The sequence below is a fragment of the Juglans regia genome, chromosome 5, assembly GCF_001411555.2.
Source record: "Juglans regia cultivar Chandler chromosome 5, Walnut 2.0, whole genome shotgun sequence".
Classification (NCBI taxonomy): Eukaryota; Viridiplantae; Streptophyta; class Magnoliopsida; order Fagales; family Juglandaceae; genus Juglans; species Juglans regia.
The window spans coordinates 8,943,131-9,015,219 of NC_049905.1; the positions used below are offsets into that span (position 1 = coordinate 8,943,131).

At 34.1% G+C, this 72,089-nt stretch overlaps 5 protein-coding genes and 1 non-coding gene across 8 annotated transcripts in view; 3 read left to right on the forward strand and 3 right to left on the reverse strand.

Moving 5' to 3' along the window:
* LOC108979145 (ankyrin repeat-containing protein At5g02620-like) overlaps positions 1 to 1,147 on the forward strand; it is a 4,009-nt gene extending 2,862 nt beyond the window's left edge. The window contains exon 5 of the mRNA XM_018949742.2: positions 155 to 1,147. Within this exon, the coding sequence (XP_018805287.1) occupies positions 155 to 1,036 (882 nt within the window). The 3' untranslated portion in view covers positions 1,037 to 1,147. The remainder of the gene's footprint in view (positions 1 to 154) is intronic.
* A 12,962-nt stretch (positions 1,148 to 14,109) lies between these two features.
* Positions 14,110 to 27,604, reverse strand: LOC108979123 (probable NOT transcription complex subunit VIP2). 3 transcript variants are annotated; one of them, XM_018949726.2, is made up of 15 exons: positions 27,432 to 27,604; positions 26,388 to 26,528; positions 25,316 to 25,424; positions 25,062 to 25,240; positions 24,296 to 24,344; positions 23,963 to 24,181; positions 23,379 to 23,582; positions 23,194 to 23,295; positions 16,592 to 16,680; positions 16,034 to 16,219; positions 15,352 to 15,777; positions 15,206 to 15,258; positions 15,076 to 15,117; positions 14,525 to 14,669; positions 14,110 to 14,382 (listed from the first exon to the last, which is right to left on the reverse strand). In XM_018949726.2, the coding sequence occupies exons 2-15, from the start codon at positions 26,403 to 26,405 to the stop codon at positions 14,323 to 14,325; spliced, it is 1,881 nt and encodes a 626-aa protein (XP_018805271.1). In that variant the 5' UTR covers positions 26,406 to 26,528; positions 27,432 to 27,604; the 3' UTR covers positions 14,110 to 14,322. The 3 variants fall into 3 exon arrangements, with proteins under 3 accessions (XP_018805271.1, XP_018805280.1, XP_018805264.1); XM_018949735.2 differs by having other exon boundaries at positions 23,379 to 23,424; positions 23,572 to 23,582; positions 23,963 to 24,344; positions 27,432 to 27,589; XM_018949719.2 differs by having other exon boundaries at positions 23,963 to 24,344.
* Positions 25,316 to 25,396, forward strand: LOC118348563. Its single transcript, XR_004801640.1, has one exon. It is a non-coding gene; the product is annotated as a small nucleolar RNA snoR35 (small nucleolar RNA).
* Positions 27,605 to 39,741: 12,137 nt separating the features above from the next.
* On the forward strand, positions 39,742 to 43,441 carry LOC108979114 (receptor-like protein kinase HERK 1). Its single transcript, XM_018949710.2, has one exon. It carries the CDS (start codon positions 40,406 to 40,408, stop codon positions 42,917 to 42,919), a length of 2,514 nt encoding a protein of 837 aa, XP_018805255.1. The 5' UTR covers positions 39,742 to 40,405; the 3' UTR covers positions 42,920 to 43,441.
* A 2,414-nt stretch (positions 43,442 to 45,855) lies between these two features.
* Positions 45,856 to 47,265, reverse strand: LOC108979103 (chitinase 2-like). Its single transcript, XM_018949700.2, has one exon. The coding sequence runs from the start codon at positions 47,212 to 47,214 to the stop codon at positions 46,060 to 46,062; it is 1,155 nt and encodes a 384-aa protein (XP_018805245.2). The 5' UTR covers positions 47,215 to 47,265; the 3' UTR covers positions 45,856 to 46,059.
* A 7,965-nt stretch (positions 47,266 to 55,230) lies between these two features.
* LOC109021929 (WUSCHEL-related homeobox 3-like) lies at positions 55,231 to 57,960 on the reverse strand. The gene is made up of 2 exons (XM_019004669.2): positions 57,265 to 57,960; positions 55,231 to 55,788 (listed from the first exon to the last, which is right to left on the reverse strand). Exons 1-2 carry the CDS (start codon positions 57,640 to 57,642, stop codon positions 55,546 to 55,548), a joined length of 621 nt encoding a protein of 206 aa, XP_018860214.1. The 5' UTR covers positions 57,643 to 57,960; the 3' UTR covers positions 55,231 to 55,545.
* Between the last annotated feature and the right edge of the window lie 14,129 nt (positions 57,961 to 72,089).

A 72,089-nucleotide genomic window follows, 5' to 3' on the forward strand; every position in this document is an offset into this window, starting at 1 on the left:
TTTCGATTCATATGCAGCCATGTTTTTTAGCCACTCATTGTGTTAGTTCCTGCAGAGAGTTTATAATTGATCGAATTTCCACCTTAAACTAAACAGTTTTCTTAATAGATTCAGCTGAAAGGAAGTTTACATGATTCATGGACTCTTTATGCAGATTATAAAGATGATTCTCGGACACAAAGAGATAGACACAGAAGCTGTCAACAAGGCTGGAGAAACTGCCCTAGACACGGCCCAGAAAACTGGCCACTCTGAAATCGTAGCCATTCTTCGGGAGTTTGGGGTTCAGAGCGCCAAAAATATCAAGCCTCAAGCACCAACAGGCACTGCCCGGGAGTTGAAACAAACTGTCAGTGACATTAAGCACGAAGTTCACCATCAGCTAGAGCATACTCGACAAACCAGAAGACGTGTTCAAGGCATTGCCAAACGTCTCAATAAAATGCATGCAGAAGGTCTTAACAATGCAATCAACTCCACAACCGTTGTGGCTGTCCTCATTGCCACAGTTGCATTTGCAGCCATATTCACAGTCCCTGGCCAATATGTTGATGACCCAGAAAACATTCCTCCTGGACTCTCCCTAGGGGAAGCCAATATTGCTCCAAAAGCTCCCTTCATCATCTTCTTCATCTTTGATTCCATTGCCCTCTTCATTTCCCTAGCCGTTGTGGTGGTGCAGACCTCCGTTGTAGTTATAGAAAGCACGGCAAAGAAGCAGATGATGGCAATCATCAACAAACTAATGTGGTTAGCCTGTGTGCTTGTTTCAGTGGCATTCTTGGCTCTTTCATTTGTTGTGGTAGGTGAGAGTGAAAAGTGGCTGGCAATTGGAGTTACAATTATAGGAACAACCATAATGGCTGCTACTTTAGGTACCATGTGTTTTTGGGTAATTAGGCACCGAATCGAGTCCTCAAATCTGAGGAGCATTCGGAAGTCATCGTTGGGAAGCAGATCAAGATCTTGGTCAATATCAGTAATGTCAGACTCTGAGATCCTGAACAATGAATACAAGAAAATGTATGCAATTTGAAATTCTCCATATGCGTGTATAGTAGTCGGCATAAGTGACCTTATGGTTCTTTATATTAACATCTAAAATGTACATCCCCTGAGGAATTGATCATAGTTTTTTCTTCAAAAATATTTGATTACTACCATACCGGATTAGTGATACAAAGATTCTGCTCAGTTAAATCATTAATGTAGTCTGAGCATGACTGTCAAATGTGGACTTGTGAACATTAGAGACAACTTTTACTGTTATGAACCAATCTCATTATACTCAAACCTAGGAGATACTAAACTTAAGTTGAACATGTTGGTGACAAAGAGGAGCAACAAGAAATCGATGCATCTTATAAAGTTTCTACCCGATTTGATGTCACCAGATCAAATTTAGACAGAAGTTATCTAAAGATATGAGTGACAACTAAGATTCAATAATGTACAGCCTTTCACTTTTCTTTTGGAAGTCAAAAAATTGTGGACAGATTCACGTCAGAAATAAAGATCCAATTATAGCTTCCAGCCTTTTCTTTTCCTTCCCTTTTTGTTTCTTAAAATAGAATCACTACTACGAAATTGATCCTTTTCATGATCTCCTACCAATGGAGAGAGAGGTGGCAATTGATTACATATTTGTAGGGACAATGCTAGGTGAGAAAGGTGACTGATCTAGCATTGTACCAATAGTGCAAATTGCACTTTTATTTTTTTTTCTTTTTTTAATCATTTTTTAAATTCCTTTATATATTTTGAAAAAAAAAATTCACAAACACGTTAAAAACACTTCCTTAACTATTAAGTAAAAAAAAAAATCGATAGCTTCTCCCAATGTGAGAAGCATTTTCATATTTGTAGTTCATAAAAGGATAACCTCCAAAACATCAAAAGCATTGGAGTTGAACCATTATTGGAAATCATATGAAACTTGACCAAGAATGAGATAAACCAAACCATATATGGAGGTAGGTTTTACCATTTAGTCTACTTCCCACAGTGTTATTAAATGTTATATAAATATAAATAGAATAATACTATCGGGTCATCTGAAATTTACCACTTAGATGGTGCTCTTGATATGACACCATCACGTAGTGCCACGTAGTTTATTAAAAAAAAAACAAAAAATACAAACACGAAAGAGATATATGAATCTAGAGTTTCAGTCTTCCTCTTTTAATTTTTCGAATGCCCTTCTGTTTTGAATTTTTTTTATAATAAATCACGTGAGACCACATGGTGATGACACGTCAAGAATGCCACATTTGAGCAATAAGTTTCAGATGGCCCAATAGCAAAACTCATATAAATATATCTATTCTATATTAAAAGCGGCAATGCAAAAAGTAACAATATTTTTTCATCTTCCTTTTTTTTCCTATTTTACCCTTCTGTTTGAGCAGTTTTTCCATTTTGTCCCATATGTGTAATTTATATAAATACAGAAACAAGAATAATTACAAAATTTCTTTAGATGTTAAAGAACATTACACCCAAATTTTAAAAAAAAAAACAACCCCTCGGGACTGAAGAGGAAGATTTCTAAGATTTCAAAATTTCTACAAAATCACTAAAACAATATATCCATATACACAAAAGGGAAGCAAATACATAAACAAATATCTAATACAAACCAAACCAAATCTGTAATGCATGTGTAGATCTACAAAAAAAAAAAAATCGTCAAACGGTTCCACAAACAGGATGGGTTTGATACATCTCTAGATCTAAGAAAAAAAAATCGTTCAAAAGATTCCACAAACAGAGGATTGAAATAGATTATATGCATATGCATGAGAGAAAATCATACTCAAATACAATCTGTAAGTTGTTGAAAATTTTCCAACTTCAGCAAAAAAAATCTTACCCATGTACACAAACCAAACCAAATTCAAAAACAATGTGTAATACATATGTACATCCCACCAAATACCAACATTGAAGCCCAGCCATGCCTGGAACACCAAAAACCATCGCCATCAAATCACTTGATCTGCAACATCTGCCTAGATCTACAACGACCCCAAAACCACCCAAATTTGTCATGAGACCCACCATGCAAGGAGGATACTCACTCAAAGCGATTCACTTTAATCACTTCTCCAACCCTAACCATTTCTCTCTTCCCCTCCTTGTCTGACGTGAAATTAAGAGAGTGAGTGTTATGGTCCCATATTGTTTAGGAGTCAAATAGTATGTGTGCATATAAGCCTAGGGGCACCACCACCTAGCAAGCTTGTTTTCTAGGATGTGAATCCTTGGGTCATATATTACACATAACAAATGGTATCAGAGTCACCCCACGTATGCAGTCCATATTGGCAAGGTTACAATCGTGCGGCACGGGGGTGATGCCGGCATGGCAGTGTTTGTCCGGGACTAAGAAAGACCTAGCGCACAGCTAGCCCATGTGCGCGCCAAGACTGCCTTGGACGTCGGCTGCGGAGCGTGGTGGTTGTTACGATCCCACATCAACTAAGTATAAGATTGGTTGGTGATTTATAAGCCCCTAGACACTCTTCCCTTGTAAACTGATTTTCAAGGGTGAGTTCTACCTAGTGGGTTCATAACAGTGGTATACAACCAGGTCAGTTCCATGGCAAAAAGGACTCGATTGTCACAGCTTTCTGAAGTTGTTACACAAATGAAAAAAGAAAATGTAGAACTCAAAGAAGCACAAAATCAGCAACAAATACTGCTAGAGGAACTCATCCAGTAAGTGGGCAATCTTGCAAATAATTATACCACCCCCTCCCACACCATTACTAGCTTACCATACAAACAACCCAGAAACAACCATTAAAACCCAGAAAGCAGCCAAAATCCTGAGGGAAACCGTACTCACTTCAACAACCCAGTTTTTGAGAATTAGGTTGGGATCCACAGTAGAACTGTAAGGCTGGATTTTCCCAAATTTAATGGATCTGATCCGAATGGTTGGGTCTTTAGGGCTCAACAATTTTTCAACTACCATGGCACACCCAATACCCAAAAAAATACATTTAGCCTCATTCCATATGGAAGGAAAAGCTCTCACGTGGTACCAATGGCTATTAGCTTCTCACCCAATAGCCACTTGGCCTAAATTTTTGCAAGCACTTCGAGTCAAGTTTGCTCTTACTCCTTTTGATGATCCTGTAGCAGATTTCACCAAGTTAAGATAGGTATCCACAGTGGAGGAATACCAAACAGAATTTGACGTATTATCCAATCGTATTTCTGAACTTCTGGAAGACTTTCGGATTAGTACTTTCCTTAGTGGGCTACGTGACGATATTAGAATCATGGTCACTATGTTTAGACCTACAAACCTTCCTACTGCTTTTGGTCTAGCCAAACTATACGAAGAAGAGGTATGGTGCAAGTTCAAAAATCAAAACAATACCAACACCTTCCAGCCCATCCCCGATAAGCCAAGTTCAACCAAAATCTAACTTTCCTAGACTCCAAGCACTTAACCCCCATTGGCAACTAGGTCCCCCACCTCCTAATTATCCCTCACGACCAAACAAATCAGACCAACCCAGTAAATCTCATCTTCCCATACAATGCATTACTTCAACACAAATGAAAGAAAGAAGGGACCATGACCTTTGCTACTACTATGATGATAAATGGGCCCCCGGTCACAGGTGTAGAACTCCCAAGCTATTCCTTTTGAAAGGATTAGAAGCTAAGGTTGAGGAAGAAGTCTTCAAAGATGTCTGAGAAGAACCTGCCATAAGAGAAGAACAAACAATAGATGAGGAATAGACATTATTAGGCATATCACTTCATGCAATTTCAGGTACTCCTACTCCTCGCACCAGGCGATTATGGGGGATATTAGAGAACCACTATGTGGTGGTTTTAATTGATTCCAGAAGCACACATAGCTCCATTGACCCTAGCATAGCCAAGAAAGCTAATCTAAGGATTACATGAAGCAACAACCTCTCAGTAATTGTGGTTAATGGGGATCGATTACCCTGTTTAGGATGTTATGATGTAATTTCATTCCACCTCCAAGGTAATTATTTTTATGCTAATCTATACTTGTTGCCTTTGGTGGGATGTGATTTGATCCTCGGGGTGGATTGGCTATCCTACTTGGGACCCATCTTGTGGGATTTCACACAGCTCACAATGAAGTTTACATGTTTTGGAAAAAGGATGCAGCTCTAAAGGCTTAGTCCCTCGGATTTAACTATGGAAGATGCAGAAAATTTCTATATAAGGGGGAATCCTAAAGGATTAATGCTACTGCTAATGAAGGTTTCACGGGAAGACAACTCCAACACTATTCCTGAAGAGTTATAGCCACTGCTGGAGAAGTTCCACTCAATTTTTCAAGAGCCAAATGGGCTCCCCCAACATCGAAGTCAAGACCACAAGATACCCCTTATGGATGGTACCAAACCAGTAAGTATTCGGCCCTATCACTATCCATATTATCAAAAAACAGAAATTGAAAAATTTGTTGATGAGTTGCTGAGAAATGGAGTCATACAACCTAGTCAAAGTCCATATTTCTCTTGCGTATTATTGGTGCGAAAGGTAAATAGTAGCTGGAGAATGTGTGGATTACCGGGCTTTAAATCAAGCTACTATCAAAGATAAGTATCATATTCTTATCATTGATGAACTTTTAGATGAATTGGGAGGGACATCAATTTTTTCTAAGTTGGATTTACGGTCGGGATACCATCAAATTTGGGTAGACCCCCAAGATAGCCCAAAACAACATTTCAAACCCATTAAGGTCATTACGAATTCCTAGTAATACCTTTCGGCCTAACTAACACCCCATCCACATTCCAATGGCTTATGAATGATATTTTCCGTCCCTACTTAAGAAAATCTATTATTGTATTTTTTGATGATATTTTAATATTTAGTAAATGCTGGAATGATCATCTTTTACACCTCGAAACAGTGCTGAAATTACTCCAACAGCACCATTTGTATGCGAAGGCGACTAAATGCAGGTTTGGGAATTCGGAAATAGAATATTTGGGGATATCATTTCCTCAAAATGGGTCCAAGCCAATCCAAGCAAGATTTCAAGTATGCAGTGGCCTCTACCTACTTCATTAAAGGCTCTAAGGGGATTTTTGGGTCTCACCGGTTACTACTGGAAGTTCATCAAAAACTATTGGAGTTTCGCAGCCCCCCTTACGACACTATTGAGGAAGGATGTCTTTCAATGGAACCCAAAGACTACAGAAGCATTTCATCACCTCAAACAAGCCATGGCCACTGCACCAGTTCTAGGGCTACCAAACTTCTCTAAAACATTCATCAATGAGTGTGACACTTCCGGAGAAGGCGGAGGGGCAATACTAATGCAAGAAGGAAGCCCTTTGACTTATCTAAGTCAAGGATTAAAAGGTAAAAGTTTACAACTATCTACCTACAAGAAAGAGCTCCTTGCTCTAGTCATGGAAGTTAAAAAATTGACATATCTACTCGGGCAGAAGTTTAAAATTGGCACGGACCAACAGGCCCATAAATATTTGGTGGAGCAATGGATTGGTACTCCATCCCAGCAAAAATGGGTTTCAAAATTGATAGGTTATGTGTTTACAGTGGAGTATAAATCTGGATGTGAAAATAAGGCAGCCAATGCCTTATCCAGAATTGAAAATCAGCAGCAATATATTCATGCAATCACTCTCACTCAATTGGAAACTCCATGGATCTATAAGGTGAAAAAGGCTTACCCAGCAGATGAACATCTTCAAAAACTACTCAAGCAGCTATAGGAAGGTATCCCCTCAGATCAGAAGTTCTAGTTGCAGGGTATCATTCTCTACAAAGGGAGGATACACCTACACACCAGTCAAGAGCTCCAGCAACAAGCCCTACAGGAAATGCACAATCATCCATTAGCAGGGCACTTAGGGTATCATAAAACTTTAGCAAGGGTGGAAAAAAATTTTACTGGCCTGGGTTAAAGGGAGCTGTCAGGACCCATGTACAAGAATGTGAAATCTGCCAACGAAATAAAAGTGAGCACAACCACCAATCAGGACTACTCCATCCCTGAAAAACCATTGACTGGCATTAGCATGGATTTCATCGAAAAATTGCTCCAATCCTCCAATAAAAATGCCATCATGGTTGTGGTTGATTGACTCACCAAATACGCTCATTTTATTGCCCTAAGTCATCCCTACATAGCCACAACCATTGCTGGACTATTCCTAGACAACATTTTCAAACTACACAGCATTCCAAAGTCGATTGTAAGTGACCGAAACCCTATATTTATTTCACATTTTTGGAGGGAATTCTTTCGATTACAACACCAGCTCAACACAAGCACTGCCTACCACCCACTAAGCAACGGACAGATAGAGATAGTCAACCAGAGTCTAGAAGGTTACCTTTGAAGATTCTGTGGAGACAAACCTAAAGCATGGACCAAATGGCTCTCACTTGCCAAGTATTGGTATAATACCAACCCCCATGCCTCTACCAAAACGACTCTTTTCGAAGCCGTTTATGGTTATCCACCACGTCACTTGCTTCAGTACACTCCAGACACTGCTAAAGCTCAAGCAATCGAAGAAGCATTGAAGGACAAGGAAGCTACTCTTTGGATCCTAAAAGATAACCTAAGAAAAGCCCAGCAACGGATGAAAAAAAATTCAGATCTAAAGAGAACCGAGCGAAATTTTCAAAATGGAGAATGGGTGTATTTGAGATTGAAGCCTTACCGTCAACTCTCGACTGTTGCTCAATAGAACCAAAAAATTTCCCCTCGTTATTATGGACCTTTATTGATTGAAGAAAAAGTGGGGAAAGTTTCTTACAGGTTGTGGATGCCCCCAGAATCGAAGGTCCATCCCGTCTTCCATATCTCTTCCTTAAAGAAGAAGCTCGGGTCCTCCATCGAACTGCAACCAAGGCTGCCGCCAATTAACATCAACGGTTCTTTATTTCCTGAACCAGAGAAAATCTTGGATCGAAGGTTACAGCAGCGTGGACGACAAGCTCTCACCGAGATTTTGGTAAAATGGGTAGGCATGGATGAATAAGAAGCAAAGCAGGAAGAAGTTAGGGGCTTTAGAGAGGAAATTTGGGGCCCTTTGGGACAAGGTCCTTGATAGAAGGGGGTCTGTCACGAGCCCCTCTTGTTTGATCCATCCTAGGTCATTGGACGCATCAGAGGGTTAAAGAGATATGCACATGCTGATGCATTCCAGATGCTTCCTGATATTTCTTTTTATCTGTTTAGACTACGTCTTTATTTTATCATGTTTTGACCGAGTCTTATGTTAATGGATCGTATGGAGTTAGTTTCGTAATTAGTGGGTCAGTTATGGTCGGTTGGTGAGTAGTGGATTAGAGCAGTTATTATGGGATTTGTATTATTTAAATTCTTGTTATCATCAATAGAAGGCATCTAGCCCATTTCTTTCCTATTAGTCTTGGAGTTGCTGGCCCCATGCTGCCTCGCCTAACGGGCTGGGCTTGCAGAGTGGCTGGCTATGGATCCAGTGGAACGGGCCATATTGCCCCAGTCTGGTGAAAGCCTCACATAGTACTCAACCAACGTGGACATTGGTCTTGAAGGGTGGGGATATGTTATGGTCCCACATTGGTTAGGAGTCAAATTGTATGTATGCATATAAACTTGGGGGCGCCTTCACCTAGCAAGCCGATTTTCTGGGATGTGAATCCTTGGGCCATATAAGGACACATAATAGTGAGAGGCGACATGTTGAGGGGGGAGGGGGGTTGAGAGAAAGAATCAGAAAGAAAGAGATGTGTGAGAGAGTGAGTTTGAAGGGGTAGAGAGAGAGAAGAGAGAGAGAGAGAGAATCAAGGGGAAGAACCTACGGGAAGGGAAGGGAGGAAGAAAAAGAAAAAAATTGGGTTCGGGCTGGGACATATTTGGAATTGAGCTAGGTTTATATATTTTTTTGGGCCCCATTTTAGATCTTATCAAAAATAGCCTTGAGGTTTTTTTTTTTCCAAAAATGATAGTAAATTGATGAACTTTAATGTTGCACAAAATTTTATTCTATCCATGAGATTCAGAAGAAAATGTTTACAAATTAAATTTTCATGTTGTGCAGTATTTTATTTCTTTTATTTTTGAGTCATGTAAATATTGAATTGTTATAAAAATTTCCAATATTCTAATTACATCTCTAAATAAAACACTAACTTGTATAAATCTATAATTTCTATTAATGTATTATTAGGTTTACTTTAACTTATATAAACTAGGGGTGGGCAGCGGGGCCCCGCACCCCACTGCCCTCCCCATCCCCACCCATGCTAGCGGGGGTTCAGTCCCACTCGAGCGGGGTGTGGGGGGCCCTGCCTGCACCCTAGTGACCAGCGGAGAAGGGAGACAGAGGGGGCTAAGCCCCGCTCCACTTTTCTCCCGCCCCGCATAAATATATATAATAAAATTAAAATTATATATATAAATTTAAAAAAAAAAACCATAAAAAGGGCGTCGTTTCAACTTTAGTTAAGTTCCCCCCACCCTCGCGTCTTCTCAAAGGCTCATCTCTCTCAGACTCACTCTCTCGCGCGCTCTCTGTCTCTCTCTCTTGATCTCTTCTCTCTCTCGCACGACCGTAGATTGCACGAGCACCACCAGTCCACCGTTGTTTGAACTTTACAGCTTCGCATTCGCTGCGCCAAACTCCAAAGGTAAGACTCCCAGTCTCGGACCTAGATTTTATTTTTTGAGTTTTGGATTGGAAATTGGAGGAAGGATGAGTTGAATCAAAGATGGAGGATGAGAATGATTGTGAATTTATGTGCTGTGGATTCTGATTTTTTTTTTTTTTTTTTTGTAGTTGGTAGTTTCTGGTGTTCGGATTTGGAACCCTAAATTAATTTAGGGTTCCAATCCAGGGTTTCAGATTGGAACCCTAAATTGATTTAGGGGTTCAATCCAAAACCCCTAAATTGAAATTTTATGGGTTTCAATTGAAACCCCTAAATCATAATGCTAAATCAATTTATTTAGGAGTTTTGGATTGAACCCCTAAATCAATATAGGGGTTTCAATCCAAGACCCATAAATTGTGTTGGCTTTACACTTTGCCTTGTTTTTCATGTCGTGTGTTGATTGATTTTATAATTTTTTTATTATGTTATGGAATCAGGAATGTCTTCTCAAATGGATTTCACTGATAGCTCTTCTACCCCTACCAGTATCATTGCCCCTACCAGTACCTCTGCCCCAAAACCTAATCCTACTCCAACACCTAAGAGTGGGAGTACACATTGCCCCGCCCCCAAGCCCACACAAAGCAAGAAACATGTTTCCGTGATTTGGTCTCATTTTACCAAACTAAAGGGTGGTGACCCCAATAACCCCCAAACTAAATGTAATTATTATAGGAAAATATATGGATGTCACTATAAGAAACATGGTAAATCCCAATTAAAGGTCCATTTCAACCTCGTTTGTATTCACAATCTATCTCAACTCATCTCACTATTATTCAGCAACTTTAATTCACAAATCTCACTACTATTCATAACTCATCTCACTACTATTCATAACTCATCTCACTACTATTCACAATTCATCTCAACTCATCTTCGAATCCAAACGACATTAGAGGAACAATGCAAAAAGAGTCTAATATTAAGATCCTTATTGGAGAAGAGTCAATCTAGACTAGATATTGGACTAAACAAAATGGCGGATGGGAGTAGTGGGGGTCCAACGTTGAAGGGGTATACGAAGTATAATACTGATGAATGTAGAATGAAGTTAGCTCGTATGGTTATCATAGACGAGCTACCTTTTCATTTTCTAGATGGGAGAGTGTTCCAAGAATTTGTCCAAGAATTAAAACCTAGATTTATGCTTCCTTCTCGCCACACTATGACAAAGGATATTAAAAAGATGTACTTGAAAGATAAAGATATTTTGAGGGGCCAATTGGCTGGTTTGGTAGTTTGCCTCACTACCGATACTTGGACTTCTGTTCAAAATTTCAATTATATGTCTTTGACTATTCAATTTATTGATTCTGATTGAATTCTTCATAAAAAAATTATTAAGTTTTGTCAAATAACTGATCACAAGGGTGAGACAATTGGGGGAATACCTTAGATGCCTCAATAAATGAGTGCGGGTTGGCACGGGTTTTGACAGTTTAGGTTGATAATGTCTCGTCTAATGATGTTGTCTTGAGAAATCTGAAGACTTACTTAGAGAGGCAAATAAGACATTCTTAGGTGGTGAATATTTACATGTTAGATGTTCTGCATATATATTGAATCTAATTGTGACTAAGGGGTTGAAAGATGTTAATGACTCCATTGCACGAGTTAGACTGGCTGTGAAATTTGTGAGGTCTTCTCCTTCTAGATTGGAGAAATTCAAAATTCCTGCGAAGACTGTATGCATAACATCAAAGAAGAGTTTTTGTACTGATGTTCCTACCAGATGGAACTCAACCTTCTTGATATTGGAGTCGGCCCAAGAATATAAGGCAGCCTTTCAATTATTGGGTGATGAATACATTCAATATGTCAAATACTTTGATGAGCGTGGGGGATTAGGAAAGCCTAATGATGATGATTGGGAAGTAATTTCTACTTTTGTTGATTTTCTTGGGCTTTTTTACAATGTCACATTGAAGTTATCTGGTTCTTTGTACCCTACATCCCATGAATTTTGTCAACAAATATGTAGGGTGAAAGAAAAATTAAAAGACATGTGTAGGGGTTCCAATCTAAGGATGAGGAGGATGGCATTAACCATAAGGGACAAATATGACAAATATTGGAGAGATTTGACTAAACTAAATATTTTGTTATATGTGGTTATTCTTTATATCCGTCTGAAAATTCTAGACATGTTATATGGTTTGGGACTTGCACAGGATCAGACCTGGACTGATCTTATTGATGAGATGGCCCGAGATACCCTGGCTAAATTATATGATGAGTTTAATGTAATTAAGGGTGGTAATGCATCTACTATACCTACACCTACCCCAACACCTCCTCCAGACACCGGGTCAATAAAGAAGCATAGATTAGCGTAGACTAAGACCCTCACAAATAATCTCACCCTAGTCCGTCAATCTACGGAGGTGGTTTCAGAGTTAGACAACTATTTGTCAAATGATCTTATTCAAGATTATGATGGTTTTGACATATTAGGATTGTGAAAGACAACATCAAAGAAATATCTCATCCTTTCTGAGATTGCCCACTGTATGTTGATCATCCCTATTAGCATCATTGCTTCAAAGTCAGCTTTTAGTACTAGAGGGCGCATATTGGATCTTTTTCGTAGTTTATTATCTCCTACAACTGTGGAGGCATTGATATGCACACAGAGTTTGACGATAGGAAATAATATTTATGTTCCGGATGTTTTAGATTTTAAAGAAACCGACGAAGAGGTTGATGATCAGTCTGGATCTGGACATCTAGTAATTGTTGTTTTTATTTTATTATTTTGATTTATTTATATTCATTTCGATTTCATCAGTATTAATTTTAGTATTCATTGTTGTAGCAATACATAAGATGACTCAAACGATGTCTACCTCCACTGCAATATGAATATGTGCTCAAGCCTCAAAAGACTACCCATCCAGGTTGCCCCAAATGTCACAGTCAAAAGACTGCAATATTTTATTTGTAATTTTGTAATGTTGATACAATGTCCCTTGGACACTTTTTTGTTTGTAATTGTTTAGACTTTCCATTTTATTTTTATAATAGCTTAGTTATTATTATTATTTATTAGTTTATTAGGTAGTAGACTTGTAGTTTGTAGTAGTACTTTATTAGTCTAAATTAGTAAATTGGTACCATGTATATATTATTTTTATTCATGTAACTTTTTTTTTTTAATCAGGTTTTTTAACTTTTTTTTTTTTATTAACTTCTAATTTTATGGATCCCAAAATTGCTCAAAAGCTGTTCTAGGTCATTTTAGGTCCATTTCAGCGATTTCTGGACCATTTTTTATCTAGAAAAAATGGCTCAGAAACCGCTTTTGGGTCTTTGGCCTAGTAGGGGGCTGGGGGGCGAACGGCTTGAAACCTCCCCCCCTCCCCCCCCCCCCCCCCTCCCCCACCTACACCCTATTATCTAGGACAGGGTGAAAAAGTAAAACCCTATTATTTTTTTATATTTTTTCAACTGAGCACACATGCAGTGCACGTTACATAAATGTGTTACATATACACTATATATAACACTTTCTTAATCAAAAAAACAAATCTTTTGTTCTATGTATATTGTTCTTCAAAATCTGCCTTTGAAGAGTTTTTGTAATACTTTATAAATGTGTTACTATATATAATGTTCTTCAAAATCTGCATTTGAGAAACTTATGTAATACTTTTTCTGTGTTCTTATGATATATTGACGTTGTTATATTTTTTTTCCTTCTTAATTTTTTCTCAAATCCATGAATAGTAATTTCTTGACCATTTTTACAAATGCTCAGGTTTTAGAATTCTCTCACTAAAAACTAATCAATTATGACAGTTCACATTTTATACTTCAAATATTAAAAACCTATTTTCTAACATAAAACAAGATAAAAATGTCCTACCAAGAATTTTTTTTTTTTTTTTTTTTTATACATTCCATACCAAAACTCATTTCACACGAATTTTTTTTTTTCTCTAATTAGGTGCTATATGCAAGGGGCATATGTGCCTCGCACATAACACCATAACTAGTATATATATTTATATATATATTTGTATAATATAAATTGTAAAGTTAAATATCAACATCTTTTATTTTAAAAAAATCTGATTTTAAATTTATCGTAAGAATCCTTCTATATTTGCCTTCATTATCAAAATGATCCCTTGATTCATCTGTCGTCTACAAAATCAACGGAAGTCACATCAACTTGATAATTGGGACGGCTTGGAATATCAACTGAATGGACCCAATGAAGACAGCATAGTGATAGGTGGGATCTATGCATGAAGATCACTATTCAAAGACTATTTTCGGATCTGTTCATGAAGACTGGGAGTCACAGGTATCAAATCAGAAGTTGAATGAACTTTTACATGTCAAAACAGGAAATGAGATTAGAATTTTAAGTAGAATGGGATTGGAATCCTCCCAGAAATGGCTACTACGAAATCAAAAAGGCCAAGATCATTAAGACGTGCTTAAGAACCAAGCATATTTATGTATAATATAATAGGAAAAGGGATGGGACTAAATAATTAGATATCACCAGAACAAGATGGAGAACACAATTGCTAACAATTGCCAAATACAAGAAGCTGCAAACTAACTAGGTTTCTATTCTCAATAAAGCACAGGCTAAAACTTTACATTGTAAGGAGGATAATGTTAATGTTGAGGTAATGCCGGTCTCTTTTCCAACATCTCGTAATGGACAACAAAATTATCCTGCAATTAGAATGGATGCATTGGACTGTGGGAACTAAAATTGATAGATCTTTGTTTAATCAAGGAAAAATTAGAAAATTGTGGAGCTCATAATAATAGAGAAAACAAACAATTGATGGAATAGGGGTTAACCAGTCCGAACCTTGCGGATTGTTTCAAATGTGTTTGGGTCAAAGCAATGATACGATCCTCTCTCGTATGTTGGTGTTTTAACGAGCGGCTCCACGTTGGGGACTCTTATGAACCATAGTCGGTGCTCTTTGTGGTAAAACCAGCCTCTATTGTAACTGCCAACAGGTTTCACAAATGACTTAGCAAAACAAGCTCCAACCATGTGACTATATAATCCATCAACATATTAAGTAGTGGATTATGTAGTAACGTAATACAGGCATCTAGAACCTAACAGTCTATCCATGTATTGGCAATCTTGTGACCATGGAAAGAAAACAGCCAATAAAAGAGTTCTAACAGACCAGGATTTCATATGTAGCATAACTCTTTCTCAGCCAAAAAGAATCTCTGGAATTCTCTCGGGAGTCAGACTCTGCTTACAATTTGCAGATGTAAAATAATCGATATGTGAATCAGAGCCGCATCTGCTCTCAAAGCTAACTATTCAGTGAGTGCCAAAGTGGCACCCCCTTTGACGTGGGTGTGTACAAGCACAAACGCACAAGCTGAGAAACTTACAGTTCATTTGAAGCATATAATTGGGCTTCATCTTTTGGCATGCTGCAAAAGAGAGTATAGTGATTGCATTAGATTTAATATATCAAGAGTCATGCCAGGAGAGCAACAGAGATCCAGTAATGAGAAGCACCTGTAAAATATGTAAAATAAAGTTTCCACAGTAAACTTCAAAAAATAACTTTGCTGCAACCACCAAAAAGAGATTAAGAGCAGGAATGGAAAACATATCATCGCTCTCAATTATCTAAAAGAAAATTATTATTAAGTGCATCTCACATGTAGAGGAGGTGGTTGTTTAGCATAATAACATTGTGGCACTGTAAACTCCGGATCACCCTTGGCTGGCTCATCAGACCATGGAGAACCAAAAGTTTTGTGAAGATTTTCGGTCGAATTCAAATTTAGCCCAAGTGTTGTCAGATCAATTCCAAGTGCAAGAGATGTCAGATCAGGATCACTCATCCTTATTACACTTAACAAGCCAAGTAAACCATATGGGTCTGTAGAAGATTGGGCAGCCTGCATTGGTTTACTGCCCTGATCCCTAAATGGCTGATTCACAGCTGACATTTGTTGAAGCCGAAACTGGGACTGGTTCTGTTGTTGTTGATACTGCTGGATAAGCTGGTCGTACGATCCCATACCAGATACTGTATTTGGAGAATTGAGAGGTCTTAGTCCAATACCAGGAGGGCCACTGGTCTGAACCAAAAACAAAATTATATAATTATGACATTAGGAATACGTCTATATATTAATGCAGAAAAAAAATGCCTAGAAAAAGAGGCCCATCTTGAATAACATAGCATTTGGAACATCCACCTTCCATAGAAGTACAATTTGTACAATGCACATCATCATATGTGCACCGTTTTTACGAATAACCCTTTTGAACGAGATTTTAAATCCAATTACAGCAAGAAGAAAATCAAAAATTTACAGCAACAAATTAGTATACCTGGGAGTGATAATTCGAATGTGAAGATGGGAAGATATCCGAGCCATGTAAATGGAGAAGATCCTGATTGTTTATCGATGAGAAAGACACACCGCCACTACTGACTGATGCAGCATGTTGCTGTTGCTGCTGAGGGCGATGAGATGAATACGTTCCCCCCAAATTAAATCCAGCAGATCTACCCATCTGCACATTTAGGATGGAAATATTAGAGAAGCCTTGATTTCTGTAGCACATAACATCAACCAGGAATATTTCCAAAAAAAAAAAAAAGGATATCCAACGAATTTTTGTTACTCCAGAGACTGACAACTAGTCACCCAATTTCATATGAAATGGAGGGTCATACTTATCACCCATTTCCATGTTAAATGGCAGAAGCATACTTTTCATATTTGTTGGTCACTCAAATTGCATAATAATAAGCCGTAATCTCAGTTTAATGGCTTAAGTTGTTTACATGAAAAACAAATGCTAAAATGCAATTGATCATTATGCCAACAATCATAGATTATCGTGCCCACATATAATCCACAAATTTCAATACTTGGCACTCACAGAAAAGTGCTGTGATTGCATCATCGACATAGTATTCTCATGAAGTTGTTCTTTCTGGTGCATATCCATTGCATAATCTGCATTACCACCTGAAATAATAATAGAATCAACAACAAATGTTTAAGCAGCCGACCTAGTTTTATTACAAGAACAACATCAAACTTCCAAACATGTATATGAGCAATAGACATCTCTTCCATTTGCAACCAAAGAAGAGAGAAGAAAAGGAGAAAACTTTAGTTATTAGAATAGATGAGCATGTCCAAAGATCTACTTTTCTTTTTTTATTGGCACCAGGTGTCCGGAAACAACATTTGGACTAATCAAGAGGGTGCACAGGCCCTCAGCAAAGAGTTTCCTGCAAGTGCACCCCTGGTAATTCAAAAGGAAATTCACCTAGTCTAATGGCTCCTAGAAATTATTTACATCCAAGGTTTTGAACCTAAGACCTAGAGAGAGCATATTGTTACAGAGATACTTTTACAGAGATCCTTTCTATATCTAGATAGCATAGCAGATAAATAGATAACGTGTACAGTAAATAGACTCTTCGTGTATAGTAAATAGACTTAACGTGTAAATAGCAGCTAAGTATAGTAAGACCAGCAGCAATTAAGAGCTGGAATCAATGCTCGGTTGTAACCCTTTTCTATAGAAATGAAGGAAAACAACGGAAAGAGGTATTCAGACCAAACTTGACATGGTATCAGAGCCCCTACTCTAATATTCATCTCTGTGATCTTAATCCTTGAGCGTTGGTGTGTTGTGACGGGAGGAATTTATTTTTTTCTCTCGCTGTTTCCGCAAGTTTCTCTTGTTTTTTTCTTTTTGTCAGAGTTATTTTGGCTGTTGCGAACAATGTTTTGCCTTGTGGGCTCCTTCTTTTGGTGCCTTCTCGTGGTGGTTGGGCAGTTGTGGGGCAGTCGGCTATTTCCGTGGCAGACAGCAGTTTCTGTGGAGGTCGACTCCTTCTGTGGGTGGCTGTGTGGTGGTTGGCTACGTCTGTGGTGGTCAGCTACGTCTATGGTGGTTTGTTGGTGCTTGTCGGCAGTTTCTGGGTAGCTTCTGGTGGTTGAAGACGTGCGGGTGTCACCTTTGGTGAGTATTGGCAATTTCTATGGAGGTTTTTTGCGGTGGTCCGAAAGTTTCTGGGTGGCTGTGTTGCAAACGGGTCTCTCTACTGGTTTCCGTAATTTTCTGGGCAGCTTTCGAAGTATTTCTCCTTTGTCTGTAAGGTATTGCTTTGTCCGTAATTTTCTGGGCAGCTTTCGGCCCTTGTTCTGTGAAGTGCCTTTTATTCTTGTGACTTTGGGCCCTTAATTTTTAGTCCAGGCCTTTTATTTTGGACATGAACTTATTTAGGACCTTGGCCCCCCACCTTGTTACCGTAACTTTGGGTCTGGCTTATTTTGATCCTAATTTGAGTTAGGCTTGCCGCTTATTGGATTGACTACTTGAGCATATTTCTCTAAGGTGTCGTTTGGATTCGAAGATGAGTTGAGATGGGTTGTGAATAGTAGTGAGATGAGTTGTGAATAGTAATGAGATTTATGAGTTAAAGTTGTTGAATAGTAGTGAGTAGTAGTGAGATGAGTTGAGATAGGTTGTGAATACAAACGAGAGGCCTAAGTGTTTTTCATCATGTCTATTGAAAATACTATTGTTCGTTTTACTGAAAAGAATTTTCCTACGTGGGAATTTCAATTTAAAATGTTCTTGAAAGGGAAAGAATTATCAAATCATATTGATAGTTTCGTTCGAGTTCCCACTAATGAAAAGGAATTTGCCCAATGGGAGGTCAAGGATGCTAAGGTGATCTCTTGACAATTGGGAACAATTGAGCCCCATCTTGTCACCACTCTTCGGTGTTTCACTACGGCTCAAGCTATGTGGGCCTATCTGCATCGTATTTATCACCAAGACCACAACGCTCAAAAATTCCAATTGGAATTGGGAATTAGCAATTACACTCGAGATAATTTGACCATTGAGCAATTTTATTCTGGTTTTATTAATATTTGGAGCGAGTATTCTGCTATTGTTCATGCTAAAGTTCCCACCGCGGCCCTCGCGGCTCTTCAAGCGGTTCATGCTGAGAGTCAATGCAATCGATTTTTGATGAAGCTTCGACCTGAATTTAAGCCTGTTCGAGCCAGTTTATTGAACCGTAATCCGGTTCCTTCCCTGGATATTTGCTTGGGAGATTTATTGCGTGAAGAAGAACGATTATCTACTCAGATGGGTATGACTTCTGATAAGGTCTTTTCTAAGGCTATGAATGTCTCCTATGCAGCACAAGGAAAAGGGAGAAACAAGTTGCAGTGTTTTAGTTGCAAGGAGTTCGGTCACATTGCTCACAACTGTTCGAAAAAAAATTTTTAACTACTCCAAGAAAGAGGGACATCTCGTCAAAGACTGTCGCGTGCGGCCTTAGAATCGCCAATCCCAAGCTTTTCAGGATGCTATACAGTCTTCTTCTTCATCTTCTGCACCGCCTACTCTAAGCCCTGATTCATCTATTCTCACACCAGCAATGGTCCAACAGATGATTGTGTCTGCTTTTACGACCTTAGGCCTACAAGGTACGGGTACTAACTCAACTTCTTGGATTGTTGACTCGAGCGCTTCTAATCATATGACTGGTAATACGACAGGTCTCCATGGTGTTCGGAAGTATAGAGGCACGCAAAATATTCAAATTGTTGATGACAGTACTCTTCCTATTACTGTTGGTGGTATTTTGGGCTCTTCATTTCGCGATGTTGTTTCTCCTGGATTGTCTACCAATTTGATTTATGTTGGACAATTGGTAGATAATAATTGTGATATTCACTTTTCTCACGGTGGTTGTCTTGTGTAGGATCAGGTGTCAGGAATGGTGATCGCGAAGGGGCCTAAAATAGGATGTGAAGGGATCATTTCCCAGCGTTCTTGTCCTTATACTCCTCAACAAAATGGAGCCGCTGAGCATAAAAATCGTCATCTCTTAGATGTCGTTCGTACTTTATTGATTGATTCTTATGTACCTTCTAAGTTCTAGGTAGAAGCTTTATCTACTGCTGTCTATTTGATAAATCGTTTGCCTACTACTACTCTAGATTATGATTCTCCATATTTTTTCGATTATTTGGCATATCTCTTAAGTATCAATCATTTCATACATTTGGGTGTGTTTGTTTTGTTCATCTGCCACCTGTTGAGCGTCACAAGCTTGTTACATAGTCTGTCACGTGTGGCTTTATGGGATATAGTCCTACTCAGAAAGGATCTGTTTGTTATGATGCTCATGCAAATAAATCCCAAATCTCACGGAATGTGATATTCTTCGTGGTGGTTGTCTTGGCACTTGCCGCGTCGCAAGGGTGGCCTCTCCTGCAGATAGATGTGAATAATACTTTTCTACATGGGGATTTGAAGGAAGAAATCTATGTCCCCACCTCCCAGCATGTTTGCTACACCTTCCTCAAAAGTTTGTCGGCTACGCCGATCATTGTATGGACTGAAATAGGCTCCACGTACATGGTTTGAAAAATTTCGCTCTAACCTGCTTGCTTTTCATTTTACTCAGAGTCAGTTTGATTCCTCTCTTTTTCTTTGTAAGACTTCTGCAGGAATCATATTGCTTCTCGTATATGTCGATGACATTGTGATCACTGGCTCCGATACTGAGTTAATTAAGCAATTACAACAGCATCTCAAGGCCTTTGTTCACATGAAAGATCTTGGTCCCCTGTAGTATTTTTTTGGCCTTGAGGTACAGTTTACTCAACTGGTACGTTGTTACACCAGCACAAATACACGCAGGATGTTATTTCATTGAGTGGTCTCCAATCGGGTAACTCTATTTTTACTCCCTTGGAGGTAAATCTTAAGCTTCGTCAGGAAGAAATGGAGCTTCTATCAGATCCATCCTTGTATTGGCAACTTATTGGGAGTTTGAACTACTTCACGATTACTCGCCCAGACATTTCTTTTGTTGTAAAGCAAATTAGTCAATTTATGCAGGCTCCCCGACACCTTCATTTAGCCGTTGTCCGTCGCATTATCCGATATTTGAAGGGCACCTCTACACGCAGGTTCTTTCCTAAAGAATCTTCCTTACAGTTGGTGGGGTATAGTGATGCTGATTGGGCCGGATGTGCAGATACCCGTCGCTCTGTTACTGGCTGGTGCATGTTCTTAGGCAATGCACTCATTTCTTGGAAGAGTAAGAAGCAAGATAGAGTTTCCAAGTCCTCTACCGAGTCTAAGTATCGTGCTATGTCTTACACATGCTCTGAGATCACATGGCTTCGTGGTTTATTGGGTGAACTTCGTTTTCCTCAGCTACATCTCACTCCTCTTCATGCTGATAATACCAATGCTATTTAGATCGCCGCTAATCCTGTCTTCCATGAGCGTACGAAACATATCGAGGTCAATTGCCATTCTATGCGTGAATCCTTTGACAAACATGTGATTACACTCCCTCACATTTTCACTGAACGTCAAACTGCAGACATATTCACTAAAGCTCTTTCTCTGCACCGACATCAGTTCTTAGTTGACAAATTGATGCTTCTTGATCCACCAGCATCAATTTGAGGGGGGATGTTACAGAGATACTTTTACAAAGATGCTTTCTATATCTAGATAGCATAGCAAATAAATAGATAACATGTACAGTAAATAGACTCTTCGTGTACAGTAAATAGACTTAACGTGTAAATAGCAGCTAACATGTATAGTGAGACCAACAACAATTAAGCGCTAGAATCAGTGCTCGGTTGTAACCATTTTCTATATAAATGAAGGAAAACAATAGAAAGAGGTATTCAGACCAAACTTGACACACAACACCAAGAAGGACAAGCTTAAGGAGAGATGAGATGAGAATTTTGTGAATAGTAAAATAGTTTGTAAATAATATTGAAATAGTTTGAGTTAATGTTTTATGGAATTTTGGTAAAGGAAAAAAAAAGTTGAATAAAAAAAAAAAAATTTATAATTTAAAAATATTATAAAGTTAAAATATTGTTAGAATATAGTTTTTTAATTTTTTTTTATGAGATTTGAAAATTTTGAATTTTTTTTTTTTTTTTTGAAAGTTAGGGAAAGTTGTAATGATTAGTTTGAAAGTATGTGTTTGAGTGATGTTTGGGAATGAGATAAGATGAGATGGGATAGTCTATATAAATAAATAAATTATATATGTATAAACTATATTTCAAAATAACATCAAGGCAAGTCTTTAAAAGTTCAAACACGTTTATAAAACTCAATAATACTTCTAAGTTCTCAATCCAACAATTAAAAAAAATAATCAATCTTCATCACGAAAATGAGAGTAGGGATTTGATTTTCAGTCCTAGAGAAAAGGGGATTAAAAAAAGTTAAGAAAATAGTCTTCAAATGTAAGAATTGGAGTGAAAATTACGAAAATACACTGAAAATACAAAAATCCACTAATTTCGGCCGGTACACCAAAAACTGGCCGGTATTGACCTAAATGCACCAGTACAACCGGTATTTGACCCAGTACGAAACACATACCTTTCCTGTACCGGTCACTACCCCAGCATGGTAAATACTGGCCGGTAAGGCACGGTGTTTAAAACTCTGGGTGAAATTGTAGATCATACATTTTTTTATCGATAAACAAAATTTTATTAAGCATAAAATAGACAAAAGCCCGAGTATACAAGACATATACAAGAGTGTCGCCTATGCATGCTAGTTTAGCAAGAAACTGTAGAATCATAACATTAAAAAGATGCTTAATACAACAATATTGGAAGATAAAGTTTCACACCTAATATCCCCAGGGCAGAGCAGATGCACAGACATTGGGGACCATCACAGCATACAACAAAAAGATGTTGCATTTCAGTCTCATTAGCCATTTCTTTTTTTTTTTTTATGAATATTCTTATTACTACAATATATCTATATCCCAACCATGTGATGTGCCCAATACGAGCACTGAACTGAATGTTAAACAACCATTTTAGTCAAGCAGATTGAGGCATTCATTAATATTGCAAACGAAGAAATTGTCTCACAGAATTCGTCAAAATCTCAAGGGTTTTGGGACACAGTGCGTTTGCTAAACAGTCTCGTTAGTAAACTAAATTTTGTTCCATAGAACAATGCATCCAATATTTCACACTTTGCATAACTTATGCGGCAATATATCATGAATACAAATATAAAATTATGGCAAAGTTGGCAATAATATGGGTGAGAAAGTAAACTCATCAAGATCTTCCCTTACAAGGAAAAATCACAACTAAGAAAAAACACAATTGATTCAATTCAAACTCAAGTAGCCATTATAAAGAAAGACCTTTATTCTTACAAAAAAAAAAAGTAGTACAAGAAGCAAAATTAAACATGCAAAGCATTTTCTGCTGTTCTGCCCTAAGCCTTATTTTTCTTTTCCCCTTGCTAGCAAAGTTTTTACCAAGTTAGCAACATACAACTGATGTAGCAATTGAAACATAAATCTAAACCCAAGGTATCACAACTCCATGCATGGCAAGTACTACTGGTGAGTTAACTGCATTAAAGAAAACCCTTGATAGTTGAAGTACAGCTAAAAATATAGTGCAGATGAACAGCACCTTTAAATCCGGGTAAAGCTGGAAAATCTTCATTTTGAATGCTAAACTCTTGGTTTTGTTGAACAATAGGACTAACACCAAGACCCTGTTTTCGTAGTGAACCTGAAATTTTTTGCTTTATGACATTTTCAAATTGAATCAAAGAAACTGCTAAAAGCAAAATTGCAAGATTTTTCTTTGCTTACCCAATTGTCCTTGGGGTCCTCCAGCAGAACTAGGACGACTTGTCAACTGAGGGAAGTCGTTGATGTCAAAAGGTGTGTCATTAGAGTTCAGGTCATTTAACATCCCCATAGAACTTAAATTATTTACTGCTTGGACATGGCCTTGAGAAAGGGGACCACCAGCAGGATAGGAGTTTCCTAGCATAGAAATTACCTGAGGAGAACCTGAATCAAGAAAATGTCATCTCCAAAGAAACATCGCTCAGCTAGCATATCAACACTAATGATTATATCTATAATAGATTATGAATAAAAATTAAGTCTGACTATGACATAGTCAAATGAATTGATGCATTTCTAGACAGCATCACAACAGAATTGGGTGATAATAAGCACATGAACACATAAGATCACAAATAAATTTTTCTATAGAGACAATAGCACAAGCCATAAAATAAAAATAATAGTTCAGAATATACTAGAAACAAAGCAGACAGATACTATCCACAAACACAAGCAGAAGAAATAGTTCCGAAGGTACTAATATAAATCATCTTTCTATTGAGACACTTCGTACAAAGATATTTACTAGCTCACATTTGTACCTTGGGGAAGTACGCCACTCATCAATCGATTTTGTCCTTGAACACTCAAACTTCCAGATCCACTATTTGCACTTAAATTTAATCGAGAAGCAAGACCAGGAACAGATAATCCTCCACCAGAGCCTATACTCCTCCCGATGTTGCCCCCACCAACCATGTTTCCCATGGAACTTGTAATCCTAGGACCTGCATTTGCCAAAATTGGGGATACTCCCAATCCTGGAACAGTATTCCGGTTACCAATTGCACCAGAGGTTGGGAGAATTCCAGGAATAGAACCGCCAACTCCATTAGTGCTACTACTAAATCCAGGATTTCCTACAACATTTATACCTCCTCTATTTGCGACTCCTGAATGCCCATGGGAGCTTCCATGAGACAACTGCAAAACAGTTTTGAAAAAGAAAAAGAAAAAGAAAAAAAAAACAAAAAGAAAAAAAAAAAAAAAAAACAAAAAGAGCTGTAATAGTCGTAACAATGTGGTCGCGTACTCTCTGGCACATGCACATGCACAAACACAAACAAGATAAAACAATAGGAAAAAGACTCTTGTGCGGCAGTAAGTAATCTTGAACTGTTTTTAGCAACTAGCATGTGGAAGACGAAGGTGGATAAATGGCAATGGATTGGTATTGCAAGTGCAAGACAAGTGAGGAAACTATAGATCACTCGTTGCTTCACTGTGAAGTGGCTAGGGTCTTGTGGCATCAATCTTCCAACTTCTTGGGACAATTGGTGGTGCCATTTTGAGTTGTGGAGCTCTTGAGGAGGTATACAGGGTGGACTCGTAGGCATAAACATCAGAAGGATGGCTCCTTTGTGCTTGATGTGGAGTATATTGAAGGAGCATAATGCCCAAAACTTTGAAAATTTTCTAAAGAACTTTCATGCTTAAACCCTTGTATGAAAGGACTGCGGTCCATAGCAATTCCCGTTTCGAATCATTTATAAATTTTACTAGTTCTTGCTTCCCTAACTTTCCTTAAATTATGCATTCCCCTTTGTATACCCAAGTGCACTCGGGTTGCACCCCTACTGCTTATCAACAATATGTAGTATCTTTACTTAAGCATACATAAGGCAAGGAAAACACAAGCACCTGAGAGAGAGCAACAGGAAGATTATTGGATGAAAATCGTCCACTAGAAAGGTTTCCAGCAGGCTGTTGAACTCCCCCAGAAGGAACATTACTTAGTGCTGAGTTTCTTGATGTTAGTGTACCGGGAATGTTGGGAAGATTAAAGCCCCCATGAAGATTGTGCAGCCCCTGAATTGACCCTGCAAAAAGAAATCTTGGAATTTCACAAATTTTAAACAATACATATGAGTGAATTGCCCACAATATCTACCCACCGGAGTGATGAAAAACAGGGGAGGCCGCACCAGACTGACCAGAGAAAGATGTAGTAAAAGGTCGTCCAGTACCGTCTGGAAGGTTTGAAGCTGAACTGTTGAGAGAAGACTGCAACGAGAAAACACAGTATATTTCACAACACATAGATGAAACATGTGAAATTCATAGCACATATTTCTCACTTCATACATACTTTCAATCAAATAGAAAGAAGAACATTAATCACAAGTAATGTATCAAACACATAAATTTCTTACTTTATTAGGAGTGAAGACTCCATAAATGCGAACTTATCTTGAAACAGTTAAAAACTTCCAAATAATACCTACGATGAGCTTAGAAACCTTTTTTTTTTCACACTCTATTACTTAGGTTTTCTGCTATTGTACTCAATGGAACTAGCATTCATGATTTCTTGTATCATCTTCTAGTTCCTAGATATTAGGTGTTTTCTTGTGTATACTTCTTGTGTACTCAGGCAACACCTTTTGTTGTGTTTCAATGAAGTTTTACTTTTACCTATAAAAAAATAATACCTAGAATGAATGGTAGAAACATCGTACAAATGCCAGTCTCCTTTCAAATAATTTCATTAATAAACTGGATGTCTAATCATCTCTGAATATGTACGATTCTAAATCTCAAATAAGTTATACAAATCTCAATTACTACTAACAACATATCCTCCATGCTGCAAACCCAATTATGCTAAATAAAGCCACATGAAACTCGCATTATTCAATTAGATGAAAATTAAGATTCACAGGATCAATAATTAAGCAAACAAAAAGGCCCTAAATCCAAAATAAAAGAAGATCCTGTAACGAGCCCAGTAAAAACTCAGAACTAGAGCTTAAAGACTACACTTAGAACACTAAACTTACAACATAAAGTTACATTTCTTAAATGCTAAGGACATAATTAACTTCAGCAAGTAAATGTTCCAAAATTGTTTCATGTGAGAACAAGTTTTGCAGCTATAAGACAATAAAAAGGTTGAGTAAGACATGCAGAAGTGGCTGAATGCCGCGGCCCACAAGTTGAAGAAATTATGTAGATAAGAGACAATACATTAAGTAACCCCGACATTGCATGAGCATCAATAATTCATGCAAAAAATCATTCCTTGCTGAGAAACAGAACTCCTAATCTTGAGAGTCAAAAGATATATCGTCAAACTGAATAGCCACTCCGCAATACTCAGCCTATAGCCTGAAAAAGACAACGTTATTGTCAGAGAGAACTCCAAATAACAAGAGAGAATCAGAAGCGACCAACCAAAACAGAACACCAACGGCACAAGCAATACACACACATCAAGAAACTTAATTAATGATTTCTAAGCAAATACCATGAACATCCCGTAGTAAACTCGCGTCTTTAAAATTTTGAAACCGTAACAACATAGTGGGGTTTTGGACCACCTTTTCTGAAAAAACCAGGACCAGCACTTCATTTTATGACCGTAAATACTGTCTCAAGTTCCAACAAGCATAGTTCGTTAAAAATGGAGACCTAAATTAGTTCAAATACCAGAAAAATTACAAAAATTCAAGGAGCAAAACAATCTTAAACCAAATAATTAATCGTATTAAACCGCCAAAAAAGATTCCTTAAATTACGTTGGGTAACCGAGAAAATGAAACAAGCACGGTGTAGATACGATTCTTAAATGTAGACTTCCCAACTCGTCGAATCGCTCAACAATCGCTTGGCTTAGTTGAGGTAAGCTTTTCATTTTCCTCAAAACACTAAACGAGCACGAAAAAGCATATTTCAGTCTCCCACATTGTTTTCATTTCCCATAATTTCTAAGTACCCAAACAAAGGTTAAATGCATAAATGGACAACTTGTTCCAAGTCTACACCAAAACCGTAACTTGGGAAAAATATAAAAAAAAACGAACACCAAGAAATCGGAAGTCTCTTCTAGAAACCATAATTAAGAAGAGACCAGTATTAATAAAAATAATAATAATAATAACAGTGTCATGGAAAGGAGGATCTAGGCGAAGATATGGACTCGGATAAATTCGAGATGGGACTCGCGGCGAGCACGAATCAACTCGGAGTCAAATGGGGAGTGAGAGCATGGTAGAGGGAGAGAGCGAGTACCTGAGAAGTAGATCTGCGAGAGAGAGACGAGATGATTTGGTTCGGAGTCAAAAGGTGGAGTTTCGTTTTCGACTCTCGAGTGCCCTAAATCGTGAAGGGGTAAAATAAAGAGGACAAAACAGAATCACGATGATCGAAATCGGGTCGAAGTTTGTGTGCCGCGGAGACTTGGTGGGGTTACCCACTTTTGGAACCTTTTTTATGGATGTTTTCGTTTTTTTTACTTTTTTTTTTCCCTCAAAAAATTGCATTCATTTTAGGAGCTCTCGTTAGGACTGTAATATTATTTTATATTTATTTTATTTAAATAATTTTTTATATAAATTTTTTAATATTTTAAAAAAGTAAAATAAATTTAAAATATTATTAAAAAAATATTTTCTTAATCACGAAGTAAAATAAAAAATTATAAAAAATATTTTTTTAAAATTTTTATTTTACTTCATGATTAAGAAAGTATTTTATAATAATATTATAATTTTTTTAAAAAATATTTAAAATGGTCATGCTACAGTCCCGCTATGGGCTCCGGGTAGGTTTTGGGAGTGAGATGAGAATTTTGTGTTTTGTTTTGAAGTTTAAAATATTAAGTTTTAATATTATTATTGTTTTGAGATTTGAAAAATGTGTATTGGGATTTTAAAAAGTTGAATTGTTTATAATATTTTGTATGGGGATTTGAAAAAGGTGTAATGATGAGATGAGATGAGATGAGAATTTTGTATTTTAGTTGATGTCCCAAACCTGCCCTTAACATGTACTTTTTTATGTGTATTTTTTTAATTTATTTTTTATATAGATTTTTTTTACATTTTTAAATATTTTTAAAAAATAAAATAAATTTAAAATATCATTAAAAAACAATTCCTTAATCAGAAAGTAAAAAAAAATTATTAAATATTATTTTTTATTCTACTTCGTAATTAAGAAAATATTTTTTAATAATATTATAATTTTTATTTTATTTTTTAAAATATTAAAAATTATTAAAAATATCTATATAAAAAAAAACTAAAACAAATACACGAAAAAATGCTACAGCCCAGCGGGGCATGTAGCATTTTCCTTTTAATAAAAGTTTGATCCAATAAAATAAGATAGCAATTAGGGATTTAATTTGTTCGATTTGGTTGGATTTTTGACATAATTTAGAATTGAATTGGTATTAAGATTTAAATAACTAATATTATACCGATTATACTCTTAAATCAATACTTCTAATTTTATTAATTTTGATCATATTCGATTCAAAATATTATATAGTATATAATATAATATATTATAATACATAATAATATACTGATAATATATTTTAGTATATTATAATATATATTATAATTATATTATAAACTATATATATATTAATATATTATAATATATATAGTAATATAGTATTAATATAACTATTAATATAATAGGCTATAGTGATAATATATAGGTTTTTATATAAGATTTTAAAATTTAATATTATATTAATTAGTAATTTATCCTATAATATAAAATTATTTTATATATAATTATATATATTATATAGAAAAATTATATATAATATAAAAAATATTTTATACAATATAAAAAATATTTAAAATATATATATGAACCAGTCCAATCCGGCCTGGTGTCAGGAAAAAAAAATTGAAACCAAACCAATTTTGACCATTTTGAAAAAAAGAAACCGGTACCGGACCGAACCAAACCAAGTACCGAACCCAACCCACCTGTTCGGTTCGATCCAATCCAGTTTACCGATTCACTGGATTTTTTTCACCCCTTATAGTAATGTTATATCCATTATGGGATGTCCACATCTCATGTGTTTATTTTTTTAAAAAAAAATAAGGTTTATTATTAAAAATTGAATTTTCTTATGTGAGTCTAGACTTACTTATTTGATAAATAATATTAGTTTTAGAATGTGCAAGTTTCGCATATTTTTTTTTAAAAAAAAAAAGATAAATTTAGAATTCAAATGAATAAATTATTTTTTAATAGTGGACCACATTTGTTTTAAAATGAATGCATGGGCTTATTACCCTATGGTTGTATCTAATATTATTCTTTTTTTTTTTTAAATGAGTGCGTGAGAGTTGCCCACTCTAAAACTATATAAATTATTTTCCTATTAAAATGTTAAAGAAATGTCTAAAATTTGATTGCCTACATTTCATAAGAAATAAAAATGAAATAATTAATAATATCAAATACAATAACATATGAAATTAAAAGAAAAATAATATTTGTAGTTATAGAGTGTGAAAGTATTGCACATTTCTTTCGAAAAAAATGAGTAAATAAAATAATTATATGAAAAAATTATTTTTTTAATAATAAAACTCACTTTTTAAAATATATATATATATATATATCACGTCTGCATAAACCATAATTATATTGATGTTACTCAAAATAAAATAAAAAAGGCTATTGTTGTACACGTCCACCACAGTATATCACCAAATCCAGGCTATCTCATTGGAACACCTACGAGATGGGTGCTTTCACGAATCAGCTAGGGACTGGTTAAGGGCAACATGTACCATAGACCCTTTCTTTTCTATTTTTATCTTTCTTCTTCTTTTCTAATTTTGAGTTTAGTTAAGGTTTTAAATTCTATTTTTTTTTATTTATATTAAAATGTAAGCAAGGGCATTTAGACAATCTATTCAAAATTTCAGGATTTCATCACATTTTAATGGGTCAATTGGAAAGGATGGTGCAAATTGGATTTTTTTTTTTTTTTTTTTTTTTTGCTTAATGGTTAAAAAAATGATTATTAGTATATTGGTATATTTTTTTATTTTTTAAAAATATTTAAAAATGTGAAAAGAAAAAGAAAAAAAATAAAAAGTTGCATTTTGTACTAAGAGGCACGTCAACGACCAAAGCTAGGCGGCATAGTAGCATCACTCTTAAAAGAAGTATGCAACAGTCTATTTTATCACCTAAACTCCAAATTATTTAAGCTTTCCCTTGTTACTTATCAATTAAAAACACAACTAGCACGCTTAAATACTTGCATGAAATATGAAACGTCTTCCTAGATGTGTGATTTGATCATACTTTGTATTTTAATGACTTAGAATAAGAATCTTTCATCCCATTTAATCAAAATCTCAAATGGGTTTTTCTTTTTCTTATTAAATTCTTTTAAATCAACGATCATCTCAAGATTTTGAGTTACTTAAATTTAACTAATATTCTTATTGAGAGTTATAGTAGTAATGAATATGTACGCTTTGTAATCAATTCACCCATTTCAATTAATTTGAGATTTTTTTTATTTTATTTTATTAAGTAGCGTGTAATTTTCATCACATTTACGAGAAAATTGCAAATCAATTAACAACAAAAGTTAACTTTGAAAAAAATATATATATTGGTGAATAAAAATAACTATTATTGATAATACAATCAAAGCAAAACATATATCATAATATATTTTAAGGTCTGGTTTGTTTAGTGAAACAATTTCATTTCATTTAATTATTATAATTTTTTAAAACTTTCAAACAAAATAAAATAAACAATTTAACTTTATCAAATCTCAACAAAAATTATATTAAAAAATTATATTCTAATAATATTTTATTCAATTTTTATTTCATTTCATTGTATCTCAACTTACTTTCCAAACTAGACCTAAATGTTGAGATGATGATCAGACAAGACATTATATATTCATTTTAAATAAATATGTTTGTTTTTTTCAAACTCATGTCATGCCCTATCAATAATAACACAAAAACTCTGCGTCTTCAATTTCACCACTAGAATTTACCAACATCTTTATCACATCAAGAAAAACATTATACTTTGCGGGTTTTTTTTTTTTTTTTTCATTTCTATAAAACTAATATTTATGCTATTTCTATTAAGGTAGGCAAAAAATTCCTTTATAATTATCATCATTTTGTTATTTGATAAATAGATTCAAGTCCTTTTTAACAAAGTGGGTTTGAGGTAATTTCATCCTTCATCGTTAAAACGCTCATAAATCAATCCTCATGTTGAAGAGATCATTGATCCTTAGTTATGCATCAAAGTTAGTGTCTCTATACTCTAATTTCGAACTTTTTACTCCAAATATTTTCAGCTTTGGTTATTTTGTTAGTAAGATGTTAATAGTATGTTAAATATGTCACGTTAAAAAATCAAGGATTCCATATCTGATTTTCGTCGAAAAGGGAGGAGGCATCGGCTTCCTCCTCCTCTCTCTCCTTCTCTCTTCTTTCATTCACTCACATTGTCTATCAAGGTTACTTTTGCTTAATTTTATTTTGCTTTCTTCAAGGTCGAAAAATACAGATCTATAATTTTCCGACAATTCCTGAGAGACACGCGTGGCACAAGTAGATTTACAGGTCGAAAATCATTCGGAGGAAAGTATGGTTTTACAAAAATCATCGCGCGTGGTCCTCACATGCCACGCCTTCCGGCAACTCTTCTTGACACACGCACCAAATCACCAAACTCATCACCACCAGACCTTTCAGATCTGACTTTTATGGCTAAAAAGAGACAAATGTGTTGTCTTCGCAGGCCGTCACAGAGTTTGAAGTATACTTATTGAACATTTTTTTGTAGAGGTTGAGTCCTCTCTTTTTATAAAAGATGAGGTTGAGTCTCTGTTTAAACAGAGAGTGTTATTGCTTGAATATTTGTCTGTAGAGAGTATCAGCAATAGTAAAGACCAGACTAATCACAAAAGGAAATAATGTGCTGATAGAGCTCCAAATACATTATTTTGGTTTGTGATGTCATGTTTGATATAAGGACATCCCATAATGTATCTGGTCATAGATGTAAGTTTCTTTGATGAATGAATGGTGATAATTTCCCTTTAAAAAAAATGTCTCGTTAGCCCCATTGATAAATTGACACGTGTAAAATAAACGTAAAATAAAACAAAATTAAAAATAAAATCATGGTTGCAACCTAGCATTTGGCCAAGGTGCACCTAGGTGTCACTTGGTTGCAAGATTTAGACCAGATGTAACTTATGCGTCACTTGGCGGGTAGTTGGAAAATAGCATTATCATCCAATTTAGACAACTTTAAGTTGTGTTTGGTTATTAAACCAAACTCAACTCATCTCAAATCAATCATTAATGTAATCCATTACTTTTTGAACTTTCTATAAAAAAAAATTAAATTCATTTTAACCTATTTTATACATTTCAACCTAAAAAGTTAAATCTATATTAATGGGATCTACAAAATACTACTATTCACAACTCAACTCATCTCAACATCCAAACATAGCATAAAATCTTGATGTTATAGATAGCCGACACAATGTTTATAGTTAAATTTTAGTGGAATATGTAAATTGCATCTTTCCTAAAGCTTGATATCACAATATAATAATCTTGATGGTTTAAAGTGTATAGCATAAAATCTATGATAATTAAAGATTGTAAAAATAACGCGTGAAAAAGAACTTAAACATTATTGGTACCACATATCTAAATGGAAAATAATATTAGGACTAACATTTTGAACTATGATTTATTTTATTCTCAAGTTAGTATGTAGAGTACGGTATCCATATTACTTAAATGATAAAACTTGATTTATAAAATTTAAATTTTATAATTTATCTTTTAAATCAAAATATATCATATAAATACTAAATTAGATGCGGTCTAGATACCGATTTGATAATTGAATTTTTCATTAATTAGTCTGTCGAGCCTATTTTTAAGCTGTAGGCCTCCGTATGCAGGGCCTTTTTATTTCTCAAAGAACAGAAGTACATGTTAATTTACGCTAGCCCAAGTTGCCACAAGAAACCAGGTCATCATTTTCTAGGGCCCAACGTCCTTTTACAATTGGGCCACATTCTATGAATTCAGGCCTTATTTTCGGCGTATATGTAAACACCTTCGCATGCCTCATCTTGCGAAAGCTTCATTTTCATGCCCAATATTTTGCTGAATGTCAGTAACGGTAGATATGATTCATATCTAAACAAAGTAGGAGAATAATAGAGGCAATACAATGGATTAATAATATTTAATTCACGGAATGGAAATTTTTACTCTTTTTTTTTTTTGCAAAAAGATGAATATTTCAATAGAATTAAAGTTAAAATGTTAAAGATGTCTAAACTTCACAACTTTTTTTTTTACAAAAATGCCATTATTATTATTATTACTATTGTAAGTTTGAATTTAAAATAAAAATAAATAAAATTTGATGGTGGTGGCCGACCACCCACAATTTATTTATTTATTTTTAAAAATAGTGAAAGTATCTTCTCATGAATTTTACATTAATGTCATAGCTATTCCTCGTGTCAAATAATGGCTATTCTTATTCATTTTCATGAAAGAATAACTAAAAAATAATATTTGAAAATAACTATTTCGTTGGAGCCCCTTATTGCACCAATCAAATGCACTTATGGTTATTTAGAATCTAATTCAAACAAAGAATTAGAGATTATTTTGTTGAGTGATTCATTTACGGCTTGTTTGTACAATGAAATGAGATAAGATGAGATGCTTTTAAATGAATTGAATAAAATATTGTTAAAATATTAATTTTTAATATTATTATTATTTTGATATTTGAAAAAATTGAATTGTTTATTATATTTTGTGTAAGAATTTAAGAAAGTTGTACTGAAATAATGAGGTGAGATAATATGAGATCGTTTCTCTATCCAGACAAGCCCTTAACCTTTATTTAGTGTAACTTGTGATCAAGGCCGGCTGGTCCGTAAGGCGAGTTAGGCAGTTGCCTAAGGCCCCTCAGTGAAAAAAGACCTAAAAAATACTAGAAGTTAATTATTAAAAAAAATAATTATCTAAACTAAACGACGGTAACCTTAAAAATTGAAAAAAAAAATCAATTCTTAATTTCAAGGTAAAAAAAAAAATAGACATTAAACAGACTTTATATAGACTCTGCAATTTCACTTAGAAAAGTCAAAAGTCACAATAAAATCTCAAAACAGACGTTCCAATCTTTCTATAAAAAAAACTTTAGAACATTTCAAGAACTCTCATTTTATATCCGAAATTTACAAATTTTATTTCATCTTTCTTGTACTCTAGACTCTAGTTTACAATTTCTAATATCTAACTCTCTTGCTCTTGCTCCTATTTGGCACCGGCAGCCTCTCCCATCACTGCATCACACTTGTAGATGTTGAGCGGCATCTCTGATGTGCTACGGTTGACGAAAGTAAAGATAAAACTAAAAAATTTTGTGTTATATATAGAGTAAAATTTTGTGGCAATAAAACAACCACATGACTTGTCTTCTAGTTTCTAAACATCGTTTGTTTTCTTTTTTTGTCTTCTTTCTTCAAGACTTCAACCGACGACCAGAGGTTTCACAATTGAATTTACACGGGCCACGGGCCACGTATTCCTTGACTATTTTGTCAATTTTTTTTTCAACTTCTATAATGTATAATTTATTTCTTGATTTTGAATATTAATATTAATATATTTTATTTTATTATACAGATTAATAATTTTATATAAAAGTGGTATTCATCTATTATATAAAAGTGAAGCCCATATACTAAATCAGGTTTTATTATTTTATATTAATATTTATTTTATTTTAGAATATTCAACTATATTATCAATTGAGAATGAAATATAAAAATTTAATCAATAATTTTGCATCTAAAAAACATAAATTTTAAATAAAATTATATTTTAAAACAAGGAAAATATCACATTTTAACGATTTAAATTACAGAGATTTGAAGTCACGAAAAAGTGTCACAATAGGTACGACTGATAATAAAGGTGTCATGACCCCCCTAACCTCCAAAAATCCCTAATTGCTTTTTCTAGTATATTTATTTACCCTATTAATTGTTCCATAAGAAAACTACTAAATTCCAATTTCTTGGCAAATAATAAGTATCTCTCAATGAGGGATTTTGCCTAAGAATACATACACTAATAAAAGAAAAATACTATTTATCATCATATTAATGAGCAATATTACGTATAATTTCTAAATGGAGATTGCATTACAAGTCTAGTTAATTTTATCTTTAAATTTTTTTTTAAAATTACGATAATATTCTTATCAAAATTATATATATTTTTAATTTAATGAAAGGCTTACATATACCTTCCTTAAATAAGAATTACAAATAAAATTTCTTCATATTAATTATCATATTTTAAATATCTCATAACATGACATTTAATGATTATTTATAAATGAAACGTAACGTAAAGGTTTTCAGTTATATAATACCGCGCCATGAAAAAATAATAATAAAAGAGGAGGATTGAAGTGTCTCGTATATAAACTTTAAATAAAATTAAAAAACAGAAGTAGGATAAAGGTGTGAATTTTTTAGACTAATTATAAAACCAGCCTATGAATTCTTAGCCCATTTGCAAATCCTACATTGTTTTCAATTTTTTATAACAAAAAATGGATATGTGTGAATCCAAGAAAATGGTTTGCAAGCAAATTAAAATCCAAACACTAATTATATAATTATATAATTAGTCTTGGGGTATTACTTTCTTTAAAATCTAAAGTTTAATATTTTATAGGTACAAATAATCCTCTGGAGCTACACTTTCTGATGAAAAGTTAACGATTTAATTAGTTTTGTTTAAGGAGACTTTCGAGAGTGTAATGTACGGAATTAAAGTTTACTCTGCAGGAGTGGGTCTGAAAGGTCCTGCCTTGAAGAGTTTTTCGATATAAAAAAAAAATTTATATAATTAACCCAATTCTTTTTTCTCTAAAACCAAGAATAAGACAATTTAAAAGGACCATTTTGACTTTTTTTTTTTTTTTGTGGTAATTGAATTTCATGATTTAATCAGTTTTATTTAAGGAGATTTTCGAGAGTGCGGTGTATGGAATCAGAGTTTACTCTGCAGGAGGGGATCTGAAGGGTCTTGCCTTGAAGAGTTTTTCGATATAAAAATAAATTTATATAATTAACCCAATTCTTTTTTCTCTAAAACCAAGAATAAGACAATTTAAAAGGACCATTTTGACTTTTTTTTTTTTTTTTGTGGTAATTGAATTTCATGATTTAATCAGTTTTGTTTAAGGAGATTTTCGAGAGTGCGGTGTATGGAATCAGAGTTTACTCTGCAGGAGGGGATCTGAAGGGTCTTGCCTTGAAGAGTTTTTCGATATAAAAATAAATTTATATAATTAACCCAATTCTTTTTTCTCTAAAACCAAGAATAAGACAATTTAAAAGGACCATTTTGACTTTTTTTTTTTTTTTTGTGGTAATTGAATTTCATGATTTAATCAGTTTTGTTTAAGGAGATTTTCGAGAGTGCGGTGTATGGAATCAGAGTTTACTCTGCAGGAGGGGATCTGAAGGGTCTTGCCTTGAAGAGTTTTTCGATATAAAAATAAATTTATATAATTAACCCAATTCTTTTTTCTCTAAAACCAAGAATAAGACAATTTAAAAGGACTATTTTGACTTTTTTTTTTTGTGGTAATTGAATTTCATGATTTAATCAGTTTTGTTTAAGGAGACTTTCGAGAGTGCGGTGTATGGAATCAGAGTTTACTCTGCAGGAGGGGATCTGAAGGGTCTTGCCTTGAAGAGTTTTTCGATATAAAAAAAAATTTATATAATTAACCCAATTCTTTTTTCTCTAAAACCAAGAATAAGACAATTTAAAAGGACTATTTTGACATTTTTTTTTTGTGGTAATTGAATTTCACGATCGACCAAGAGATGGGAGGGGGCAGCTGCTTCTCAGTCTCATTGTATAAAATATAAAGTAATCAAAATCATTATGTTTTCCCATAATTATATTTAAATATGGTCTTTGATGTCATTGGATTCACACATCTTTAGGAATTCTTTGCTTTTGTCTCATCCCCCAACAAATTTAGAGGTTTGTTTTATGTGTGCGTCACCGCTACAGCTGAATAATTAAACATTAGATAATAGTTAAGGCTTGCCCTTTGCCACCATTTCCGCCTGTCAAATATTTTTGGTACCAGATGCCAGCTGTCCCATACACACCTCCTTCATTAAAAAAGAAAGAGAGGGCTGTTAGGCTGCCGTCAATTAGGGACAGCTAGATGTGTTCCTAGATAATTTTTTTTAATTTATATTTATTTAATATTTTTGAAAAATATAAAAAATACTAATATATTATTAATCAATTCTTTAATCAATAAATAAAATATAAAAATATAAAAAAAGAGAGGTAGAATAGCCCGCTCATTTTGACTACTAGTTATTTTTATAATTTTTTTATTTATCTTTTTTTAATATATTTAAATATTTTTAAAAAATAAAAAAATATACCAATACACTAGAAATCACTAAGTAAAAATAAATAATTTTTTTTCCTGAGCGGTCAAGTATAATGGTACAACTTGAGAGGCAAATTAGTTTTTTCCATTGTAAAATTATTTTTCAAAAGTTTAAATTTATGAAAAGATGTAAATTTTATTATTTAATTTATAATATTCTCTCACATGTGGACCAAAATTTCTTTTAATAAGTGAGTCTAACACTTCAAATATTTAATTAAGTAAAGTAGAGTGTAAAGTCAAGGTTCGAATTCAGAAATTTTTCTTTGATATTTTGTAAAATTACCATTTATTCTAAAAGTTAAAACTTATGAAAATATATAGATTTTATTATTTGATTTACACCTTAACATATATAATATAACTAATTAAATTAATGTCTTTTCAAAATAAATTTTTTAAATAAGTGATGATCGTACGTGATGTCAAAATAAAAATCCTTTCAGAAAAAATGGTGGAACAAGTGGTAATCTTATTTTAATTTTATCATTATTACAATTTCTTATTATAGAATAATAAAATAGTTATAAAATAATTGCATCACTGCATATTCTATCTGATTAATTAGTCATTCTAATATCAACATATTATTATAGTTATCACACCAATGTCCAAAACCACTCTCAGCATAAGTCCAAAAAAAAAAAAAAAAAAAAAAAAAATCACTCTCAGTCTCAGCATATAATTTTCAAAGAGAAATTTCCACTTGCAAACGTGTCCCAAATGTCAATTCAAAGGTTACATCCTAATATAAGAGATTGAGCACATCTCCACTCGACTCGACGTGATACCAAAGTCTTGATTAAAGTTGATTTCATTTTATTATTATAATTTTTTATATAAAATATAATAAAAAATTTAATTTTTTTAAAATTTTAAATAATAATAATATTAAAAAATAAATTTTTAATAAATTTTTATTTAAATTCATTTTATTTTAACAGAAAAGACAGTTCCAGTCGACAGCAACCCCTCCGTCCCTGTCAAGGAAAATGATACGATTCATGATTATAATTTCAAGGCTACATAGGAAGATCCCTTTTCTGGGTTTTGCGAGGAAACCACTACGGCACCACGTCTCCAAAGTTTGTGTCACAAGAATAGATAGTCATTTCGATTGATAGCAATATTATTCAATGCTAGATGTCCCGCTGATAGCTTCTACTGCACTTAGGATTTTTTTATATGTATTTTTAAAATTTTTTTTATATAGATATTTTTAATAATTTTAAAAATTTTAAAAAAATTAAATAAAATTATAATATTATTAAAAAATACTTCGTTAATCAAGAAATAGAGTAAATTTTTTTTAATTCTATTTTGTGATTAAGGAAGTATTTTTTAATATTTTTTTTACTTTTGATTAAAAAAATATTTTTTAATAATATTTTAAATTTATTTTACCTTTTAAAAATATTTAAAAATATAAAAAAATTTATATAAAAAGTAAATTAAAAAAATATACATAAAAATATATGTTAAGTCCAGCAAGAGCTCCAGTAGGAGCTGTAGCATGACCCATTTAGGAAAACGATAATGATCTGTACGTGTTGAGGATGCGAAAATTTTACGCAGAAGGTTTGAAAAACTATACCCACCATGAAAAACACTTCAATTTTTCGACAAATTTTATATTTAAAAAAAAAATTATGCCAAAGTTATCCATTTTAAAGTTAATCTTGTATATGTTAAAAGAGAAATGATACTTGCAGTCGTGAGCGTGCAGTCGCTTTGAAAAAAGTGAATAAATAAGGGACCACCTGAAAAGAAATTAATTTTTTAATAGTGGACTCCACTCTTTTTCAAAGCGACTGCACGGCGTTTGCGCATTCTACGACTGTATGTAACATTACTCATGTTAAAAATATGTGATTTGATTGATATAAATTCACAGCTTTTAAAATGGAAGTCTCGAGCTGGAACCCGTCTCCTTGATTAAAAAAAAAAGAAAAGGGAAAAAAAAGAAAAGGAGGTTAACCTTGTATGCAGCCAGCTTGTGAGAGGGAGGGTTGGAACTTTGGAGGGCCACTGGTGACTGGTGAGCATGAACACTCTTGAAACCAGCTGTTGTTGATGTATTTTATTCGGATGTATACCAAATCCAAACCAGCAGCATTTAATGTATAAAAGCCTACTGTTACTTTTCCCTCTCAGGCTCCCACCCATAACCATAGGCATCCCTCAGCATTAAATTCTTTGCTACAAATTCTGTCTTCGAAGTTATTTATTTTCTGCCCAAAACAGATCAGATTCATCCAGCACCGTTCGACCACCAAGACCAGTTCAACATCCTCTTGTTTGCCAGTTTCCTCATATTCAATCTCGTTCCAACCTCTTCTACGCGATTTGTTTCCATTAGTTTACTGCATTAAGGAATCTAAGAGCCAGTTAATATTTGAAGTTGTCAACGAGTTCGTACCAGCTGTTGCCTGCAAAGATTTGTGGGCAATATTTGTCTGTTAATCTCTTTTGCATCAAAACCCTTTCAGAACTCCAACAGGGTAACTCAGATTTGCTATCTTCTCTGAGATCACACATCTGATCCAAAAGGTGCCAACTTTTCTCTCCCTTATTCAGTTTATTCCAGGGGCAGTAATTTTTTTGTGTTAGTGCTTTCATTTCCAACCTAGCTTAAAGACAATCTCTTTCTCTCTCTGTTCTACAATAAATCTCCAGTCTTTATGATGTTGGGTTTTAGAAAACCTGCGTTGTTAATGTGGGTTTTATCAAATTTGTGCTTGGTATGCTTTTCTAGTGGATTTAATCCCGTAGACAGTTACCTTATAGACTGTGGATCCTCCACCAATACTTCAGTAGGTGGCCGTGTATTCATTGCCGATAACTTGGCTTCAAACTTGCTCTCGACCCCTAAAGATATTCTTGCCAAAACCACTTTGAAATCAATCACTTCCTCAGAAGATTCACAGCTGTATCAGACAGCAAGAGTCTTTACCGGATCCTCAACATACACGTTCTCAATCCGTCAGAGTGGGAGACACTGGATCCGCCTCTATTTCTACCCATTCATTTATACTGATTACAATATGAGTGCTGCAAAATTTTCTGTTTCTACTCAAAGCCATGTCCTTCTTAGCGATTTCAGTGTGGAAAGCACTTCTATTTTGAAAGAATATTCCTTAAATGTGACATCAAACAACATTGAAATCACCTTCACCCCATCGAGCAATTCAATCGCTTTCTTAAATGCTATAGAAGTGGTTTCAGTCCCTGATGGGCTGATCACCGACGGTGCCAGCACTGTGAATCCATCAGGACAGTTCCAAGGGTTGTTGCCTCTTGCACTCGAGACGGTTTGGAGAGTGAACATGGGTGGGCCAAAAGTCACATTTGATAATGATACACTTTGGCGAACTTGGATTCCAGATCAAAGTTTTTTGGTTCAGGAGAACTTGGCCACAAATCTCTCAAATATAAGAGCTGTTAAGTACGTTAAGGGCGGGGCAACGCAGGATATAGCTCCAAACGCTGTCTATGGTACTGCCACAGTTATGAACTCATTGGATAATCCCAGCAGCAATTTCAATGTGTCCTGGGTGTTCAATGTGGATCCGGGCTTTCAGTACCTTGTTCGGTTTCACTTTTGTGATATTTTGAGTAAAGTTCTTAACGATCTGTACTTCAATGTTTACATTGACTCATGGATTGTTATAAAAGATCTTGATCTGAGTACTTATTTGGTAAACGTGTTGGCCGCTGCATATTATATGGATTTTGTCACGGTTTCAGCTGTTAGCAATAAGCTCCGTGTAAGTATTGGTCCATCTACTCTACACGGTACTTACCCCAACGCCATCCTAAATGGGCTGGAGATAATGAAAATGAACAATTCAATGGGCAGTCTGAGTGCAGCAGACTCTGTGACTAATTCTTCAGATTCAAGTTCAAAGAAAAATGTGGGTGTCATAGTGGGTATAAGCATTGGAGCCTTCATTGCAGTGATATTAGGTGTATTTTTCTTTTTGTTACACAGAAAAAGAAGACGACTGGCACGTCAAAGAGAATCAAAGACGTGGATTCCGTTTTCCATCAATGGAGGAAATTCCCAATCCATGGGCAGTAAATATTCTAATGGAACAACTGCTAGTGCCATTTTTAACTATGGCTATCGCATTCCTTTTGCAGCAGTTCAAGAGGCTGCAAACAACTTCGATGAGGGTTGGGTTATTGGGATTGGTGGTTTCGGGAAAGTTTACAAGGGAGTCTTAAGTGATGGTACACAAGTGGCAGTTAAGAGAGGAAATCCTAGGTCCCAACAGGGACTTGCAGAGTTTCAAACTGAAATCGAGATGCTATCTCAGTTCCGCCATCGCCATCTTGTTTCGTTGATAGGGTACTGCGATGAAAAGAATGAGATGATTCTCGTTTATGAATATATGGAGAATGGAACCCTCAAGAGTCATCTTTACGGCTCAGGTCTTCCCAATTTGAGTTGGAAGCAGAGGCTTGAGATATGCATTGGAGCAGCCAGGGGACTCCATTACCTTCACACAGGATATGCAAAAGCAGTTATTCACCGTGACGTAAAGTCTGCTAATATCTTGCTTGACGAGAATCTGATGGCCAAAGTTGCTGATTTTGGGCTCTCAAAGACGGGGCCTGAAATTGACCAGACCCATGTCAGTACAGCAGTGAAAGGAAGTTTTGGATATCTTGATCCAGAATATTTCAGAAGGCAACAACTGACGGAGAAGTCAGATATATACTCGTTTGGTGTGGTTTTGTTTGAAGTTCTTTGTGCCAGACCTGTTATAGATCCATCCCTTTCAAGAGAGATGGTGAACTTAGCTGAATGGGCAATGAAATGGCAAAAGAGAGGGCAGTTGGAACAGATAATAGATTCTACTCTTGCGGGAAAAATCAGACCGGATTCTCTAAGGAAGTTTGGAGAGACTGCTGAGAAATGTTTGGCTGACTTTGGTGTTGACAGACCCTCAATGGGAGATGTCTTATGGAATCTCGAATACGCTCTTCAACTTCAAGAGGCAGTTACTGACGGTGATCCTGAAGAAAACAGTACCAATATGATCGGTGAACTCTCTCCGCAAGTGAACTATTTTGGTGATAGCAGTACTAATGTTTCTGCTACTCAGTTTGGAGAGTCACCCGTGGATGATCTTTCAGGTGTATCCATGAGTAGGGTGTTCTCACAGCTGGTCAAGTCTGAGGGTAGGTAACTGATTTGAGATTGTACTCTGGTTTCGGCTATGTTCCATTAGTTTGGTGTTCACTATATTAAAGTAGATAGTCAGTTGTCTTGATTCTATTATCCATAAAATGAGACCCAGCATCTCATTGCACAATATGTGGCTTGTTTGATTGATAACCACAAAATCCAAATAGAAACTCTGCTTCTATTTTATTGTGCATAAAATCTTTGTAGAGCTTTCCTTGTGGATCAGTTCTGCAAACAAACTGCATAAAGCATCACGAGTTCCACTTTGTACAGAAGACGTGGTTGTTCAAGTGAGCTTTAGTTTTATCAGTTCACAAGGATTTTGGATCTTAAAATTGTCGAAAAGTGTACGCATTTCTGAGTGTTTTAGATTTACACAATCATGTATGAAATAACTACGTACTGCCGTTGATTTTGTTTCGAGTGATTCTTAATGTGATCCTACGTTTTAGTTCTGTCACAGTATCTGTTAAACCTTACTTCCATAATTGCTGGACATATGGCTAATCTTCAATGGACACTCTCCTGTTTATGTATTCTCTTATATCTTGTAAACAATCGGTTGCATATTGGATGAATAGATGAATGCTTCTGTAACTGGGCAACATTTGAACTTGTCCTGGGGTACAGCTGCAGATAAAGATAGGTTAAGGTAAGGTTCTACACCTTTGACGAAGGAACTACTTTTAGTTAAAAATCTCCATTTTTCCTAAAAGTTTAAGCATAAGGAAAGAGGTAAATTTGATCAATTTAATTTATATTTTATCACTTTCTCTATTGTTGTAAAGCATAGGAGAACACAAACAAGAGTAAAAATCTATTTGTTCAAAACCCTACTGCTTATTTCGGTGCCGTTTGAATAATGAGTTGAGTTGAGATGAAAGTTGAATAAAATATTATTAGAATATTATTTTTTAATATTATTATTGTTTTGAGATTTGAAAAAGTTGAATTGTTTATTATATTTTGTGTGAAAATTTGAAAAAATTGTAATGATGAGATGAGATGAAATGAAACACTTTTACTATCCAAATAATCCATCGGAATGGATCAAATAATCCATTGGGTGTACATTCAGAGAAATGATTCAAATGTCCAACGGTAGATTAATGAGTTACAAGAGTTTCTTTTACCTCATTTCATTCTTCTGTATATACTTTTCATATCAAATGTCCAAATGCTGTTCAAAGTGATGCCTCCTTACAATATCGAATGATCAATATCAAGCAATTATCATCAAAGCTTGTAGATAATTAATATAACTGGCAATGAATATTCTCATATGGTTTAATGAAGCACTTGAATCCTTGATATCTTGAATTTGTATTTTCACTTGCGGTGATTATAGATCAATATGAGACCTATGCCTAGTATCCATATTCATCATTAATTTTTATTTAATGACTAAGATTGTTTTAAATTAAGAAATATAAAAGGAGGTGGTAGGCCAGGCCTACAATTACCTAGTTATAACAAATATAGTCCATGAATAAAATTAAAGAAAATGCAATAGAACCAAAAATTTGATTGGAGCTTATGTTCCTTGACTAAAGAAAAATAAACAATTCAACTCTTCTCAACTCATCTAATCACTACAATTTTTCTAAATTCACACACAAAATAACATAAACAATACAAAATTTTTAAATTCCAAAATAAAAATAATATTAAAAAAATATATTCTAATAATATTTTATTCAACTTTTAACTTTAATATCAACTCATCTCATCTGATCTGTGAAAATAAATAAGGCCTAAGTTGAAGAGAGTCGATATAAAATATTGATTTTTTATGTAATCCTATTGTGGGATTGCAACTGCTTCAAAGTATTCGTGTAGAGTTTTTTTTTTTTTTTTGGCCCTAGCTCATTCCCCATGCATGTCCTTAGGGTAAGCACTGTGTGGTCCACATGCACTGATTATAGGGCTAGTCAGGTGGAGCGAGACGGTGGATAGATAGATGAGCAAGCCAACGAGAGGGTGCATGGTGGTTCAAGATGGGTGGATAGTGGCGGATTTGGGGGTTTTCATCTTCTAATCAAAAGGGAAAGGAGATGGATGAATAAAAAAGAACAAGAGAAAAAAAAAAGAAGGGTGATGGAGGGGCAATGGCTAGAGTGTACGTGTGTAGGTTTATGATCGACTGAAAGTCGTAGATCTAGCCTCCACTGTTCTAAAGAGAGAGAAAAAAAAAATGGAAACTAGGGGAAAAAGGAAGAGAAAAGTCCAAAGAAAAGAAGGAAAATAGGGGAGGGTGATCTGGCTTAAAGAGGTAGATTTGCCTTATGTTTTTTCCCTATGTTGAATGATTTTCCACCTTAAATTTGATACGTACTTGTATTTGCTCTCTTGTGCTTGATCAATTGCCCCATGGGGACCTTCTTAATCTTTTAAAAGTTGGATGGGACAAGGAACATGTGGGACTACTTCTTCTCAGGACTCGGTTTATCATGGATCATGCCTTTTAGTTTGGTGGATTTTCTAACTAGCTGGAGAGGTCTCCGTGGTAATTCACAAGTTATAACAATCTAGAAAATGATCCCTATCATGTGTTGGTGTATATGGTGGGAACGAAATGATAGAAACTTTGAAAACCGTGAGAAGATAATAGATCAGGAGCTGAAAGTTTTTTTCTTTCAAATATTGTTCTCATGGGTGGGGGCCAATGTATGTAATGGACTAAATGTCCATGACTTTTTACTATAAGCTGTAAACTATAGTTAGGTATTTCTCATGTATACCCTCTGTATACCCTACTCTTATGAATAAATACCTTGATTACTGATTCAAAAAAAAAAAAAAGTTGGATGGGGCGGCAGTACTAGTTTGGCACAACAGTGCTTAAAACATTGCTTGCAGGTTTATGTCTTCCCTATTGAGACGAATATACGTCGACGTATGCAAGTATGTTATAATAAAACTATAAACACCATATGATAAATTCAAAAGAAAAAAAAATATATAACCAGGCTGACACAGTAGGAGGATAAAACTCAAATGAAAAAGCACTCGTATACATAATAGCTAGGCAGCAAATATGCATGTACCAGACAAATAACAGTACTAGTATGGTAGTACAAGCAATACTTGTCTAATTCACACGCAATATTTCTTCATTTTACACAATAATCGATGATAATACTACTGGGGAGATGCCAAAAGTGCTTGTGATTGCTTCTCAAAGCGGAAACCGTTTGCCTTGGAGTCATCTGCAGACCAGATAAAGATACCATGAAGTTGCTGCTGACTCCTGAGCCTATTGCAGGCAGTAAAGAACCCATTTTGTGGGGATAACCCTCCACTTCCATCACTAATAAAGCTTGCCAACACCTTACCACCCTTGTAGTTGGAGCTTTGGGTGTGGAAATAGTCCATAAATTGAGACACAGTGGTTCCCTTATCATATGCATAAAACTGGAAGTTGACATAGTCTATTTGGTTCCCATATTTATTCCAGAGTGCCAAGTAATGTTTCTGAACTTGATCGTCATCGAATGGAGCTATAGAAGCAAATGAGATTACCTTATTCCTCTTCAGAGTCGATATAAGCTGCCCGATGCACTCCGCAAAGGTATCAGGATCACCTTTGAAGTGTTCATAGTCTATGTCAATTCCATCCAAATGATACTGCTTTATGATCGTTGTGAGTGATGAAACAGCATTAGACACCCAGGAATCTACTGAAGAGGGGCTGAAGAAAGCAAAGCCATTGGCTACACTATCTCCTCCTAAGCTCAAGCCAACCTTGACATTTGAATGGGCACTCTTGACGGATGAAACCTGGGAGGGGCTAAGATTCTGAGAGTCCCAGAAAATGTTGAATTTTCCATTGGTAGGAGAGGGGGAAGCTGATGTGTCATAGTCAATAGCAAAGGAGAGAAGGAAGTGGAATTCAACACCTGGGTTTATAGGAACATCTGTAAATTTGACATTGTTGAACTCAGCACCTATATATTCCCTGAAGAGGTTTGAGTTTGTGGGTGCTGCTTGGACTTGCATTTGGGGGATGAAGAGAGCTTCAATGATGAGAAGGGTTAAAAAGAGCTTGGGAAATTCCATTGCAACTGAGCAGTAGTAGATTTGTGCCTTAGGATTTGAGTGAAATGAATACTCTTTGCATGCCATTATATACTGGGTTTTTACCGAGTTAAGGACACTGAGGAAATTAAGAAAAAAGTTTTGGTTTTGTGCCGTTTCCGTTGTTATTATGCATTGATGTTCTAGTCTTGTTTCCATTGAGAAAACGTCATAGGCTAGTGGGGACATGATGTTTTTGGATAGAGTAACGCTACTCATAATCTATTTTCTCATCATTTCATGATGTGATATTCAATGATTGGAGACTATTTACTATGTTTCACTTGTGAACCTATTATTTAATGCCACATCATAGAATGATAAGAGGATGATAAGAAAAAAGATGATGACTATTTTTTCTTTTGGATAATAGCTTTTGAAATGTGGGTTAAATGCTGTCAATAAACATATCCAAATTGAAGATCTCATCGAATGTTTATTGGCGACCACTTAAATGAAAAGCCACTTAAGACATGACACATCAACTAATATGATTAGAGATGATAAAATTCAAGATGAAGAGCAACAAATAACAATTATATTTATCAAATAGAAATATAATCTATAAAAAGCAAACCAAACACACATTAATAGAACGAAGCCATGTGGTTAAATTAATTAAAAAACCACTTAAAAAAATGTCACACATCCTATCCACTAGTATCATTAAAAAACAACTAAAATCAAGATGAAAACAAACGTCTACGCTAGGGGGACATGATGTTTTTATATAAGAGCAGTTCAAGTAAAGTGGGTTGAATGTTCTTTTGGGTTTTGACAGACTGGCTATACATATATATATAAATATATATGTATATATATATATATATATATGTATATATATATATATATATATATGAATAAACAACCTGCATATTGAAGATCTCATTGGATGGTAATTGCATGGTGAGGGAGAGTAAAGGGAAGGACAAATCCTCCAGCTTTCCGTGCAGGGACCTGTTCTTTTGACTCCTAAATTATACCTTTGTGGGATCTAATAAATACTCAACTCTATCTGGGTGTCTCAGAACATATTCCTTTTGGATAATGGGTACATAAGAGAGAACCAAGAAGACGTGGCTAGTTAGGTTCAGTCCAAAAAGAGATAAGAAGTGACTAGATCTCAAACATCAGACATGCACATGAAAAAGAGATAAGAAGTGACTAGATCTCAAACATCAGACATGCACATGAAAAAGAGATAAGAAGTGCCTAGATCTAAAAAATCATGCATGCACATAAAAAAGATAACAATTATTGCCGTCCGTGTATGACTTTTTTTCAAAAATAGTGCGTGAAATTTACATATTCTAAAACTGTATTTAACATTATTCGATCAGAAAATTGGATTGACTTTGATTTTAAAGAGTATTAAGAGGTTAGGTATTTACCAATTGTAATCCAAAATTGTATGAGAAAGCATAGAAAAGGATTGACTTGGTCTTGATAGATTCAGTGTATATTCTTGTGAAATCAATTTTTTTGGAGATGAAAACATTGAAAAGTTTTGTTTGGATGGTGACTAAGAAATTAGTCTCAAAATCCATTTTATTTTATTTTTTATCATCACTTTTGCATTGTGATTGTTGTATTGGGATATTTGTTAGAGAATCCCACCCCTTAACATCTATAATCTTTTATTTTAATGAAGTTTGCTTACTTGGAGAGGAAAAAAAAAAAAAAAAAATGCTTAGCTAACGCCATTCGTCTATAACCTAAAGACGGCCTGGCCATCAATAATTTGTAGTGGGAAACCGAGTCCTAGAAAACCTGAGCCCAGCCCAAGAATCGTTGCAACTTACGCCCAATGGAATAACCTTTCTTTTTTCTTTTTACCCAATAACATGCCAGCTATTTCAACTTATAATAATAAAATAATAATAATAATAGTATCAACAAGGTTAATATATATATATATATGTATATCTATACATGCACGTGGCAAGTTAATCTATCAAAGGTAAAAAACCCTCCCTCTAAAAAAAATCTCTCTCTCTACACAACAAAGAAAACCCTTATTGGAGGGGCCTCTTCTGCTGCAATATAAAATTAGTCGTCATTCTGTTCATTTTGACACGGGAGATGAGAATTTTTAGTTTTAGATAAAAATTTAAAATATTATTATTATTTTAAAATTTAAAAAAATTGAATTGAAATTTAAAAAATTATATTATTTATTATATTTTATATAAAAATTTAAAAAATTATAATAATAAGATAATATAAAATAAAATAAAAATTTTATATCTCATTAAATTCTCTGAACATATCTGCAACATTCCAAACAAAACAGTGCTTGAGCTACATGCGTGGCTCACCACCTTGAGCCGTGAGCCATTTTGCTGTTTATGTATTGTAATATTCTTGCCTTTTCTCAATAAGTACACGAAGGTAGTGGAAATAAAAATATCCAATAAAAGTGTCTAAAGAGTGATTTAGATTTAGAGATGAGTTAAAATAATTTGTAAATAATAGAATAAAAGTTAAATTATTTATTATATTTTATGTAGAAATTTGAGAAAATTATTTTGAAATTTAAAAAAATTGAATTGTTTATTATATTTTATGTAGAAATTTGAGAAAGTTATAATGATGAGATGAAATAAGATGAGTTGAGGTAAGTTGAGATGAGTTACGAATACAAACGAGGCCTAAATGGTTACTTGTAGTGCCTCGATTGTGGTCTTTGAAATCAACATTTCAGTCTACTCCGACGAAAATAAACTGTCCCATTTGGATAATGAAATAAAATGAGATAATTTTAGATAAAAATTAAAAGTTGAATAAAGTATTATTAAAATATTATTTTTTAATATTATTATTATTTTAGGATTTGGAAAAGTTAAATTATTTATTATATTTTGTATAAAAATTTAAAAAAATTATAATAATAAGATAAGATGAAATGAGATGAGATGAGATAAAACTATTTCTAACCCTGAACTCCAATTAAGATACATTAATTGTAAACATAGGTCCAATAGCAATCTTCTGTTCATCAACCCAACATTATCAGTATGCAGATCTCCAATAAACAGAATTGAGCCTTGGGCCCCAATAAATGCGCTCAAGCTGTGTGAAATGTGAATCAATTCATCTTCCTGGCATGTTCTTACCCAAATCTAAGGCCCAAGAGAAAACCTTCATTGGATTTCATAGGCGAAAGCTTTTCTTTACTATGGCGACTTTAGGGCTTCCCTCATTTGTTTTTATAATTATTCTCATATCATCTAATTATTATAATTTTTTTAAATTTTAACAAATAATAAAATAAATAATTTAATTTTTTTAAATTTTAAAATAAAAATAATATTAAAAAAAATATATTTTAACAATACTATGTCGATTCTAAGCATTAAAATTTTTTACCGAGTATGTGCTTTTCACAGAACACAAGATCTTCTTATCCGAATTCGAAAACATGACGTAGAAAATAAATAACATATGAAGTGATGATTCTTGTAAGTACTTATTGTTGCTCGGAAAATTTATATGAACGTTAACAATAAATATTATAAGATCATTCACTCATTGTATTTATATCTCTTGAATCTTTGACCCTTTTGCTTATCCTTGTTGGATGATCCATAGATATATACGTGCTTCATTTATAATTTTTCTTATGATAACTGTAGCTTCCCCTATATGATGCGCACACACATATATATAGTAAGCATATAGTACTAGGGTGTATATGAAGCTCAGTGCAATATTTCTGAAAAAAAGTATGATTCACTATAAAAAAAAAAAAAAAATTATTTTCATGTGGGTGTCATATGTACTTAACTTTTTTTTCAAGAGAAATACTTTAGCTACAAAATGATCTCATAAAAATAAATTCATAAACTGACGTAGGTTAATGTGCTATATATATTAGATTGTAAAATTAATTTTATCGTAAAGTAGATCTAATATATCATATAGAGTTATGTTAATATGTAAATTTATTTTTGTTGGTGACAAAATGCCCAACCCAATCCAGCGTAAAGCCATCAATAGTTTCAGGAGAGAAAATAAGAGAAAGAGATAGGACAAGACAGGACATGAAGACAAAAGCTAAAGGAGGAAGTTAAGTTAAACACATAAATGGAAAATGTGAAACAGACATAAAGTTGATAACCACTCCTAAGAGGCGTCAATAAAAGGGGATCTCTATACTAGACACGACGGTTTGTGAGTGACTTCACGACTTCCAGTGGGCTTCTTCTACCCTCATCTTGGGTACTCCAGAGGCATTATCTTCTTCCTCTAGATGAGGATTAATTCTCAATTTCTATTGTACTATATTTATTGTAATGAGAGATACGTGATACCACGAGAGACTATACAAGTCATCAAACATAGTGAATTAATTGCCCTCCAAACATTATGTAGACGTAAACTTTACGTCCAATCAAATAAATCTCTCTACAACTAAAAAGCCTTTTTCCCACTATTACTTTAGTCGAAATAGTAAAAAATCTGGCTGGAAATGACTTTTTTCCGTCACTTCAACTCGTAGCTGATCCCCTAGAATAACTAGCAGCATATACTACTATTACTATTACCCACGAGTCAAACTTTTATCCGAGATACTATTATTTCCAGCACATGGTATGGTGGGTCGTACAAAATATATAGAATTTTCATGAGAAATATGTCACACCCGAGTTCCTTAGTCACTAGAAAAGTGCTCATGATGTCGTTGAAAATGACTATTTGAGACAATCAATATGGCGGGAAATGCTTTTTTCCCACATAGGAAGTTCATCAATAAATGTTTTTTCCTGCGTACTACCTTACTAGAAAAAAGCATTTCTTTCTAAACATTTTTCACGTAATAGTTATTTTCCGCATGTTAATTTCGCTGAAATTACTTAGTTCCAACATTTATATCCACCGAAAATGCTTAAACCGGCTAAAAAATATCTATTTGCTATAGATCATGTTCTCTTTGCAAATGATCCAATCTGGAAAGAACTCTTTGCTGCGAGTTATATTCGCAGCAAATACTAAAAATTTCAGGAAAAAAATATAAATCTGTAAAACCAAGAAATGGAGAATGAGCCCAAAATGTTCAAAATAAATGTAAAGAAATAATTATAACAGTCAACGAAAGAAGCCAATGAACCATAAATGCACTCTTAACATATATAATATGGACAATGTGGAAAGCTGATACATATTTTGCAAAAAAAATAAAAATATTGACAATTGAAAATGATCCATATATATATATATATATCAAACACTCTAATACATATTGACAATGATCCTGCATGCCTAATTTGTTGTAGTGAAACCTTTTGAAATAAGAAATAAAAATAAGTTAATTCTAAGAAGTGTAGAGCCCATCAATTGGAAACGAAAACCCAAGTTTAATATGATGAACAAGGTTACCAACCAATTGCTTAAATTAGAAACTGATCAACTCATAACCCTTAGCATCAAGTGACTAATTAAAGACATAACTGTTTTCCACTCCTTTTTGTAAAAATTAAACCAAGTTCTCTGCAAATTGGATGACTTTCATAACATGTGCATAACAGAACCAATTGCTGCTTTGGTGTTTGGCAAGATATCACTCACGTTTTAATATTATAGACACCTTTTACTATAGTAAAATAGAAATGCATTAAAGCATGCAAGAGTAAGTAGTAGATAAGGGTCAATAGCAAAGCACAATAAGACTACAAGTAACCTGATAACAATAGTAATAAATAAAAGAAAACCCACATTACAATAAGTATATCCTTTGTCACATTCACAATAGTATTCCACTCTCAGACATATATTGTACCATGTCACCATAAGAAATTTGATCAAAACACATGATCTCCTTAACTCAAATGACTATAACCCATTACATCCAACAGTAATTTTAGGGCTCGCCAGCAGATCCCCATTAATGAGCAATTACGGAGCAAAATTCTCTAATGGAGTTGAAGTTGTAAATGTGAGTCACGATCGGGATGAAATTCTAAAAAACAAGCATTTCCTATGCAAAGTTCAGTCGTGGGTAATGTAAGTTGTTCTCACGAGTCAAATTCATCACGAATGAATGCATATCTCACCGTAAAAAAATATCATCCGAATAAAATGGTCATATATAAATATTTGAGACCAACTTTTTATGACCACATGAATTTGGTAGCAAAAACTAATTATTTGCCACCAAATAGAATTCCCTGAAAAAAATCTTGTCCCAAAAATTGCTATTTGTTGTATTATTTGCGTCTCTCATTTATATTTTGCTTATTATTTATTGCCACGAATGAATGTAAGGACCCCTTAACCAATGCTCAACCCACTATCGTGGGCCAAGGATGGCTCCAGGGCCGGCTCGATATGTTTCGGGGCCAAGGCTAAAATTCTGAGTGAGGCTTTTTTTATTTTTTTAAGTAAAATTAAATGAATTTATTTTTTTATATTATATTTTTATTTAAAAATAATTCCTATCATTTTGTAAAGTAAAATTATTGATTAAGATTTTATACCACATTTTCAATTAATAACTGACTTTAATCTTTATTAGAAAATTTTTGATTTATAGAGAATTTTATCAAATCTAGTTTTACAAGTACTTTAGATTCTTAGATACAATTATAATCATTATTGTCAATAAAGTTCTATAAGCAACTTACACATTTAAAAAAAATGGGCCCTTGCCTCTTCAAAGGATTATACAAAAACTTTTTATGAACACTGGAAAATTAATTTTTTTTATTTATAATTTTCACATTAATTATATATTAAACTAATAATGACAAAAGGGAAGTGTATTCTTATCAGGAGAATAGGTAAAATAATTATTATAAGTGATACTTTTAAAAACTAATAATGATATAATATCTATTTGATCTTATTTATATTTTCATTCTCATTGAGTTAATTAAAATTTTTTATTGGGTATATATATTTTTTTAAAAACTCTACTTTATATATATATATATATATATATATATATTTTGGGGTCTTCTTCTATTAGGGGCCTTAGGCAATTGCCTAACTTGCTTAATGGAAGAGCCGGACCTGGATGGCTCCTCCTTTCTTTCAAGCATGTACAAAAAATGCATCAACAACTTTTGTGGGATATCTTTCATGTGGCTGTAGCACTAATCTTGAACCATGTAGTACCAGACAAGAGATAGATCTTTTACAAAAGGATTATATTGGACTTGCACACTTATATTATATATACATAAATACATAAATACATACATACATAGCGTCCGTTTGTCTTGATAGCCACTATAACTTTCACCATTAAATTAAACAAACTTCTTATAGTTCTGTACATTACAATAAATTTGGCCTTTTCCCACAATTTTTTTCCCCCAAGGCAAACCATGGTGGAAAATACTTAGTTGGTCACACAAAGCCTGTGCGTGGAAAATGATTAAGGTTGTTGCAGCGACATCATGACTGACGATTGAGATTCGGTGGGAAAACAACCCTTTTGTGCCAAGCAAAAGTCGCCACAACAAATAATACCCACATATTACACGTTCAGTGTAAAATGAGCGATAAATTAGGACAAAGGTGACGGTGGGAAGAGGGAACATACTTCTCTTTGTGAAATACGATTTCTGTGGTAAAAATTATGTTCTGATCAGATGATTTCTCCTAAATTTTTCTGAAACCTCTGTTAATTTAGCTCATTTCATAAAATCAATCCCCTGATCGATGCTTGTGGGTTGAGAAAATTATGGCTTGGTGGAGATACTTTCGCAGTGAGCAGAGAGTCAATGTTCACGATTCGGAATCACTCTCACAGCTAGAGTCCACCACGTTCAACCCCAAAAGATCTCTTCTCTTCCCTATTTGATTATATCTGTAAACTAGATCCGGGTCTTTCATAGTATATTGGTGCCATTTGATTTCTTCCTTACTCATCTTCCCACGAGGAAATCTAAAATCATGGCTTATTTGCGAAGACTAGTATTTGTTGTAGTGAATTTGATGCCATTAATGAATTTAATGGTGATTTTGCTAGAAAACGTAGTTTGAACGGTAAAGCGTGATTGTTTATAATTAATTTCAGTAATATTCTAAATTTGGTACTTTCAGCAGTGTTCATATTCACGTTCTATATATATATAACAGTAATGCATTGACTTGTCTGAAAGATCCAAGACCAACAAAAAGCTGCATGGTCTGTCTGGTGACAGTGATATAATATGGCAGCTTTAAGATTGCATGAAGCTAGGCAAGCAAGCTCCAAACCAATAGATCAGAAAGAAAACAACTCCATTCTGATCCCCAACGCAGATTTCTTAACTCATGAAATTAACACAGTGCAAACTGCAAACACATGTTCATAGTACACAATATGTTGGAATTTGGACCATTACTCATTAGCTAGACAACTGAGATCTTTATAAGCCTAGCTAGAAGCATTGCAGAAACCAAGACAGAGAAATAAAAAGTCACGTACAGAAATATTAAAAAAGCTATCTCTATGGCATCACAGATCAGAGAGAGAGAGAGAAAGAGAGAGAGAGAGGATTTTCATGCAGTGGGTTTTGGTTAGTGAAGCGCAGAATGCTAGAGATGCTTGGTGGTAATGCACTAGTCTTCTTTGAGATTGGTGGCTGTAACAGGGAAGAGTTGAAGGGTCTGGAGGGAAGTAGGGCAACGTGGTGAAAATATTGGATCCATTTCCACCATGATCTCCTTATTCCAATCATAGTCATACGTTGTCATCTTTGAGTTGTCTATCTCGCCCATCTGATCATCAGGGATATCCACCTGCTTCCACGTTATATCTTGCGTCGCTTGTGTTGATGCACTACCTACATCTCGGCTTCCTCCCTATTCCAGAAAATAATAAATAAATTAAAGAATTCGAAGCAGGAATAAAACTAAATAATTTAATTGTCCTTTTCCTTTCCAAAGTATATGAACTCTTCTGTCAACCAGAGTAATATATATATATATATATACATTTTCATATAAAAAAGATTTCGGAGTGAACGAAACACTCCATAAATATAACTCATATATATGCAGGACTTGTATTTTGCAGGTAATTAAACTATTAAAATATAAATTAAAAATTAATACTTTACCTCTAATTACTTAAAATATGGCTATTAAAGAAAATAGGTGACCCTAATTAAATATGGCCATCGAAATTAAAAAAAAAAATTGACTAATACATGAACTGTAATTTACAAATTTCATTAAGATTTAAATCTTAATGAAATGTGCAATTTATCTTCTATTTTTTTTAATTTGAAAGTGAATTAGATGTTAAACTTCTGTTAATTTGAGTTCTGTGAATAAATAGATATATACTTAGATATATATAAAAAAAAAAAGAGTAATGCTACGTATATAAAGTATGGAAATACCGTGCAATCATTTTAAAAAAGAGTGGAGTGTATTATTAAAAAAATATATTTTTTTTACATTTATATTCCATATTTATTCACTTTGTTTTTTTTAAATTGTACCAGTACTCTACGACTACAATCATTTCTCAAAAAAAAAAAAATAGGGGTTGTAGATCAGTATAATATATGTGCATTGGGAGTAAATATATAATCACAAGATACTTGTCTTGTTGTTGCAAGAGTATTAGTTAAACGACAAAAAAATTATTCGAGTGAGCAACAAGAATTTAGTGATGTTTATTGTGTCGCTCGTGAAGCTGCTTGCAGTCATTACTTTCCTGGAAACTTCCTATATGTTTTTGTTCTAATAATGAAAAAGCATGAATCTAAGCCTTCTGAAAAGAAGAAGAAGAAGAAGAAGACGACGAGTCGACGACGACAGAAGCCGACCCCTCAAAAAGAGAAACAGAGAACACACATAGAAAAGCATGCGAGAGAGTACTATTCTTGTATGTCTACCAACAGGAAGAGCATGCAAAAGACTGTGCTTGCATGCGTCTAACCTCATCCATTATTTGGATGGATTCAGGCTGACAAACCACTCTCTTATCTGATGTGTTTTCCTTCTTCCACTACTGTGTTTTCCTGTCATAGGTTATTTTGTCGTGTATGAGAGAAATACAGTGCTCTACTCTACGGATCTTGAAGCAGATCAACTGACAAAATGTACCGCAGCTAGCTAATTTAGCAACTGAAAAGAATTGTACTAGAAGAGTAAGCATCCCCATTATTGTACAAGTGTATTCATAGGTATACATTCGAATATATTATGTAAGGGTAAGAATTAAAGGAGAATATTCTCTCGTTCTAAATGTAGATCATCAAAGCCATCTATCGATGATAAGTAGAAAAAAGAAAGTAGAAGAAATATTGTAGAATTAAGATAGATTACCTGAGGAAGAAAGCTAACTGAGTTTTCATGGGAAAGTTGTTGAAGAGCAGAAGAACCATGAAACTGATCATGATTATCAGGGTAGCCAAGAAAGAGTTGGTTTTGCTGATTAAGCTGCTCATGATTATAATAATGGAGTTGCTGTTGCTGCAATTGCTTACTGAGTTTCCTTCTGAGTTTCTGTCTGTCTCTTGCCTTGTGGTTCTGAAACCAGTAGAAGACATTCTTGCCTTCAATCTTACCATAGAAAGAGAGGTGGGCAGTGATCTTTTGAATCTGAGAAGAATTGGGAGTTCTAATCCCACTCCTGTACATCTCTTCCAAGATCATGATTTGCTCTGGGGTTGGGCACCATCTTGGTGAAGTTGCTGGGGGCATTTTTCTCTAACTTTGAGTTGTTTGATCAGTGTGTTTCTTTTGTTGGGAGGCTAAGGCAGGGGCTGGGTCTGAAAGTGAGTAATAAATAGATGGCAGAGAGAAAGGTACAGTAGAATAGTCGGTGAGAGACAAAAGGGACGTCGGAGATATAGAGAGAGAGAGATGATAAAGGTAGGCCGTACCAGCCCAGATTAGTCATGCTCATGTTTCCCTCTGAGGAGCATTGATCAAGAGTAGGTCTCAGTTCATGCACAGAACAGAGAGAGAGTCTGTGAATGAGTGAAAATTGAGTGAGTTTAGGAATTTGGATACTTGAATGATTATTATGTCATCATTACCTTGTTATTTATTTTCACAACAGAATGAATGAGACATGCAACAACCAAGTTGGATGCAGTCATTTTTTTTATCTTTTTAAATGAGCTGACTCAAGTCATGTTTTCTTTGTCGAAAATTGCTATTAATCATCTTCTATATAACATTTATAATGTAATATTAAATAATAGTTTAACAGATAAAACATAACATGAGAGAGTTTTCTAATAATTTAAAATCACATAATTAATAATGTAACACCTGGGCTCCGCACCAAGTTCGCATTCTAAAAGTTTTTAGGTTTATTCGTGTGAAAAATTCATTTGAGACTAACGAGTAAATTTTGGAAAAGATGATGGGCCCAAATTTTTATTTTGGCGGATATCAAATTTTTATTAGTCTTGCTAATTAAGTTAAAATCATTAAATAATTTTTGGATTAGGTGGAATCTTTTTATGGACAAAAGAAATTTGTGGGATAAGTTATATCATTTTAGAGGTTGAATCGAGTCTCAAAACTCAAGTAAAAAACTCAAACCTTGAGCACCAAAGACCATTGTTTTTAATCTCGTACCGTACTGGCCAGTATATGTATCATATATGTTTCGTATCGGCCCAAATACTTATCTATATTTTGGCCTGTACCGGTTTGTATTTCGACCTGTATCGGCCGATATTTCGGCCTTTAATTTTTTTTTTTCATTTTTTCAAACTACAAGCTTATTTTTTTACTCTCAATTCAGACTAGACTATTTATAATTTATATATATGTATTTATATATAATTTATTCATATATAGACTATTATTTTGGAATATAATTTATATATATAATTTATTTATATATCGACTATCCTGAAACAGTACACGAAACGGTACCGGTATCGAAATATTTCATTCCAGTGCCTTGACTAGTACGACATCCTGTATGGTATTCAAAACATTGGCCAAGACCCAAGACCGCTAGAACCAACGATTAGTTTGGGATCAGTTTCCATGCCAAGCACATCTCCTACTGGTAGGGTTAACAACAACACTATATATATACACCTTATACACATTCATGCACACTTTCTCTTCCTCCCAAACACAAGATCCCACGACAGAACAACCATCAACCATTGCCTTTCTACACCACGAATTACGTGCACTACCATAGAAATAACAACCATAGCTTTGCATGCCCCTCCCATGTCCAAAACAACCACAGTTACATCGCAGCCCCTACACGACCTCAGCCGCAACGGAAAGTCTCAGCATACCTAGCTGCTGCAAAACCAACCTCCACACTGCGAGCCCTCCTTCCACTCAAAACCATTGCGTGATAGCCCACTGCCTAGCTCATGCGAAACCGACAACCACCTACATAGAGAATCAAAGTTATCCTTGTTTTTGCTCCCCAAAACAGTGCAGTTTTGACTCAACCAATCCACCGCCCATGCCGGCTGCCTCAGCCGCAAGTAACACCACTCCAAGCCGCAAACCAAGAGCCATGAAAGCCAATCACCGGAGCACAGAGTGAGAGCCTGCCAACGCTAAGCAGAAAACCAAAAAACCCCTGAAAGAAGCCTTCATTGCTACACATCCTCCACACCCACAACTGTTTAGCCACTATCGAGGCCACGACGCCACTACCAGTAGAAGATGTTGGAGGATAAGCCTCCACCTTCAAACGCTGCCCTGGTCAATGCCCAGCACCCCAGACCTTCGCACGCCTCCTCCCTGTCTTACGGTGAGTTTCTTCTCTCCCTCATGTCGTGGTCTCTCTCTCTCTCTCTCTCTCTCTTCCACCTTGCTGAGCACCCACGACTGCCGCCTAGTCCCTTACTCCGCCGTACACCTCCTTCCCTCTTGGTAAGCCTTGGCTGAACCACCCTTGCTAGTGTCTGCTTAGTTTTCAAAATAGGAAAGATTTATTTTGCCCCTGTAAAATTTAGCATAAAATTTCTGATGAAAGTACACTTATGTCCTTTGAGTTACAAGCTAAAGTTTGAACTTGTATATTTTTATGTTGGGCGTTTTACCATGGGCCTCAGTTGGTTTGCAGAAAATTAGTATAATATTTTTAGTGGGCCTAGTCTCACTTTATATTAGTACAAAGATTTTATTTTACAATTAATGTATTAGTGGGAGGAATTAAATGGATATCATTGAAATTTGGGAAGTAAGGATATTTTAGGGTGAAGAGAATTTTAGACATTTAGAAAAAATCGGTTATTTTAGCATTTCAGGTTTAAGTATTGAAATACGTGTTTGACAAAAAATTTATGAAAGCTACGTGACTATTTTATAGGTGACGATTTATATTTGCTCCGCACTGTTGTGGAAAGATTATGAAAAGTTAAGAAGTCTAGGTAAGCGGGGTTCATATGCTAGGCTTTGCATAAAATAAATGAACTGTGGTTGATTTTGGAAAATATGCATGTTTTGTTATGAAAAGAAATTTGAGACAAACTCAGTTATTTGTTTTGAATTACTCATGAAACTTTGTATAAGAAGAAAGTATTTTCTGTCATGACTGGTGTAGACATGATCTTATTTTTGAAAATTTTGTTTCTGAACTGTGCAAAAAGGAGCGAATATGAAAATTTGTGTATAATTATATGATTATTATTTGATTTTGTTGTGTTCTGAATATGTTTTATACTCTGATATGATATGATGTGACTTCTGAAAACCTCTGGCATGAAATTTTGTTTTTGTTCTATTCTGACCTTACTACGGGTATAAAATTATGGCCTATATTCAAGTTAGTACCAACTTTTTTGTTTCTGGTGCACCCACTTTGGAAGCTAGAATTGTTTTCTGTGTGATCTTTCTTGTGTGCACACTCGGCCCTCCGAGAATAATAAGAAGAATATTTCATATTCTGTTTCTATTCGGTTGGCCGTTGGAGTTTGCACAACCCTACCACGAGGGTTAAACTTGAAATTATGTTTAGATGTGATGTTTCAGTTATGGTATGCCAAATAAATATTGAATAAGAATATTTTTGAACTTTTGCTCTGATATTTTTGATAACATGTGCTGATTATGCATTCTTAAAATAAAAATATTTTGTTTTATATTCTGAGCTCTGGAAATGCTCATGTTTACATACTAGCATATGTTCTTCGCTTACTGAGTTGTTGATAACTCACCCCTTATCTACACAATATTTTTCAGATAATTTTGATGCTTCAGTCAAGAGTCAAGAGTAGGAAGTGTTAGTAAGGTTTGATGGTCGTAGATGAATAAGTGTCAAGTGGTACAAGTATTTGTTGGAGAGTTTTGTTTAGTAGAGAAATTATTTTATGTTATTTTGGTATTTTAAATCATGGATATTTCCGAGTCGTTGTGGATATTTTAATTTATTTTATTGAGGTATTTCTTTGGTGTCTCTAGTCTTGGTGGATAAACATATATTTTGGTTTTGAATAAATGAATTTATATTTTATGGGAAATTTGGAGTATATAAATATGTTATGGGAGATGGTTTTAGGTTATAAGAGTTAACTCTCCGAACCTCCAATATCAAGGTGTTAAAAATAAGATGATGACCCTGAGATGATAATAGATAACTTATCCTTTGTTTTTTAATATGGGCACCAGATAGTACTTCAACCGAGATACATGCTTTTGAAGCTGCAATGATACATCTAAATTCCTTCTAGTACTTATAGAAACTAAAAGGCCTAAAATGAGAGAAAACATTGGATCTTATAATATTTATTGAGCATTTGAAGTTGTCCGAACAATCTACATGAAGAATAACAATAAATGTTGTAAGATTCGCTCGACATGTCTATCTCTCTCGCTCGACATTTTCAAATTCATGTTACACCTAGAGATTTATACTCTTTTTTAAAAATTCTATTTGCACACCAGTGTAGAGTATGTACTTTCCACTCTATGAACATGAAATGATTTAATTTGTAAAAGAAATTTTAAAAATTAAATATTTCAAATCAACTCTAATTGCCATAAAATGACATGAATGTTTTGTTTTTCGCACAAACTTTTAATTATTTTCTTTTATAATGATATGACTCAGTTTGGATGTTGAGATAAGTTGAGTTGAGTTGTGAATAGTAGTATTTTGTAGGTCTCGTTCAAATGGGTTTAACTTTTTTAGATTGAGATGAGTTTAACTTTTTAGGTTAAAATGTATGAAGTAGGTTGAAATGAGTTTAAAATTTTTATTAGATGTTTAAAAAGTAGTAGTCTTATCATTGATTGGTTTGAGATGAGTTAAGTTTGGTTCAACAACCAAACGCAACCACTCGTATAATATTGGTACCCTCATGCATGCCTCGATGATTTAAAAAATAATAAAAATAAAAAACAATGGTGTGCCCCTCCCATCTACAATATTAATGCAAAACAAATATCCGATGATCAGTACACAATAAAGAAAACTTGAATTTGATAAACTACATATATAGTCTTCCAGATAGATAGAAATTATGAGTAATTATTTCGTTTTAGGAAATTGAAGCAAAATTAAATCGTAATTAAAGATTAATATGATGGCTAAAATTTATATCGGTGATAATGAAAAACATCCATCACAGTTTAATTACTTTTTTTTTTTTAGAAAATACCGATCTTATCAATACTCATAAACCAAAGAATGGATACAAGGAGGAATATGCTCCAATTGAATACTCTCCTCAGAGAGATCTAAAGCATTCTTTGCTAACACATGAGCAACATGATTAATAGTCCTAGCCTCTAGGAGCATGCCTAACAGACCGATGACGCACCTTCCTCAATAGATTTTTAACATCTCTGATGATCTTTCCCACTGAACTTCACTTCTCCTTTATGCTGTTGATAGCATTTATCACTGAAAGTGCATTCCCTTCAAATATAACTTGCTGCAGACCCAGTTCATTGCAGAGAACTTTGGCTTTAAGTGCTGCTATGGATTCCCCCAGTTGTGCATCTGGAAAGATCTCCCTAGTTTATCTTAAAGTTGCTACTACTTTACCTTGCCAATCTCTTACTATGACTCCTATTCCAACTTTGCACTGCAATTTATCAATGGTTGCATCCCAGTTAATTTTATAAGTGTCAGGAGAAGGCGCTTCCCATTTATGAATTGTTCTTATGTTAGTCCCCGCTCTGATGGTACCCTTATTCAGTGAGTTCTTGTAATCCTCTAAAGCTTGGTGAGAATAAAGGATCAAATTACTAGGAGATGTGAATTTTCCTTCAAACAAAAAGGTATTCATTCTTCTCCAAATCTGATAAGAAGTTGTTGTAATCTCTTCTGGCATGATTGAGCAAAAATAATTGAGTAAGGCTTGGAAATATGTCTCCTCAACACTGCACTTCTGTAACCTTCTAGTGCATGAAGCCCACACATCCTAAATTGATCTACAACTCCACAAAGCATGTGCCACAGTTTCTGGCTCTTTCAAACATAAAGGACAGTTAGATGAATCCACCACCTTTCGTTTGAACAAATTAAGTTTTGTGGGAAGAACCTCATGACTACCTCTCCAAAGGAAAACTTTGAAAGCATTTGGAACTTTAAGCTTCCATTGTTTTGGCCAGACCTCTAAGTCGGAATTGCTGCTTGATGATTGACCCTTTCTTCCATCCATAAGCTCTCCTTGCAGATGATATGCACTCTTAACTGAGAACTTACCATCTGTAGTGCACCTCCATGCCAACCTATTTGAGGTATTACAAAGACTAATGAGAATTCAAGAAATAATCTCAATGCCATATTCAGAGAAAATTTCCTTCAAAAGAGATAGGTTCTAGTGCTTGAATAATTATCTATCAAGTCTTTAACCTTTGCATTTCCATCCAATAGCCTCACTGGAGTTTTAGTTCTGAAAGAGGAAGGTTTAGGGACCCACTTATCATGCCAAATCTTCACTAATTCTCCATTTCTTATTTTCCATATCAAGCCTTCATTTAAGAGTTGTTTAGCTGCAAATATTCTCTTCCATATAAAGGATCCATTGCTGCCCAGTTTGGAATTGAGAAAATCTGTTCGAGGGAAATACTTGGCCTTTAAAACCTTTGCTGCCAATGAATGTGAGTGCAGGATTAGTCTCCATCCCTACTTTTCTAATAGAGCCAAGTTTGAATTTTCAAAGTCCCTAAAGCCCAATCCACTTGTAATCTTTGCCTTTCCTAGCTGCTGCTAACTCAACCAGTGAATCTTTGATCTGTCTTCCCTTTGCCCCCACAAGAAGTTTTGCATAACTCTATTAAATTCCTTCAATAAAACTTTGCTAACTTGAAAAGCCCTATGCTATAGGTAGGTAGAGCTTGAATGACATATTTGAGGAGAACTTCCTTGCCTGCTTGTGATAAGAACTTCACCTTCCTGATACTCATTTTACTTCTAATCTTGTCCAATATTGAATTGAAGTCTTTGGATTTGTGTCTGCCCACATATGAAGGTAAACCCATATATTTCTCATATGACTTTGAAGCTCTAACACCTGTTGTTTCCAAAATAATATCCTTCACTTCTGGTCTAGTATCTTTGCTGAGAAAGATTGATGTTCTTTCCAGATTCAACCATTGACTTGATGCATGTTCATATGTTTCAAGAAGCTTGAAAAGTCTACTTCATTCCAAGGAATTCGCTTTGCAAAAGAGAAGGCTATCATCTGCAAAAAATAAGTGGTTAATGTGTAAAGAGCCACGAACAATAGGTATCCCTGAGATATGGCTTGTTTTCTTTATATCGTTCAACGTAAAGGTTAAAACTTATGAGCAAAGAATGAATAGATAAGGAGAGAGGGATCCCCTTGTCTGATTCCTCTTGAAGGCTTGAATCTACTTTGTGGAACCCCATTTATAAGAATGGAGTAACTAATAGTACTCACACACTTCATAATGATTAACATCCACCTACTGTCAAAGCCCATTTTCTGCATAACAACTTCCAAAAAGTTCTATTCCACTCTATCATTTGCCTTGCTCATATATAGTTTGGGAGTCATGTAGCCTTCTTTTCTACCCCTCATTTGAGTTTGCATAGTGTACATAGCTTCATAGACAACAATAATATTACCAGAAATAAGTCTACCTGGTATAAAGGCACTTTGTGTTGGAGTAATCAGATCAGGAAGGACAAGTTTCAATTGATTGGCTAAGACTTTTGCATTTATTTATAAAAAAATTACAAAGACTGATTGGGCGAATATCAGTTACCGACTGAGGTCTTTGCTTCTTTGGAATCAAAGTAATAAAAGTCTCATTTAGTTCCTCAAGATCATTGTTTGAATTCAAAATGGTCTTTACTTTATTAACCACATCACTACCAACAATGTTCCAGTGATCCGGAAAAAAAGGCAAGGAACCCATCAAGACCTGGGGAATTTAGGGAATTCATCTAAAAAATAGCAGTTTCAGTTTCCTCAGTTGTAAGTTCTTTGAGCAGCAGCATATTCATATCATCAATCACTGAGTTGCCAGGATAAGATAAACTTTCTGTAATCCTTTCTGGCTGTGAAGTGGTAAAGAGATCTTGATAGAAGAGTTGGAAGAGGTTACTAATATCTTCTTGGTTACTAGCACAAAACCCCTCTCCATTTGAGACTTTGCTAATAGCATTGGAATTCTTCCTTTGGTTGGCGCACATATGAAAATATTTGGTATTCCTATCCCATTCTCTTAACCACTTTTGTTTTGCTCTCTGGCGCCATTTCAAGTCTTCTTCAAGAAAACAATCCATTTCTTTATGTAATCCTTGTATTGTCTCAGTAAAATTTCCTTGGTTCAGACTTTGCAGCTCCTTGATCATGTCTCTTTTCTGAGCTATTAGCTTTCTTCAATCTCCATGAGTAGATTTGCTCCATCTGACTAAATGGTCTTTACACCTATCCAAGCCTCTTTTAACAAAGTCAACCTTACTGGTATAATTAACAGAGGACCTCCAGGCTAGCTTAACAATGTCTGAGCAATCTTCCTTCCTGGATCAACTGGCTTCATATCTGAAAATTCTCTTCTTAGTGCTAGAGGCCCTTTCATCATTGTGACAAGAAATAAATAAAGGATAGTGGTCAGAGCTTTGAACAAGGAGCACATGTATATTAGTGAGAGCATAAAGAAGGTTCCAAGCTCTATTCCCTACAACTCTATCCAATCTCTCTTTTGTGAACTCCCTTCCTTCTCTATTATTACACCATGTAAATTTTGATCCCTTAAAACCCAGGTCACTTAAAGCACAGTCATCCAGTGCTTCTCGAAATAATTCCTTATGTCTATATCGCCTAGTGATAGCTCCTGATTTCTCATCTTGAGAAATAATTTCATTGAAATTCCCCATGCATAACGGGACAATTGATTATTAGGTTTGATTTGTCTCAACAGATTTCAACTTTCCACCCTTTTTCCAACTACTGGGCTCCCAAAAAAGCCAGTTAGAATCCATTTTAATTTATCCAAGTCATAATGCACAATACTAAAGAAATATGATTGAGAAATATGACAGAACTCAATTACTTAGCAGAATATGTGTTCAATTATACAACTCTTTGTGGACATAGGCACGTTGCCAAACCACGTTAATTTTGTGTCGTATGATTGTTTGCTTGTATTTGCTTTTATTTTGTTTGTCATCTTTGGTTTCACAACAGAATGCATGCATCGTTTATACAAGAGGTTATATATATATATAGAGAAATGGTAAATATAGTCCTAGCGTGTGCAAGCTTTGGCACTCTTTTTGAAAAAGAGTAAAGTCCACCATTAAAAAATAATTTTTTCATGTGAGTTTCATATTTATCTACTTTTTTCAAAAGGAGACATGTTCAAAACTCGCATACTCTAAAACTATAATTATCATATATATATATATATATATATATATATATATAAAGAGCCTATGAAACAAAATTTTCTTGTTTTAACGGAATTTTCTTGTTTCCGTTAACTTTCCATTAAGCCTTCGTTTGTGTCCATTTATGTTATTTCTGTCCATTTGTATTCCATTATAATAACTTTAAATCAACAATGAAAATAGTGCACAGGGATACAATTGTATTTTCCTATACATTCCATTTGTGGATATTTTTGTTGTTTCTGTCGGTTTATATTCCATTATTAATATCTTTAAATCTACTAATCAAACAAATTTATTATAATAATAAATCATGGATGCAATTGTCTTTTCCTATTCATTATAATAGCAAAACATTATAATAATTTACAATTTGAAAAAACGCAGCAACTGAATTTAAATAGCTATTTTCCATTATTGTCTGTGTCCCAGCAATTGAATTTGTGAATCCATGTATTGGAATGGTAAATACAAATAGAGAGAAAATATTTTAGAAATTAGATAACACATGCAGTATTAAATATGTGGAGGTAGATTTTAATCACATGTAAGTTATAATATGCAGTATAACTTATCATTTTTTATAATTTACTTTTTATGTTCGTTTGTCTAGGCAGTGATAAATTTGAAATTTATAATCACATGAGGCAGCCGAATGGCCAAGTAGTGCAGTACTTAGGTTCAATGTTTGAACACCAAGAGACATATTTCGTAGCAACCCTAGAGGCATTGAACTGTGTTTAAGAAAACCCTTCTACTACTTTCAGTGCATTGGTGCTAAGGTTTGAAAAGTGATTTGATACATTCTATTACCTTCTTTTTCAAATAACCATTCTATTACAAGCAGTGCAGTGGTGTTACGGTTTCAAGGAAGATTGAAAAGTGAGTATAATTGCCTTTTTTGTGTTTATAATATAAGCTTATCTATGCATTACATATGTTTGTTCATATTTCTAAGCAATGAAGAAACTGATACCATAAAACCTAGAAATTCATAAAACTTATTAAAAAACCTATCAGAAAACTCAATTCAAAAAATTTATTCGTGCAATTGCATATTCAGTTTATCTTCTATTTCTTTCAGTTTCCTTTATGCTCTGTTTTTCCCAAATCAGGTGTGTGGAAGCAGTGCAGTTGTCCTAAGGTTTGAAGGAACATTGAAAAGGTCAGTCTAACTGCCTTTTGTGTGTTTATAGTGTATATATATATATATATATATATATATATATAGTTTATCTCTGTTTTATGTGTTTATAGTATATATATAGTCTATCTAAGCATTACACATGTTTGTTTCTATTTGTAAGAAAAATGTAGCAGAAATAATTAGAAAATCAAGTATAAAAACTGAGGAAAAAAAAAGGTCAAAATTACCTAGAGAAGGGGGTCATTCTATAGTGATAGACTGTACCCAAACAAAGCAACAAGTTTTTGGAAAAAAAAAAGAGAAGAAGAGGAACCAAGAACAATGACTGCATGCAAAAAAAAAAAAAAAAAAACTTGAAAACAAATATCTAAAAATAAACCCATACATTTTTTTCAGAAAACAAAAATGCAAAAACAAAAAATAGAAAACAAACATCCAGGGAAAAAAGGATGAGAATGAAAGAACCACACTGATTTCAGAATGAGGAGAACTTCAGTCCAAAAGTCCATAAAAAAAAAAACCATCAATACAATACAAACCAAGAAAATGAAACCCATAAGAAAATAAACAAACTAAGAAAAAATAATTTGTATCTTAACAGATTTGAATTACAAATATTTAGATTTAAAGTTAGAGGTATAAATTTGTTGAGATTTGTAAAGATAAAGACAAACAAATACACAGAGGGGATCTGAGGTAAGATCTCTCAGATTTGGGATTTAATGTAAAGATAAGTCCAGATTCTAAAAGTTAGAATAAAACTAAAGATCTGCACAACCCAAAAAAATAGAAAAGGAACAAACTTTGTACAATAACATGTCTTAATTAGAATTCCTCAGATCTAGAATAAATGTCTTCATTTGCCAAGTTTAGAATATAAACAAAAAAATTTCATGTGAAAGAAAAAAACCAAATATGTAGTACAATATACTTGAAGAAAAACTGCACAAGTAACAACAGAGAGAACTACAAAGAAAAACAAAGATCTGAACATGTTTATAACATCAATCGATAAACCAAAAAATAAATAGTCATGATATGCTCAGAAAAAGAAACACATTTTAGTTTCCAGAAGGAGGGGGCAGATGCATCGTAAAGCTGTATATTCTTCTCATTTCTGGTTTTGAATGATTTTTATTTAATTGTGTGAGTTAGGGGTATTTCCATTGTTTATATATTTCTCTATTGGACAGGAAATGTTATGTCAAGTTTTATAGAAAACTACCATGTATTCACAAAATAAAGTTATGTAAGTCATTTTTACTCATCAAAAGTTTGTGCCCCAGGAAAAGCACTTGAATAAAGATAGCAAGTAGAAAGGAATAAAGTAAAAGAACAATGACTGCATGCCAAAAAAAAAAAAAAAAACTTGAAAACAAAAATTCAAAAATAAACCCATACATTTTTTTCCAGAAAACAAACACGAAAAAAAAAAATAGAAAACAAAAATCCAGGAAAAAAGGATGAGAATGAAAAAACCAAACTGATTTCAGAATGATGAGAGCTTCAGTCCAAAAGTCCATGAAAAAAATAAACCATCAATACAATACAAACCAAGAAAATGAAACCCTTAAGAAAATAAACAAACTAAGAAAAAATAATTTGTATCTTAACATATTTGAATTACAAATACTTAGATTTAAAGTTAGAGGTATAAATCTGTTGAAATTTATAAAGATAAAGACAAACAAATACATAGAGGAGATATGATGTAACATCTCTTGGATCTGGGATTTAATGTAAAGATAAGTCCAAATTCTAAAAGTTAGAATAAAACTATAGATATGCACAACACACACAAAAAAAAAAAAAAAAAAGGAAATGAACAAACTTTGTACAATAACATATCTTAATCAGAATTGCTCAGATTCTACATCTGCCAAGTTCAGAATATAAACAAAAAAATTTCATATGAAAAAAGAAACCAAATATGTAGTACAATATACTTGAAGAAGAACTGCACAAGCAACAACAAAGAGAACTACAAAAAAAATAAAGATCTGAACATATTTATAGCATCAACCGATAAACCAGAAAATAAAAAATAAAACCATTTCCCAAAAAAAAAAAAAAAAAAACGACACATAGATATACTTGAAGAAAAACTGCACAACCAACAAGAATGTAAAGGCGAGTAAGGAAAAAAATAGAAACAGTTGGATTTTACCAGGCTTACAGCTCTTCTCCTTGGCAGAGAACTTCACAAAGATATTCAAAAGAGCCCTAAATGAGCAAAAACACAAAATAAAAAATAAACCGTAAAGCACAAAAAAACCTAAAATAATAATAACAAAAATCATGGCTTCCGAAGGTCACATGCAAGAAATTAAGTGCGGAAGCAAACTCACACATTAACCTGATAGTCCAAAGAACAGATCTAAAAAATAAAGAGAAAACTAAAAGATCTAAATGAATAGATATAGATATGTTGGTACAAAAAAAAAAAAAAAGGTGTTGGAATTTCTCGGTTCTAGACTAAAACAAAAAAGATTTGATGTTGTTTGTGAAGCAAGGAAAAAAAAAAAAAGGAGAGCTTTCAAGCGGGAGAGAAAGAGAGAGACGTAAAATAAGTTAGGGATTTTACTTTGCGTCTTAGCTCTTCCTCAAGATGAAAAATGGAAGGCCGAAATGGGTAAAGAGAAGAGAAATCCACTTTGCCGTCGAGACCATTGAAATAGAGGGACAAAGAGAGAGATTGAGACAGAAGATGGAGTTGATTTTCAGAGGGAGAGAGATCGAGAGACAAAAGTCGGGACGGAGATGAAGGAGAATGAAAGGAGCATCGAAGAACAGAGAGGGATTTGTGTGGCATAAAATTGATTTGGGGAAAATATCCCTGCCACAACATCGCCATGACCCAAGTTGTAAAGACTAAATTGACCTCTTGAAATCGACAAATAGAAGGAAGAAAAACTTCTAACATACAAATTTTTTTAGTTTTAAAAATTTTAAGATAAATTATATATATAAAAATATTTCAATCAATTTCCCTATGACAATCACAGCATATGGGGCTCATTCATGTTTTTTTTCACGTCAACTATTAATCTCTATCAGCAACACAATTTTTTGTGGGATTAAATTACAAAAAAGTTACAAAACTATGAACGCCAACAACTTTTCTCTTAGAGGTCATGGAAAAGTAGCTTACTCCTTAAAAAGCTTCCGAATTTGTTGTTAACCTTCAGCCCCAGCCATGGGCTTCATACCCAGAAAAGAAAGATGAACATTCACATGCTAGGACGTCTTTCTTTTTTCTTTTTTTTTTGAAATCGGTAGTACCTGTCATTTTAATAAGTATCTACCTTCGTAATGCATTCGCATTCACAGTAGATATAAGTCTATCACAAAGAGTATATATCGGCACAAGGCCGAGATCTTGACGGACCCCATCACTATTTCAAGAACATAACTAAATATTTCTCGGAACACAGATAAACACATCACTATTTTACTTGTGATGTTTATTTATAGGACCATGTTAAAATTTTTATTAATAATTTCTTTTATAAGATATCACAGCATGTAATTATTTATGAATTACATAAATATTACGTCGTTATTTAATTAATCCAAAACATTACGTTCTTATTAATAAAAAATTAGTTCTTAACAAAAAAAATTAAATATAAATTAAGTAAACGTACATTGTTGCTTTCACCTAATATATAAATATATATATATATATAACATGCATGCATATTTTTCGCAGCATAATCACATTTATGTTAATTTCCTTTCACTTGGGCGACCTGCTTGATCTATTTCAACCTAAAGTACTTAAGTTTCAAAAGAATATAAATAAAAAAGAAAGAAAAAGCTAGATCGTCCCTTCCACTCAAATATTCCAGGTTTTAAACTTTGGTTGTACGTACCATTGTGGCCATAATTTATTTTTCTAATGGGTGTGCCTGATAATTCAATATTTATATATATAAATATATATATATATATATATAAATTCAACTGCAAGCCTGCAATTTCTCTATGAATTAGCAATGGCGGCCCCCATTCTGAATTGCCTTCATTTATGATCTGCAGCTAATTCACTGCTCAGAAATACAACAGAATGAACTATTCCTGCGTACCAATATTGCATATGGACACACCCACATATATAATGTTTTTTACACTGATCTGACATGAGGAAAAACCCAGAAGAAACTGCTCATGTACGTACGTACTGGTTTGCAA

Coding starts and splice junctions, on each gene's coding strand:
- LOC108979123 (XM_018949719.2), bottom strand. Junction 16,681..23,193: donor AGCTTTACCCGGATTTAAAG/GTGCTGTTCATC, acceptor TTATTATTTCAG/GTGGTAATGCAGATTATGCA. Junction 15,778..16,033: donor ATTCGAATTATCACTCCCAG/GTATACTAATTT, acceptor TTTTTGGTTCAG/ACCAGTGGCCCTCCTGGTAT.
- LOC108979114 (XM_018949710.2), top strand. CDS start 40,406: ATGATGTTGGGTTTTAGAAAACCTGCGTTGTTAATGTGGGTTTTATCA.
- LOC108979103 (XM_018949700.2), bottom strand. CDS start 47,214: ATGAGTAGCGTTACTCTATCCAAAAACATCATGTCCCCACTAGCCTAT.
- LOC109021929 (XM_019004669.2), bottom strand. CDS start 57,642: ATGCCCCCAGCAACTTCACCAAGATGGTGCCCAACCCCAGAGCAAATC. Junction 55,789..57,264: donor CAGTTAGCTTTCTTCCTCAG/GTAATCTATCTT, acceptor TTTCTGGAATAG/GGAGGAAGCCGAGATGTAGG.